The 72,089-nt window shown below is 42.4% G+C and overlaps 1 protein-coding gene across 1 annotated transcript; it reads right to left on the bottom strand.

Annotated features, from left to right (window-relative positions):
* Positions 1–60,898: 60,898 nt before the first annotated feature.
* LOC308240110 (uncharacterized protein) lies at positions 60,899–61,357 on the bottom strand (the record flags this gene model as incomplete). The annotated part of the gene is made up of 2 exons (XM_080653078.1): positions 60,899–61,025; positions 61,353–61,357. 2 exons carry the CDS (start codon positions 61,355–61,357, stop codon positions 60,899–60,901), a joined length of 132 nt encoding a protein of 43 aa, XP_080509204.1.
* Positions 61,358–72,089: the final 10,732 nt, after the last annotated feature.

The following is a 72,089-nucleotide window of genomic DNA, read 5'->3' as shown; positions in this document are numbered from 1 at the left end:
GCTGAGCATTTTTATCAGAGAAGGGTGTTGGACTTTGTCAAATGCCTTTTCAACATCAATTGATAGGATTATATAATTTTTATCTCTCAATTTGTTTATGTGATGTATCACATTTATTGATTTGCGGATATTGTACCAGCCTTGTATTCCTGGAATAAATCCCACTTCATCAAGGAGTATGATCTTTCTAATGTAATGCTGGATTCGTTTTGCTAGAATTTTGTTGAGGATTTTAGCATCTATGTTCATCAGGGATATTGGCCTGTAATTCTCCTTCTTTGTGGTGTCTTTATTTGGTCTTGGGATTAGGGTAATGCTGGCTTCATTGAAAGAGTTTGGAAGTGTGCCTTCCTCTTGAATTTTTTGGAATAGTCTGAGAAAGATTGGTTTTAGTTCTTCTTTGAATGTTCAGTAAAACTCCCCTGTGAAGCCATCTGGTTCAGGGCTTTTGTTTGCTGGAAGCTTTTTGATTACTCTTTCAATTTCATCAGTAGTTATCAGCGTATTCAGGTTGTTTGAATCTTTTGGATTGAGTTTTGGAAGCTTGTATTTTTCTAGGAATGTGTCCATTTCATCAAGGTTGTCCAGTTTGTTCAAGTAGAGTTGTTCATAGTATTTTTTTTTTTTTACAATCCTTTGTATATCAGTGGGGTCAGTTGTTTCTTCACCTCTTTCATTTCTGATTTTGTTTATTTGGGTCCTCTTTCTTTGTTTCTTGATGAGTCTGGCTAGAGGTTCATCAATCTTGTTTATTCTTTCAAAGAACCAGCTCTTGGTTTCATTGATTTATTGTATTTTTTTTGTCTCTGTTGTTTATTTCTGCTCTGATCTTTATTATCTCCTTCCTTCTGGTTACTGTGGGCTTTTGTTGTTGCTCTCTTTCTAATTCGTTAAGTTGCAAGGTTAAATAATTTATTAGCATTTTTCTTGTTTTTTGAGGTAGGCCTGTAGAGCTATGAACTTTCCTCTCAAGACTGCTTTCATTGTGTCCCAAGATTTTTGATTGTTGTGTTTTCATTGTCATTTGTTGTCATGCTGCTTTTTATTTCTTCTTTTATGTCTTTGGTAACCCAATCATTGTTTAATAGCATGCTATTTAGCTTCCAAGTGTTTAATTCTTTTTCATTGTTTTTATTGTAGTTGATTTCTAGTTTTATGCCATTATGATCTGAGAAGATGCTTCTTATGATTTCTATCTTCTTGAATTTGAAGAGACTTTGCCTGTGTCCTAATACATGGTCTATCTTTATAAATGTCCCGAGTGCACTTGAGAAGAATGTTTATTCTGTAGCTTTGGGTGAAATGTTCTGAAGATGTCGATTAAGTCCATCTTATCTAGTGAGTCATTTAGGGTTGCTATTTCTTTGGTGTTTTTTGGTTTAAAGGATTTGTCCTGTGGTGTCAGTGGGGTATTATAGTTCCCTGCTATGATTGTATTGCTATCAATCTCTCCATTGACATCTTCCAGAAGTTGTTTTATGTATTTGGGTGCTCCTGTATTGGATGCATACATGTTTACCAGAGTTATGTCTTCTTTTTGTATTGTTCCCTTTCGTATTATGAAGTGGCCTGCCCTACCTCTTGTTATGGCCTTTAATTTGAGGTCTATTTTGTCAGATATAAGTATTGCAACCCCAGTTTTTTTCTCATTTCCATTTGCCTGAAATTTTTTTTTTCATCCGTTCACTATCAGTCTGTGTGAATCCTTTGTTCTGAGGTGAGTCTCTTGCAGACAGCAAATACATTGGTCATGTTTTCTTATCTATTCAGCTACTCTATATCTTTTTATTGGAGCATTTAATCCATTTAGGTTTAATGTTATTATAGATAGGTACTTTTTTGTCGTCATTTTCATTCTTAATATTTGTGTTCCTTTTTGCCTTTCTGTTTCTTCTTTTTATAGCAGTCCCTTTAGCATTTCTTGCATTGCTGGTTTGGTGGTAATAAACTCTCTTAGCCCTTTTTTTGTCTGTGAAGCTCCTGATTCCACCTTCAGTTTTGAATAATAGCCTTGCTGGGTATAGCATTCTTGGATTCAGTCCCTTGCTTTGCATCACTTTGTATATTTCATTCCATTCTCTCCTGGCAGGTGTGTTTCTGTTGAGAAATTGGTTGATATTGTAATGGGAGGTCCCTTGTAGGTAAATTTTTGTCTCTCTCTGGCAGCCTTTAAGAGTCTTACTTTGTCACTGATGTTTGCCAGTTTAATTATGATGTGTCTTGGTGTTGGTCTCTTTGGGTTCATCTTATTTGGGACTCTATGTGCTTCTTGGACTTGCATGGCTTTTTTCTTGCCAATATCAGGGAATTTTTCTGTCATTATTTCTTCAAACAGGTTTTCTATTTCCTGATGAGTTTCCTCTTTTGGTATGCTTATTATGTGGATGTTGTTTTATTTTGTGTTGTTCCAAAGCCCTCTTAGGCTCGCCTCTTGCTTTTTAAGTTTTCTTTCCAGTTATTGCTGTGTTTGTGTGTTTTTCCTACCTTGTCTTCTAATTCGCTGATGCGGTCCTCAGCCTCTTCTAGTCTACTGTTAAGCCTTCTGTTGCAGAAAACCGGAATAATCAAACAATGCAGGAGAGTTTGGAGTCACACTTCATTCACTGCGGTGGGCTTAGAGAAAATGAATTCAAATTCTAAGCAAAGCTACAAGCAGGACTTCCCTTTTTATTAAGGAGCCAGTCCTCTGTGCAATTAGTGGTTATCTCGCTGCTTGCCTTGAAAACAACACAGTTCTATCCAATTAAAAAATGCACCTGGCATGGCATTGAGAGTATGGGCATATCTAGTCTCTGGCCTACAAGGTCAGACAGCTAAGTTTATGGTCATACCTAGTCTCTGGCCTACAAGGTCAGACAGCTAAGTTTATCTTTCTCATTATTCAAGCAGGCTAAAGCAGGCTAGAAAGCAAAGTTATTGTTTTTAGAATAAGAGACCATCTAAGAAAAACAGCAGAAAATTATAAACAGCAGTTTTTTTTTACAAAATAAGGGTTTTCCTTCTCATTCCTCCCCTTGTCCCACAAGCTTTTCAGCCTTGTGGTACAAGAACCATGGGATGTTATGGTGAACAGGGGTGTCGAAACTCTTTTACTGCTTCCTGCTGGAAAGGGGCACCGTCCAAGGGGTTAACATCCCATTTCTTCCTCTTGGAGAGGTTTGTAGGGAATTCTTCTGGCTTGTAGGACCATTTGAAGTTTAAAGGCATCTAGACGGGATGAGATAAAGCGAGTTAACAGATTTACAAGGCATGGTCCTAGGGTTATGGCTATGAGTAGCATTAACAGTAGTCCTGTCAATGGAAGGAGCCATTTCCAGACTCCCCCCCATGCAGCCCAGGTCTCAGATAACTCCTGTCTTATTTTTGAAGCTCGATCAGCTAGTTTCTTAGCCCCATCCCTTACAATACCAGACTGGTTAGCATAAAAACAGCATTCTTCCTCAAGGAACAGGCACAGCCCCCCTTTCTCCGCTGTGAGAAGGTCTAGTCCTCTTCGATTCTGGAGAGTAACAGCTGCCAGTGAGTCAATCTGATCCTGTACTGCAACAATACTTTGAGCTATTTCCTCTAAACTGTCAGCAAGGTCTTTGGATAGACTGTGATAGTAGGAGAGGGAAGTTGCCAGTCCCCCTATTTCAGTGCTAAACCCTGCTGAAATGCCAAGTGTTATAAGGGAGGGATTAGCTGGACTGCTCTTTTGTATTGGATATGGTATGTTACCGGGACAGGCAAGGACTGATTTTTGGGGGCAATGGATATTTCGGGGGCTAGGTAAACCAGAGTGCAGGTCCCAGTCCATTTGGCAGGTAGACAGAGATAGGTATTGGTGCCACAGAGGAAGAAAATTCCCTGGGTCTCCAAACAGAAGGTATTCTCAATGGTAAAGAGGTGTGTGAGCTTGCTATTCTCCTGTTCCCAGACAGAGAGAGTTCCTGCCAAGGTTTCCCCTGTTAGAGGCTGAAAGGGGCCTCGAGGATTATTTTGTGTGGCCCCAGAGGTGGTGTTTTCAAAGAAAATAAATTTCCTGTCAGTATCTACCCAGAATTTAGAGTGTGTGAGCCCATAGGAAGGGAGGCGATGGCATGAGGCCTGTCGATTCAATGTGCAATCCTGCCATGAGTGAAACCTTGAGCAGGTGCGGGGTCGGCCTGAGCAGAACTGAGAGGTGTCAGTGGTTGGGAAGGCCGCTGAAATGGTGGGCCCTGCTGAAAATCGAACAGGGTTCCGAAAAGGAGCTGTTTGGGTGACAATATAGTTAACCCAATTAGAGGCAGGTTTTAGGTTGAGAGTAAAATTGCAGAGGTGTTGATCAAGATGTCCCAAAGCACCTCCTCCAGGGAGTTCCCTTTTGATGCAGAGGGGTGACTGAAACATTAAGGCAGTGTTAGTGGTTACCAGTCCAAAGGTAGAAACCTTGTTGGATCGGTGTGGTGCTATATCATTTAGATAAGTTTGGAGTAGCTGGACGGCCCTGCCTGTAAGTGTCCCTTTTGTCATCTCCGTGATTTTGAAGTTATAAAGTTCATTGAGGTGCATAAGTTGGAATGGAGGTCCTCCATGTATTTTATAATGGAAGGACAGACTAGAATCAGACCATGCGTGCAGGGAGGTGGGGGCTGCCGTGTAGCTTGTAGATGAGAGGGGAAGACAGAGCCAGCACTCCCTGGCTAGGGCTGGATTGGTCTGATTTAAGAGGGAAAGGGTAAGGTTAAGCGTTCGGTAGAGATAGTGAGGACTTAGGAAGCTCTTAAGGGGCTGAGTGTAGACCTGTGAGTGGTTGAGATTAAGAGAGTTCAGTAACAGTGAAAGAATTAGCCTTAGCTTCATCGTGTTCCTTTGCTGTGTAGGAAGCAGTAATTTTATGGTGCCTCCGTGTTCCAGCAAGGGCAGAAGAGCTCTCCTCCTGGGACTAGCCTCGGGTTCTGGCGGCACTCATAAAAAGACAAAATGAGAATTATTAGAAAGATAAAAACAACAATTATCCAGAAATACCAGAGCATTTCGCATTTAAGAGAAGATAAGAAAGAAAGATTAGTGTAAGGAAGAATTCAGCAGGGCATTTCTGAATCCCTTTGAGCAGGTTGATCAGCCAGGTCCATTGTTTTTCTTGAGGGTGATCTGCAGGGGGTATTTCTGGTCAGAGGTCACCTTCCACTCAGGCTGGGCGTCGCTCGGCTGGTGGCCTGATTTCACCCGAGAGTGGTGAATCCAGTTGTTCAGTCCTGCAACCTTGAGAGCTCTGGGCGTGGTTAGTATGACTGGATAGGGTCCCTTCCAAATTGGCTTAAGGGGCTCTTTTTTCCAGTCTTTTACCCAAACCTGGTCTCCAGGTTTATAAGGATGTACAGCTGTTCCTAGAGAGATGGGTAGTCGGTCAGTAACCCATCTGTGAATCTCAAAGACAGTTTTTCCAAGTCCTTGTAGTTGCTTCTGGATTTCTAAGTTTCCTATTTCCCCCAAATCTCCCTTTGGCCGAATTAAGGGAGGGGGTCTACCATATAGAATTTCAAAGGGAGAGAAACTTACCCTGGCCCTCGGGGCACAGCCTATCCGCAGGAGTACAAGAGGCAAGATATCTGTCCAGGGTAAGGTTGTCTCTTGGCATAGCTTAGCCATAGCCTGCTTTAGAGTCCGGTTCATGCGCTCTACTTTCCCTGAACTCTGAGGCCTGTAAGCTGTATGTAGGCTCCATCTAATTCCTAAAGCCTTAGTTACCTGTTGTACTATTTCTGCTACAAAGGCTGGGCCATTATCAGACCCTATGGTCAGAGGCATTCCATACCGCGGAATTATGTCCTTTAACGATGCCTTAGTGACTTCTCTCGCCTTTTCTGTACGAGTGGGATATGCCTCGACCCAGCCTGAAAAGGTACAAACAAAGAATAGTAGGTATTTATTTCCTCTGCTAGGCCCTATTTCAGTAAAATCTACTTCTAAGTCCTCAAAGGGAGCTTGCCCACAGCGCTGAACTCCTATCGGTCCCACAGGACCCTGTTTGGCATTGTTCTGTGCACAGAGGAGGCAACGCTGAGAAACTGAGGCACACAAGGAGGGAAGATGGGCAATTAGGTAATATCTGCCTAACAAAGCTTCTAGAGCAGTCTTTCCTAAATGAGTAAGTTCATGCTGCTGGAGGACTACCTTATGGGCTAACTGTTCTGGGACATAGACCCTATGATCAGGGAGTATCCACCAACCTTCCTTTGTTCTCTTGCCCCCTTCTCGCTGAGCCCATTCCTCCTCCTGCAGAGTGTACTTTGGAGGTTCAGGTAATTCGGGGCCAACATGATCCGTGCTGGTGCTGCTTGTTCTTTGGCAGCCTGCTTTGCTGCGGCGTCAGCACGCTGGTTTCCTTCTGACACTGAGTCTTTCCCTCTCTGGTGACCTTTGCAATGAATGACAGCTATTTCTTTAGGTTCCCAAACTGCTTCTAGTAACTTTAAAATCTCATTTTGATTTTTGATTCCTTTTCCTCCTGCCGTCAGGAGCCCCCTTTCCTTGTATATAGCCCCATGAATATGCAGGGTAGCAAAGGCATAGCGTGAATCAGTGTAGACATTGGCACGCTTATCCTTACTGAGTTCTAAGGCTCTGGCGAGGGCCCAAAGTTCTGCCCTCTGCTCTGACCATCCTTCAGGCAGGGCCTATGCCTCGATTGTCTCCAAGTCTGATACCACTGCATACCCAGCTCATCTTTTTCCTTTATCTAAGAAGCTGCTGCCGTCTGTGAACAATACCAAGTCTGGGTTTGGCAGGGGCTTATCTGTTAGATCTGGCCGGCTAGAGTAAACCTCCTCTAGGACTTCCAGGCAATCATGTTCAGGTGCCCCCTCAGCAACGGGTAGAAAGGTAGCAGGATTAAGAGTTCTTACTGCTTCTAATTGTACCCGCGGGTTCTCACTTAACAATCCTTGGTACTGAGTCATCTGAGCATGAGTTAGCCAGTGCTGCCCCTTTGCTTCCATTAGAGTAATAACAGAATGAGGTACTTTTACATTTAAGCTTTGTCCCAGGGTAAGCTTATCTGCTTCTTTGACTAATAATGCTGTGGCTGCAAGGGCCCTGAGACACGGGGGCCACCCGGAGGCAACTGGGTCAATCTGCTTGGAGAGATAGGCTACTGGTCTTTGCCAAGGTCCAAATTCCTGGGTTAGAACTCCTAGGGCTACCCCACTCTTCTCGTGAACAAAAAGATTAAAGTCTCGTGTCACATCTGGTAGCCCTAGTGCTGGGTCCTCAGTGAGCTTTGCCTTTATGCTGATGAAGGCTTTCTCCTGCTCAGGGCCCCATACAATGGGTTCCTTCTCTTCCCCTTTTAAAGCTTCATAGAGAGGCTTGGCCAGGTCTGAAAACCCTGGGATCCAAATTCGACAGAACCCTGCTGCTCCTAGGAATTCCCGAATCTGCCGCCGGGTTCTAGGGACTGGGATGGCACATACTGCCTGCTTTCTTTCAGTCCCTAGCCTTCGTTTCCCTTGGGTGATTCGGAAGCGTAGATACTTGACTTCCTTCTGACAAATCTGTGTCTTTTTCTTGGACACTCTATAACCTGTTTCAGCTAACAGTCTCAGGAGGGCTCTTGTCCCTTCCCAGCACTGCGCTCGTGTGGAGCTGGCTAGTAGGAGGTCGTCTACATACTGGAGTAGAACACATCCCAAGTCCTGTCCTGGGAACTTAGATAAATCAGATGCTAGTGCTCCACTAAAGAGAGTAGGGGAGTTTTTAAATCCTTGTGGAAGTCTGGTCCAGGTGAACTGCTCCTTGGCTCCCGTATCAACCATAAAGTCCACAGTCTGGCCCCCAATTTTCATTCTGACCATGGGCTCCTGGGGGCCCAGCTGAAAAGAGCCCAGTCTGTCCTAGTCAGAGTCAGCTGCTGCCAGCCCAATAAAGTCTGCTTCAGGTGGTTCTGGTTGATAGCGACTGGGTGGAAAAGGGGACCCTATCTTCTTGCTCTGCTGTTTGGGACATTCATTTTTCCAGTGCCCTGTTTCCTTACAATAGGCACACTGGTCCCGTCTCAGACTTTCTCTTCCTTTCTCTCCCGATCTGTCTTCTTGCTTCCCTTTTTGGGCTGTCTGGGGGCCCGAACCTCTGAAAGCCGCTGCTATCACATTGGCCCTTCTTTGTATTCTCTTTTCTTCCTCCTTTTTTGCTGCCCTGTCTTGGTTGATGAAAATCTTGTTGGCTATCTCTAGCAGTTCACTAGCATTTTTTCCTGCAAACCCTTCCAGCTTCTGTAATTTTCTCCTGATATCAGGCTGGGCTTGGCCTACAAAGGCAGCATTTACCATGGTTTGAGTGTCCGGGGACTCAGGGTTAAAGGGAGTGTAGATCCGGTATGTCTCACATAGTCTCTCATAGAAAGCTGCTGGACTTTCCTCAGGCTTCTGGAAAACCTCAGAGATTTTAGCCATATTGGTAGGCTTCTTGGCTCCGGCCCTGACCCCCTGGAGGAGAGCCAGCCGATATCTTTCTAGCCTGGTCTTTCCGTCTTCTGAGTTCGGGGACCAATTAGGTTCCTCATCGGGGAGGGCCTCCCTTGCCCATCTGTCTGTGTCTAATGTCCCTGCCGGGGCCTGGGTCTGGAGCCACTTCCGAGCCTCTGCCATTACTCTCATGCACTCCTCAGTGTTAAAGAATGCAAAAAGGAGCTGCTTGCAGTCCACCCAGGTGGGCTTCTGGGTCTGGAAGTTCATTTCTAGGAGGTCTATCATGGCCTGAGGTTTTTCAGAATAAGCTGGGGTGTGTTGCTTCCAATTCAGAATGTCACTTGTGGTAAAGGGCTGATAATAATAGACCGGCCTTCCTTCCTGTAAGGTCCCATCTTCACCAAGCACTTGGGCACCCCGAATTTCCCTGAGAGGCATCTGACGTGCTGGCTGTTGTTTGGGCCCTTGATCGGCTGAACGCAGGCGCCGCCCAACCGGCTCTGGAGAGCCTGGTTCAGGGGAGACGGAGGGAGGCGGTGTTTCCAGACTTTCTGGACCTTCCAGGCTAGCAGGGGGGTTCACTTGGTGCTGCCTGTGGCTCATATGGAGGTGGTAACACTGGTGGGACTTCCTCGGGGCGGGGTCCTGTAGAATAGGGGGTTGATCTTCCTTCTGAGGGACCTGCTCCTGCCCTGCCTGCCTCTCCTTAGCCTGCTCCTGCCCTGCCTGCCTCTTCACTCCTGCTACTAAAACCTTACTCTGTCCCTTCTTACACACGCAGAACCGGACCCAAGGCGGCAAGGTTTGAGCAATTTCTAACCAGCTGTCTATGTAGGGAAACTGATCTGGGTGTCCAGGATCTCCTGTGACTATATTCCACACCGCCCTGACCAATCCTTCATCTAAAGAGCCTTCCGAGGGCCAGCCAACCCCGAAGGCTGGCCATTCCACTTCACAGAATTTCCTCAATGTTTCAGAATTCATTTTAATTCCATAGTCTCCATCAAACCCCTTTTTAAAATTTTTCAACATGCAATTGAGAACAGTGGGTTTACTTTGTCCCGACCCCATGATGATCGGTGGTGCAAGACAGACAAGGGATGGGGTGACCTGTTTTCACAGATCCTCACTCAGATGCCCACCTGGCCGCGTCCCTTGGGAGCTTAGATTTGTCTTAGCTAAGGTGCACCCGTATAAACCCCGGGCCTGGTCACCTCCACGTGGGGGTGAGTCACCGTTATGCCATATGATGAATCTCGGAACCGCAGGTTGGGGCCCACTCGGACTCCGTAACCGAAGTTGTGGAGCCACACAAAGGAGAGGAGAGGGCAGGCCCCCTCCCTCCACACTCACACACTTTCACCAGACATTCACTCAGAGTTTAAACAACAATCCACCCAATTCCTGATTCATTTGCCTGAGGAAGCTGTATAGCTTCCAGGGAGGTGATCAAGCTCCCCCTTCCACTCACTTGGAGTGGGCTGAACTGACGGGGCCCCTACCTTACCGATTCTGTCGACAGGTCCAGAAGTGTCCGTCCACTCTCTCCAGTTGCTGGCCGGGTCCTGAACTGAGGTCTGGGAGCACCCAGAGTCCCCCAGTTTAATTCTGCTAATTCAGCAGAGCGGCGCCTCCCGGAGGCCTGTCCAACACCCCCAGGCCCCAAACCCGGTCCCCTCACCAGAGGCTAAAAAGCCAAGCATGGGTTGGTTTTCCCGGGCCTACGCACCAAATTATGTTGCAGAAAACCGGAATAATCAAACAATGCAGGAGAGTTTGGAGTCACACTTCATTCACTGTGGTGGGCTTAGAGAAAATGAATTCAAATTCTAAGCAAAGCTACAAGCAGGACTTCCCTTTTTATTAAGGAGCCAGTCCTCTGTGCAATTAGTGGTTATCTCGCTGCTGGCCTTGAAAACAACACAGTTCTATCCAATTAAAAAATGCACCTGGCATGGCATTGAGAGTATGGACATATCTAGTCTCTGGCCTACAAGGTCAGACAGCTAAGTTTATCTTCCTCATTATTCAAGCAGGCTAAAGCAGGCTAGAAAGCAAAGTTATTGTTTTTAGAATAAGAGACCATCTAAGAAAAACAGCAGAAAATTGTAAACAGCAGTTTTTTACAAAATAAGGGTTTTCCTTCTCACTTCCATTTTGTTCTTTATTGCAGCTATGTTGTTCTTCATCTCCTCTTGGTTCCTTTTCATGTTGGTGACATTCAGCTCCTTATAATTCTCATTGAGTTGTGTGTATTTGTCATCCAGCCATTAGAGCATCCTTATAACAATTACTCTGAATTCTTTCTCTAACATATTGTTTGCCTCCATTTCATTTAATTCCCTTTCTGGTGAGTCTTCTTTTTCTTTCCTTTGTTATTTTGTCTCCTCATGTTTTGCTGTAACGTTTTAATTGTTTCTGTTTCTTAGATCCAACTGCTTTGCTACCCAGGTTCTTTTGGGGGTGGTGCTGTAGGTGCAGTCTCTCAGGTTCCTGGGCTTAGTGATCTAGTGGAGTTCCCTACTTGAGCTATTTGGGTTCGTTGATGTAGTTGGATCTTGAATGTTAGTTTCTTATTTGTGGATGAATTTTCATCTCAGGTTGGCAATGTGACTCACCCCCAGCTTCATTGTGCAAGCTGTTTTGGATGTGATTGTGGTTCCGTCTCTTGTGGAAAAGTTTGTCTGAGGTCTCACTGGGATGTGCTCACTGTGGGTTCCCAGAGTCCATGGCCTGGGAGGAAGGAGTCTCAGGGCCTGTGGCTCAGGTACTGTAGCTTTGGCCAGTGTGGTGTGACTTGTTGGATTAGCATCACTATGCAACTCACTATGAGGGGCCTGGAGCCTGTGATAGTGGGTGGTGGGTGTCTCATAGTCTGTGGTTGAGGCAGTGAGACTCTGGCCAAAGTGCTTTCCCTCTCTGAATCACAAGGGGTTTCAGGATCCAGCAACTGTGGATGTGGGAATCTCAAGGTCTATGGCTGAAACAATGTGACCTTGTCCAGGGAGACAAGTCCTCAGTAATTCACCAAGCTGTCCAGAGGTAGGTAGCCAGGAGAGGGATCTCATGGATCCTACTGAGTGAGCCACACACTCTTGGTTGGAGAGGCACATGCCCAGTGGCAGCACACAGAGTGGCCCAGGAGCCATTTCTAAGAGGTGTGTGCTTGTGGTGCCCACACACTAGATCAGAGCAATTGTGGTGTGCCACTGGACCCGTGGAGGGAGAAGTTCCAGTTTCTGCTTCAGGGGATGTGCACCCTGGTTGGATATGCATGCCCAATGGCTGCTTACAAAGGCTCCCTGGAGCCTTCTGCTGGGGCAGTGGGCTTAGGGGGCCCTTGTGCTGGGGCAGCACTACCGCGGGGACTGGATTTCAGCAGCTGGGGTTGTGCCTTGCAGCAGTTCAGAGAAGCACCCAGGGGCCACCTGCCAGGGCAGTGGGCTCAGGGGTCTAGCACACTGGATCGGTTCGACTGCAGTGACCAGAGGTCGGCAGCCGAGGAGTGGGAAGTCCGAGTTTCTTCTGTTGGGCCTTGAGCCCTTGCTTGGATATGAGTGCACCTAGTGGCAGCTCTCAGGGGAACCTGGGAGTTGCATGCTGGGGCAGTGTCCTTAGGGGGCCTGCGTGCTGAAACCACGTGACCACGGTGTCTGTGGGTAGGCAGCTGGGAAGGGGGAAGTCCATATTTCTACTGCTGGGGCCATGCGCCCTTGTTTGGATATGAGTGCGCCCAGCTGGGGTTCAAGGAGGCACCCAGGAGCTGCCTACAGGAGCAGTGGGCTCAGTAGCCCTGTGCGTTGGAAAGGCACAACTGCTGTGTCTCAAGGTCAGCAGCCAGGGAGTGTTATGTCCCAATTTTTGCTGCTTTGCATCTTTGGTTGAAATCGTGCATGCCCAGCAGGGGCTCACAGAGGCACCCAGGAGCCATCTGTTGGGGTGGTGGGGCTCAGGAGGCCTGCGCTCTAGAAAGGCATGACTACGGTGTTCAGAGGCTGGCAGCTGTGGAGTGGGACGACTCAGTTTTTGCTGCTGTGGCCTTGCACCCTTGGTTGGGTTCGTGTGTGCCCAGCGGTGGCTCACAGGGGCACCCGGGAGCCGTTTGCCAGAGTGGCACACTCAGCGTGGCCCTCACATTGAAGTTATGTGACCAAGGTGTCTGTGGGCAGGCATCCAGAAGGGGGCGGGGAGTCTGAATTTCTATTGCTGGGTCTGTGCATCCTTGTTTGGATGCGAGTGCACCCAGTGAGGGCTCACAGAGGCACCCAAGAGTCGCCTTTGCAGCCTTGGGCTCAACAGGCCTGTGCGCTGGAAAAACATGACTGGTGTCCTGAGGTTGGCAGCTGTGAAGTGGGAAAATTCAGTTTTTGCTGCTGAGCCCTTGGTTGAATTTGCGCGCTCCCAGTGGTGGCTCACAGAGGTACACCGGGGCCAATTGCCAGGGTGGTGCACTCAGATAGTCCCTTGTGCTGAAGCCACATGACTGAGGTGTCTGTGGGCAGGCAGCCAGGAGTGGGGGAAGTCCGAATTTCTACTGCAGGGGCAGTGAGCCCTTGTTTGGATAGGATCGTGCCCAGTGGCAGCACCCAAAAGCGGCCTGTGTGGTGGTGGGCTCAGGAAGCCTGTGAGCTTGAAAAGCACGAGTGTGGTGCTGGAAAAGTGCGACTATGGCATCCGGAGGTCGGCCATTGGGGAGGGGGGAAGTCACACTTACTGCTGCGGGAGCGTGCACCTTTGGAGGTGGAGGTCCTATGGTCAGCAGGTCTGTGGGTGGGGCAGCAGGATTTTGGCTGGAGTGGCTGCAGGGTCACAGGCAGTGTCCAAGGTCTGTCTCTACCTAAATATCCCCCCTCCCCCCCGCACACACATTGTACTAAGGGATTTTAAGCTTTTTATAACTTGTAGCATGTGTCAAGCTTGGATCCAAGTTTGAACTATACAACCCTAACAAGTTTAAGGGTTGAAAGCCAATGCCTGGCATAACACTTTCAGTACAGAATTTATAATAATGGTGCCCATGTCATTAAATTCAGTCATATACAAAAGTGTATTTCAACCTCTTTAGTCAAGAAAAACTCAACATTTATTTCTACAAATAATTCCCAGAGTTTATATGATAATTTCAAAAACTCCTATAGCTCCATATGCTTATAACCATTTCTTTTGCTACTATCATGTTTTATGTCATACTGAGTTTTGATTCCGGTTACCAGCAGAGCAACAATCATGTGATGCATGAGGGAATTGTTAGAATTCTTAGGTAAGGGATGCACAATGTGTTAGTGAGCCTTATCAATTCAGGATACTCTAGGTCTTCCAAATGCCCCCCATTCCATTTGTTGCGATCCCAGTGTTTCCCAATTAATGCTCTAACTTGCCTATATAAAATGCCAGTTTGGTGGATCTGTGAAGACAGTTATTAACATTGTAACTCAGCAACCCATAGAATCAATCTCTGAGTTTGGTTTCCAACAATCTCAACTCCATGCTATAGAAACTAAGAGACCATTCTATATAGTCAGAGAAACCCCAAGTTAAACTTCAATTTTTTGGTATTATTTATTTACTTTTAATTCTCTCTTTTATTTGAAAAAAGCTAACATGCTCCCCTTCAGTCCTAAAATTCCTCTTACCCTTAACATTGTTGCAGTGTGGCAACTACCCAGTTCCCCAGACCTCTCCTTCAGTGGGCACAGAGTTACAAATGACCAGAGGCAATGACATAATTAGCTATTTCACCGCTGTATACTTTGGGCTACTAGTTTCCCAGGAAAGACTGAATATCCAAGCCTTAGGAAGAACAGGCAATCTAAGCTCCAAGAGCTAATGTAGAAACTATTCAGGACAATGCCATTGAGTTTAATCAGTGCTAACCATTTTTCACCCTTTGTCACAGTGCTCAATTTTCAAATTCCTAGGTGAAGAGACTGATAGCTCTAGTTTGCATCTTCTGCCTCCACCTAGGTCAGGAGAGTTTGGGGAACCTTGACTAATAGTCCTGATAGAAATCTACTCCTTGGACATAGTGGTTCCCCAACATAAAATAAGGGTACTTCCACCAAAAGAAGGAGGAAGGGATGCTAGATAGATAAAACCAGTAGATAGCTACTATCATACCTTGCTTAATTTTAGTTTTTTTTCCAAAGTAGAGAACTAATTTATTCCCACATCTGTGAGAACCCCTTTCACGTCCCGCATGGTTCAGGGTTCCGGTTCAGGGTTCGGGTTCTGGAGAAGGCCGCACACAAATGAAAAGAGACTTGGAAAAGTATTAATTTGGAAATATTGGGGGCCAGGCGGGAGCCCAACTCTAGTGGAAGGACTACCCCTTGCTCTGGCCTTGCAATCCCTTTTATTGAGACTATGGGATACGCCCATAACATTTAGGCAGGAAATTCCAATAACAGAAATTTACATAGGAGAAACAAACAGGTGGAGGCTGCTTCAGCTAACAATGTTTCAACTAAACAGTGAGTGATCAAAACAATTAAGGTTGTTGACCAGCCTTCCCAGTTTCCTGGCCACATCTTTCTACTAGTGGTAGAATGATTGGTTTCCGGCATCTCCCCCATTTCTTTCCTTAAAAAAAATCTTGTATCTGCAGACCAGAAATAAACACATAAGAACAAAAATGTCTGAGTCCCAATTTCAATTTCCAACAGTTCTGAGTTCCAGTTTCAATGTCAAACAGTTCTGAGTCCCAGTTTCAATGTCCAACAGTTCTAAGTCCGGTTCAGTGTCAAACAGTTCCTTATGTGTATAGGTCAGCAATGATATCTGGATGGTGGCAATGCAGGTCCGACCCTCTCTGGTTTGGTCCTAGGCAACCTGCAGCGACGCACAGCTGCTGACTGCTAGCATGGCAAGTTGTCGTTAGCGTCTTCCATCTCTAGACTGTTTCTCCTCTTGTCTTCATGGTTGGAGCAGACCTGTCAATTCCTCTCTGTTGCAGGAATCCACATGGTCTTGGAGTTGTTTTCTGAAAATATACAAACATATTCTCGACCAAAAGTTAATAAAGGAATCTTTTCTATAAATTTTACTTGGGATCCTTTTTATTTTTTGCCCAGACTATTTTCCTTTTGGCCTATTTGATACCATATGTTTTTCATTGGTGTCTTGCTGTTAGCATTACAAATGAAAATTAAATTTTTTTAAAGTAAAAATTTTCTAGATGTAATTTACTTACAGAATATTTTTCCTTACATGCTATTTTTTCACTATCCCCCCTTTTTTTGATTAATGGAGGCTTTTGGAAATTTTATAATGCAGTCTTGATAACTTTAAATTTTAATTTTTTTTTTTTTGCTCAAAAATATGACTGCTTTAGGTTCTTTGCATGTTAAGCAAATTTACCATGAGAGAAACTACCAATAGAAATTTTAGTTAATAGTTTAGGAACAGTTTTTTGTCCAGTACAACTAAATTTTCTTGAATATTCACTTATTTCAATTAGCCAATTTAAATTAATCTGAAAACTTGGCTTCTATTTTACTATCAAATTTAATACTCTTAACAATCATAGTTTACCCTGTAAATATTAATGGAAAGGATTATTTGCATTCTTTGAGTAGGCCCTGAGCATTCCTGGTGCTAGGCTGGATTTAGATATAGGGCAACTGCTGTTGGCCAAATCTCTGTCTGGGTCCCAATCTGAGCTGGGATCTGTTACCTGGGTCCCGATCTGAGCTGGGTGTGGGAAGCGCGAAGCAGCCATGGGGGCAGGAGACCTCCCTCAGAAGGGGCTAGGGTTCAAGCCCCTGCAAGGCTGGGGGCGGTGAGGGTCTGTGCCTCACCTCTGTTGATCCCCAAGTTCTCTCCTGATGGCCCCTCTGAGACTGTGCCTGTCTTAGGTTGTTCCTTCCTTGAGGAATCTTACCCGTCTCTGGCTAACCAGCCATCCTCTGGGGCCAAGCAGGGTGATATGAGGTTCAGTTATGTCTCCTTGGTAGCCTATGCCCCCGTGGCCTCCACGCCCAGTACCTGCCTTGGGATCCCCTTGCCTACTGGCAGGGCCCCAGCACTGATCACATATCTTGGGAAACCCAGGTTTCTTCTTCAGAGAGGACCCAGCTCATGCCATTGGGACAGAGACAGATCCATGGTACCAGACATCACGAGGCTTTTAACCTCAGCATAAACAGAAAGGTCAGGCAACAGCTGTGCGAGGGTCCCTCTTGTCAAAAAGGCCAATATAGAATGCTCAAGTGCCTTCCCAGGGAGGCCTTAATTCCTTTCTGGAAGGGATTAAATCCTTTCATGTCCTTTTTTAAATTGCTGCCTAACATGCAAAGAATTAGTTTGTAAGTTTGTTTGGGATAATTGTTCAATATGCTGTTGTAAAATATCAAAAATTATAATGACATTGTAGAATAATATCATGTAAGAATATTCTTTGCTTTAGGTCATGGCAATTCAATTTCAAACTGGCTGGCAATTTCTTTTTGTATAGACAAGGTCTTAGTTACATTTTTTGCACCTCTCCCAGGAGCAAGTAGTGATAGTCCCCTACTTTAAAGGCCAAAACCTTTATAACATCTAAAAGTAAAATACAGTTATTAGTTTTTATTTGATAAAGCTTTCCATGCGATTTCAAGTATCAATAGGTTAAATTTCAAAAATATTTCCTTTAAGAAGAGAGAATAAATTTCTTGTATTACTCCGGGCCCTTGGAGCTTTCCAAGAATCATCTCTGTTAAAGCCTTGAAATTTTAACATGGAAAAAATGATCAAATATATATATATATCCATTTATGATTTAAAGATTACAATACTTTTTATAATTATTTTAAGATACCAATTAGATTTTAAACTAGTTTTTGCATAGAAAAATTTTGGTTGGGATCACAGAATTAATCCTCTTTTTTAATTAGACCAATAAGCAATTTATTTTGAATTCCTAATTGTTTTCAGCAAAAACACATTTTTTTTCTCAAAAATAAGTTCTTATACTTTAGACATTTAGTTACCACAACTATATAATTTCTCCCAATTTAATTTCCACTTTGTACTTTTAAAGCTGGCAAGTCAAACATTTAGCAGTTCCTAGATTAATAACATCTTGCTTACTTCGGGGGAAGTTTCAGCAACAGATCTGGCCAAATTTCCTTTCATGCTTAAAAGATAGCCAGATCTTAAATTTTTTCTTTCTTTTTCGCTTTCCTAAGTAATAACTAGCACCCAATTTGGCCAAGATTTGCATTTCCCTGCGAGTTCTTTTATAATTTTTAAACGAAACCTTAAGTAATCTCATTGAGGGAGAGCGGATAGCCTTGCCCTCTCCTGCCACCTTTAAATTTCTCCATACCAGAGGCGGTTTCAGCAGTGGAGTTTCATTTCTTACTACAGATTTTAAATTCCAAATACAAAATAAGATTTTAATTTGAATAAGAAACCACATTATTTTATAACCTAATTCTTCCCCATTAGCCTGGCTGAAAAAGATGTTCCCACCCTACTTACAGATCGCAACTCTGCAGTTAGTCTGTGGGCTTTGTGTGCGGTGAACCTCCTGTAACGGAGCGCATCCCCCGGAGATAGACCACCGAGACCAATTGGATCAAACAGGGAAAAAGTTTATTGCAGATTCGAATCTGGGCCCCGCCGTAGCTGACGCAGCAGCAGGCAAGTGCCGTGGCGAGAGCGCCGTTGAAAGGGGCAGTCCCTTCCTTTATACCCCTTCCCTCTATAACCATTGGCCTGGCATTCCCTGATTGGCCCTTTTGAATGACCCGCGAATGTGGGACCCCTTTGTCCTGGACTTTTCCTAATATGGTTCGCTCGCGCAGTAAGGAAGTTCTACACCGGACCTTTCCCTATATGGGTTGTTTGTTACAGAGACAGCCCTGTAATGCCTCTGGCAGGTAGGGGAGTGGTGGTCAGGCAGAAACTATTTCTTTTATTTATGGAACGGGGAGTTCTATAGTGCCTGCGGGGGGTGACCTTTCCAAGTGGTTGTTTTAAATTTTTCTACTCTGACTCTAGACCCCGAGGTCTAGTCCCTTCCTGCCCTCCACACCTCCCTCACCTTTTTCTCGGTGAATTTTTTTCTTTTCTTCACTCTTAGGAGAAAAACATCATCTCCTCCAGAAGTCCCGCATTCAGGCGCCAGATGTGAGAACCCCTTTCACGTCCCGCATGGTTCAGGGTTCCGGTTCAGGGTTCGGGTTCTGGAGAAGGCCGCACACAAATGGAAAGAGACTTGGAAAAGTATTAATTTGGAAATATTGGGGGCCAGGCGGGAGCCCAACTCTAGTGGAAGGACTACCCCTTGCTCTGGCCTTGCAATCCCTTTTATTGAGACTATGGGATACGCCCATAACCTTTAGGCAGGAAATTCTAATAACAGAAATTTACATAGGAGAAACAAACAGGTGGAGGCTGCTTCAGCTAACAATGTTTCAACTAAACAGTGAGTGATCAAAACAATTAAGGTTGTTGACCAGCCTTCCCAGTTTCCTGGCCACATCTTTCTATTAGTGGTAGAATGATTGGTTTCCGGCACACATCTTTTACCAAATGCCCCATCTTCTTTCTATTGAATTGAAATGTTATATACTAAATTCTTATACATACATGGGTCTGGTTCTGGACTTTTTGTTCTGTTCCACAGATAGACTGTTTTGTTCATTGGTCCAATTGTCTATTCACACGTTGAGATCACATTCTTTTAATTAGTAATGGCTTTGGATGTCTATTATAGCAAAAGCCTTCTCATTGATATATTTACCCTTTATGCAAAATTTCAGGCAGGCAAACGAAATACTGAAAAATATTACAAGCATCCAGTTACCCATTTCTAGATTACAAATACAGTCAAAGACCCTTTCTTTATAACATTACCCTACTATCTTCCTCAGGGACAATCACTATCCTGAATTTGGTGCTTATCATTCATATGTACGTCTTTATACTTTCATTACATATCCACATCTCCTTAAGCAAAACGTAGCTATAGACAGAAAGAAATGTAACAATACCTTTTTCAAATATCCTCATCAACTCTCATTTTGGACATTTAATTTGTATAACATTTTACATTTTGAAATAGAACACACATACAGAAAGGTGCATACAACACAAGTTTACAGTTTAATGAACAATTATGTAGAGAATGTAACCACAATCTAGGTCAGGAAAGAGAACATTGTCAGCTGTCTCTATCCACTCCCACAAACCTTCCATGAGTCCCTTCCTCATCACAACACCTTTTTACCTGAGATGGTAACCACTCTTCTGACACCCTAAAATAATCCTTCAGTAATATAGTGATGTCTGTTATTATACTTATTGTAAATAGAGTTATATGATATATATTCTTCTGTATATTCATTCAACACTTTGAAGGTTTATCCATATTTCCATATTGCACGTGGTTCTATCTTTTTTTTGGTTCATTATTTTCGGTGCATGTTTAAATTTTAATATGTTGTATAATTCAAAATAATATTAGGACCTGCTTTTATTACTCAACTAGAGGCCCGGTGCATGAAATTTGTGCATGGGGGTGGTGTCCCTCAGCCCAGCCTGCACCCTCTCCAATCTGGGATCCCTCCAGGGATGTCTGACTTCCCGGTAGGATCAGGCCTAAATGGGCAGTCAGATATCCTTCTCACAATCCAGGACTGCTGGCACCCAACCACTTGCCTGCCTGCCTGCCTGATTGCCCCTAACTGCTTCTGCCTGCCAGCCTGATCACCCCCAACCACTCCACTGCCAGCCTGATCGACGCCTAACTGCTCCCCTGCAGGCCCGATCGCCCCCAACTGCCCTCCCTTGCAGGCCTGGTCCCTCCCAACTGCCCTCCCCTGCTGGCCTGAACGCCCACAACTGCCCTCCCCTGCTGGCCATCTTGTGTCCACATGGGGTCAGCCATCTTTTACCACATGGGAGAGGCCATCTTTTGTGTTGAAGTGATGGTCAATTTGCATATTTCTCTTTTATTAAATAGGATATTATGCTTGTAAGTAGCTCTAACTCATTCATTTTTACTGCTATATTGTAACCCATCGAATCAATATACAGCAATTTATATTTGCAGTTTTATTCCTCTGTTGATAAACATCTACATCGTTTATAATTGTTTCACCATTTCAAACAATGCTGCTCTCAGCATCCTTGCACATGTCTTCTCATATATGTGTGTAAGAGTTTTTTTAAGGCATTAAAAACTTTACCAGATGATGCCAAGATTCTTTCCAAATTGGCTTACCATAATGTATCCCAACCAGCAGTGTCAGAGAATACCCATTTTCCAAACATCTTCATTATACTCAATATTCAAGGACTTTTTAATGCTTGCCAACCCAAAGGTGGTGTAAGGTTAATCCACAGTGGTTTTAACTGCCCTTTCCCTGGTTACTAATTATTTGGGGTATCTTTTCTTATATTTATTGGATATTCACTATGTTTCCTCTTTTAATTGCCTATCCCTGCCATTGTCCATTTATCTACTACATTAATTTTTTTATTGATTAGCATGAATATTTAGCATTTATTTTGTTGACTATATGTGTTAAAAATATCTTCTCCCAGTCTATGGATTGTCATTGTACTTTGCTCATCTGTCAGCACAGAATGTTCTGACTTTAAAGTTGTTGAATGTATCACTATTCTCCTATATGCCTTGTGAATTTTGTGTCTTGTTTCAGTAATTCTTCCTTCTCTTGAAGATCAGAAAGGTTGTTTCCTATATTTTCTTCTAAAATATTTAAAGTTTATCTTTTCAGATTTAGATCTGTACCTGTTGTGTGTGTGTGTGTATGTGTGTGTGTGTGTGTGTGTGTGTGTGTGTGTTTCCATATGGAAATAGTCCTAGCATCATTTATTGGAGACTCCCCATTGATCTGCAATGCCACTTCTGTCATACTTTAATAGTCCACATATGCCTTGTTTTGTTTCTGGGCTTCCTATTCTGATCTAAAAGCCTTTCTGTCTACTCCTACACCAACACCCCACTGCCTTAGTTACTATGTGTTTAAACTGAATCATGATATCTAATGGATCAATTCCTCCAACTTTGATCTTCTTCATGGGAATTATTTCTTGCTGCATAAAAAAGTACCCCAAAACTTAGTTGCTTAAAACAACAGCTTTTATTATATCTAATGACTTAGTGAGTGAGTCATTTGGGCAGGGCTTGAATGTCCAATTTCTTTGCTCCATAGGTGCCAATTGGGGTCAGTCAGTGGTATTCTGTTGGGAGCTAGGCTGCACTGGAGGGTCCAAGATAGCTTCACTCATATGTCTGGTACCTTGAAGGAGACATTTGAAAGGCTGGAATCAACTGAGTCCCTCTCTTTATCCGTGTAGTCTCAGGGCAAGCTCACTGATCTGTCCAGCAGGTATTCAGATGTTACATGGTGGCTCAGGGTGAGAGTTAACAGACACAGCAAATAAAAATAGGCTATCTCCAGAAAAAAACACACCTGTTATTTACATAAACAACAAATACTTTTTTATTATAAGTATGTCCATACAAGATTTGCAACATACTTATGATAACATTTACATGCTGATTTTCTGAAATACAAATTTAACCATATACCCTTATGTTACCTAACTATCTTCTTCAGGGCTTGTATAGACCAAAACAGAAGCTGTAACCCATCATAAAGTTTAAAGCCTACTTAACACATACTCCTTAAAATGATCCTATTCATATTATAATGACCACTTTGTCTTATCAAAACAAGTAAACACATAGCATTATAATCAGATAATAATTCTGCTTCAAGCATAGACAACATTAATACTAACTTCAGGCAAGCAATAAATAAGCAAAACTTCTGGGGTAATTGGATGTTTGGGAGTTGATTTTCTCCTTCTTCCTCCTTTTAAATAAGAAAACACACATTGCTTACAATTCAACACACTTATTTTCTAATAGTCATTACTTAAAATATCAGCCACATGTGCCAAGATTATAGTCTTTCTTCTTATCTTCATGACAAATGTTAATGGCCACGAAATAAACTACCACATCATGAGCCTGATACTAAACAAAATTTCTGTCTGTGTTTTCAGCTGCCCACCCTTGGTAAGTAAATGAGCAGTGCAGAACTTCTATTTGCTCACACCCCCACCAAATTGAAGGTTAAGAGTAAATAAAACATAGATGTCAAATATGTGATAGCTTTGCTTTCACTTTACAACAAAACAACAACAAACACAGAAACCTACCACCAAATTGCTTATAATTTGTAATAAAAGTGTAGGCAGCTTTCAAACAATGATCAGTTACAACATGAACTCTTGCTTTTAGAATTCATTGTGTAATTGTCATTCTTCTCCTCTCCTTTCACTTCATATTGTTTTGCAGTATGTCATTTTGTTGCCTGTGGTTTTTTTAATTCATGTTATTTCACTTTTTATTGTTTCATGTCCAATTTCTTCTAAAGTAAATTTCTAAAGGTCATAGTCATACCTCTTCTCTTATTGGAAGCACTAAAATCAAATATCCCAAGTTCTCCTGCCTCTGTCTACCTCTCCTAATATCACTGTTCATCACCAGTGGCTACTGAAGCAGTTATGTAAACCACTTTTGCCAGATTCATAGAAGCAAAGACACAAGAATAATTTGCCAGAAGTTAAGTTCATTCAATATTGTATTAGTCTCCAGAGGCTTTAGGATCTCTCATATACATGTCTTGTCAAACCTGAGATCCTCCAGCAGTCTCAGAAATATTAAGTTTGGAAAATAACAGGTGACTTGGATCCACAGTGGCTTTCAGACAAAGGATTATAGGCTATAAAGGTGTGAAATCAAATGACCCATGGAATGCTATGCTGTACCTTAGCAGTAATAGACAAATGAATAGAATTAAGCTTGGAATTCCTTACCCTCCCAAATCTGCATGTTCGCAATTTCACAAAGTGGAAGAGCTGAGTTTCTCCCCATTCCAACTCCATCAAAGATCTTTCCTTCTTTGTATTGAGGAGGCTCATCTACTAAAGCTATCTTTTTCCTTAAATTAGGGGCTTGTTCTTACATCTTTGCAGGAACAATGGTTTGAGATTATCTAGAAACCATGAAATTAGGAGCTCCCTTACAAGGTGAGCATTAGTGATCCCTGCTGGGTGGGTAACGAAATGAGGTTTGGGATGTGGGTTGTCTTTCTGTAAACTGAAGATGTTGGAGACCTTGAACCCTAGGTCTGCTCTGATTCTGATTATCTGTCTCTGTGTCATTCCTTAGCTTGACAGACAAAGAGGAGGACACAGAGTGCTTTAGGACCCTGAAGAGATTAGCTGGTGCCTCATTCCACTGATCATGTTTATCTCAGCATGCCCACACACAATCTCTCAGGAATTGGACACTGTTGAGAGGAATAGAAAGGGGGAAGTGTACCTTCAATGTGAGGCTGTGGTAGGCAGTTATACAGACATGAGCAGAGCAAGGACGATGGGCCAGGTACAGAAAGAAGGTCACCAGGGCTGAAAGCCCCAAGTGCCTAGCAAAGGACAAATTGTAGCGTGGGACCTCACCCCTAGGGTGACCTTTCCTCCCCTAGCATATCCATGGTTATGCAGTTTGGATCTCCTGACCTTTCCTCCTTAGAGATAATATCTAGGTTTCGATTGTATTTCAGTTCCAAACCCAGAAAAGCAGCAAAAGCAGCCACAGCTGACTTCAGGATCAGCTGCATTTGGATAATGACCCCTGGCAACGACCAATCAATCAGTGGAGATCTAGATCCTGAAAATGACACACCTGGAAAGCTACTGAATATTCTATTAAGATCTTCCCCTGGGACCTCCCCTAAAATCTTCATCATTAAAACCCTTAGGATGGAGGACCCAGAGCCTCTCTCTTCTGGGAGACACCTCTACCTTTCTCTTACCTCTTGCCTGTCCCCAGGTGCGTTACCATTACCTTCCTCACTCCCAAGCTCCAAGGTCCCTTCCTTTACCTCTATAACTTATTTCCTAAGACCATTTCTTCTACAAATTACTTATTCTACCTTTGTGATTTTATAAACATATCTTCTCTTATAGTTTGAATCTTGGCTCTGATTTTTTTCCTAGCCCAAACTCAAGTACTGATGTTTCTGAACCCAGGTTTGGTCTGATCCCACTGGTCTAACACCTTGTGCCCTTCTACTGCCTATAACAAGGTTTGGTTAAGTTCAGAAAGAGAGGTACAGGATAGTAACGATTCCAAGAACGGCAAGGGACGTCCAAAGCTCCCAGAAGAGATTTAAATTCTCTCCAATCCAATCCAGCAGTTACTCAGCGCCCTCTTTATCGTCAGGCACCCTTTTAGACACAGGGATAAAACAATGAATTACACCAGGGTTCCCGTTGTTAAGGTCCACCCAGATGGGTGCGCCTCTCTCCAGAGCCTGGAGGTTGTCAACCGGTTGATGCCCCAATCTCAACTTGTTTCTCCACTTCCTAATGGGCAAAAGCTTGGAATAAACTAGTCTCTTCTGCCCCGATTGAAGTCCGTGCAGCTTTCTGGCTAGCAGTGGTGGGGAGGGGCAGGGCGGAAGCAGCCAGGCTTAGTTAAGGTAAAGATTAACCTTTGTTAGGGAAAAATACTGCCTTAGGACATGACTATCCACCATAAAGTGCTTTTAGTTAAAAAAAAGTTTTAGTTTCAGACTATCCTTTGTGGTTACTTTAGCATGTTGCCCCCTTTCGTCCACACTGGCATCTTCCTCTGACAGTAGTAGCAGCTGCACCAACCATCTGAATGGCCCAGAAGATGGAAGCCTGAAGGGGAGAATAGTGCCCTGAGTCTAGGCCAGCTGTGGGCAAACTACGGCCCGCGGGCCGAATCTGGCCCGTTCGGCTGTTCTATCCGGCCCGCGGAGCCGAAAGAGTGGAGGGTTCTCTAGCTCTCCCCTCCGCTCCTTCCCCAGGAGCAGTGTTAACATGGCAACGTCGGGGAAACACGGCCGCAGCTCCTTCTTCTGAGTGGGCGGATTTATATCCACCCATTCAGTAGAAGGAACAACCTCTCAATCTTCCAGAGGCTCCTTGTAATGCCCGCGGACGCGTCCTCTGACATCACCCTGGGAATGCGTAGACACGTTATCGTGGTGATGTAGGGAGACACGCCCCTGGAGAACACAGTATCAGAGCATTAGCTAAAAAGGAGACCAACAACACTGTTCCCACTGAAGTTGATGTTTTAAAGACCAAAAACCTTTCAACCCAGTCTACATTGCCATATACATCTATGTCCTGGGCATAATTTGGAAGTTGCACTAAAGAAAATGTTTAATTTACTGTTTACACATTTTGTTATTTTCTATTTGTTTTAGTTTTAAATTATTTTATTACATTTAAGTTTAATTTGAAAGGCTTTTGTACCTTTCCTTTGTTAGGCAATTTTATTTTGCCTTTGCCATCTTCAATATAAGGTATGTTATTGTGCTATGATTCCTCCATTTTTTGAAGTTTCAAATTATAATAATTAGTGTTTACATTCTTCTTGTTAAAATGTTTGAAATGAATAAAACTATTGAAATAATAAAAAAAGACCGTACCCTTTTATGTAATGATGTTTACTTTGAATTTATATTAGTTCACACAAACACTCCATCCATGCTTTTGTTCCGGCCCTCCGGTCCAGTTTAAGAACCCATTGTGGCCCTCGAGTCAAAAAGTTTGCCCACCCCTGGTCTAGGCCATCTGTATTGGACCTCAGGTACCCTGGGGAAGGATAGAGCCAGGGAAGGTTATGTTGTAGAAGACCAAAGAAATACCAAGCACACTTCCTAGAGAAAGGGAGGGGCCCCGTTTATTAACACTAGTGGACTCCAGGAATAATTTCCGAATCAGAGTGAAGAAACACGCAGAAGGCTTCACTTTTATAACCTTCTGGGCTCTTTGTCTTGCAGATATCTCTACCCCCCCACTCGTGTTGGGGGTCCCCAGGCCATATCCGATGATCTGTCCTGGGGCCAGCAATAATGACCCTTCCCCACCCCCCATGGCAGTGCATTGTTCACAGTTTTTATGGCCTGACATGCCTTGCAAGACCAGTTTCCTCCTAGTTATAAGCCCCCAGTTCTTTCCTCCTTTTGAATCCTAGACTGCCCCTGTCCCTCCTCATTACCTTCACTGGGCTAGGACAGGGTAGTACTCCTATTTTCCTATCTTGAAAGCAAATACCTTATTCTAACCCTGCTATCGATGCACTTTCAATTCCTTGACTTGGAAGTGGTAATTTTTCTCTCATAGTACCCATCACCTCTATTTTCCATCAACAAGTAACTATTAAGACTCAGCCATGACTAGGACTTGAGCTGGGATTCAAAAAAGAAATGACAATTCAGCGACATGTTCTGGTGGGGCAGATAGGTAACCAATATAGTTATGGAACCACTGCCCCACCTCAGTTTCTACTCCTGTATAAAATAGGATTTAGGTTAGTTAGAGATGCAGGGCTCTGTTCATAGGAGGGACACACACACACACACACACACACACTCTTATGGTACAGTCAGAAGCTAATTTTGGGTTGGGGGAGGGAATTGATCTGCTAAAGCAATATATCTAGACTTAGGTAAGGAAATAGATTTACAGATTGTTGTGGAAGAATAAAGAGGTGACAGTAATTTTCAATGTGTGGTTTTCAAAGATGGTCCCTAACCATGTCCAGACCTGCAATGCAACCTTGGCTGTCCCATCTTCCTTCCTAGTGGCTTTAAGTGAAGACTAGCTCAGCATCAGACTACTGAAGAAAATAGTGTGCTAGTACCTGCTCCTCCTTAGCAGCACTACCTCAGAGAACTGTAGCCCTAGAATAGTTGACTACAGACCTAATGCTTTAGTGCTAGGCTGCTTTAAGGGTAGCCATATTTTATGTTTTTGTTTTAATATTTGTGTTTGAAAAACTTTTTAGTCCCAGGTTAGTTAGGTGAAAGACATTTTTTATTACCACCTATGCTGAAGTAAAATTAAAGCAGATACATAATAACCACCAATTACTCTTACAAACATATATACAAGAGAAAGTTTTAGGCCATAGAGTTTTGTGTTTTGTTTTTTTTTCCAATTCAGGGGCTATTTCCCCCCTCTGCCCCCCGCTCATGTTAATCCTCAGCCGAGGATATTTTTCCATTGATTTTCAGATAGAGGGGGAGAGACAGAGAGAGAAACATCAATGTGAGAGAGATACATGGATTGGTTGCCTCCAGCACATGCCCCAACCAGGGTCGGGATGGAGCCTGCAACCAAGGTATGTGTCCTTGACCAGAATTGAACCGCAGACCCTTAAGTCCTAGGGTGACGCTCTGTCCACTGAGCCAAACCAGCTAGGGCTAGGCCATGGAGTCTTGATTTCCATTTTCTTTTTTATTTTTTCTTGCTTGTCTATGGAAGTAAAACTCATAAACAGTATGGGAGCTATTTTTTCTTGGGGAGGAGTCATAGGGTATAGAAGAAGGGAATGAGAGAAGGGAGTAAAGACCAGAGTATATCCTTAGAGGCAATGGTAAGTGATCAATTTGAGTTGGTTTCACCAAGTTTATGGAAACTTTAGATGCTGGATTTTAGGAATGAGAAAAGAACAAGCTAATTGACTTGAACATGTGATACCTACACTGATAGGACTCACTTTCAAGATGATACCTGAGGCAGGGTACTGAAGCAAGAAAGCTGGAGGCCTTCTATGTTTCTGTACCTGAATCCCACCCCTCTGTATCCTCTGTATGTATGCAACACACACACACACTTTAGTTAGATGAGTTTTTGTTGAATTCACTTGAAATCAAGGAATAAATCTGAGGCCTTCAATTACCCCATCCCCACCCTCATTCCCTTTTTCTTGGAATTTCTCTTTAGAGTTTAAACTTGGCTAAACAGAGGAAATAGGACAGGACATTGCATAGACACAATAAAATCACTAACTGGCTCATTTAAAGCTTCATTATATTTCTTCTGTTATTCAAAACCAAATCTGTACTTTTAGTGAATAACTTGTATAGCTAATTGTGAAAGCCCCTCCTGATGTAAATAATTGTTCATTCATGTGATTTGACAGTGGCATGGAAAAGAGAAGGAACTCTGGGTTTATTTTTCTTCTGTGGGCTACTCCATTACAATAATAAGATTCCAGTGTTTGAGGGCAAAGATGGGGGGCTGGGCAGATAGTTGAATGGGGACAGGGTTTTTTTGGCCTTTTTTTCTGAGAAAAAATATGTCTTAATCTTTTTTAAAATATATTTTTATTATTTTCAGAGAGTAAGAGAGAGGGAGAGATATATAGAAACATCAGTGATGAGAGAGAATTATTGATTGGCTGCCTCCTGCACACGCTACACTGGGGACTGAGCCTGAAACCCGGGCAAGTGCCCTGACTGGGAATAGAACTGTAACCTCCTGGTTCATAGGTCAATGCTCAACCACTGAGCCACGCCGGCCAGGCTGCTTTAATCTTAATGAGCTTATTATTTTACTTGAAGATATTATAGATGGAGAAGAGATTATTCTGTTGTAGAAACCACCATCTGATAAGTTGGCCCTGGCACAGAACAATTGGTGACAGACATTCTTTTGTGGATTGTAGTCTCCTGAGAGAGCCAAAATCGGTTGCCATGATTTCCATGGTCTGTTGAACAGAAAAGATGAGACTATCTCTTGGCCACAAACTAGATTGCATAGTCAATAAAATCTGCTTCCATGAACCCAAGACTGCTCTTATTATCGGAAAGGGGACCTGGCCCTGAGCAGGTCTGCATAGGGCCAGCCAATAGTGTGTGGGTTCTTGACTTTGTGAAGGAAGAATTTCACAGCACTAGTCCAGGTAAATTTTAGAAGACATTTACTAAAGCTGGGGACATTACAACAAGGTAGGGATTAGCATAGAAGCAGCAACAGGAGAGCCTAGGCTGGGCCTCCTTAGCTCTCTGGGAAGCCAGAGAAAAGGGGGCCTTGGGGACAGATTCAGAGTAGTAGCCTGGGATGAGCTGCTGCTGCCCATTACTCCCCTGGTTGCAAGTTTCTTGGGGACTTAGAGTTTAGGAGATATACTACTAGGGGCATGAAGAGAGGGAAGAATAGGGGGAAGGGAATGATGGGCTGTTACCCAGAGGGAGAGGGTGAGCTGAGTTTTTTGTTTTGAGGTTTTTATCTCTCTTGCAGGCTGGAATCTTAGGGGATGTCTCAGGGGAGGGTTTTAGCAGAATATTCATCAGCTTTCCAGGTGTGTCCTTTCAGGGTCATGGTCTCCACTGATTGGCCAGTGTCAAGGCAGAGAGTCATTAGTCATTGCTGTTGGTCCTGCTGTAGCCCACCTGGTTTTGCTGCTTTTCTGGGACTGGAGCTTAAATACAACTGAGGTCTAGAGATGTGAATTTCTATATCTGCTGTAAATTGCTCTGCCAGTTTGTTCAGCTATCTGTCTCAGTTTCCCTATTCTACTTGGCCTGGCTTACTGGCCTGTCTCACTCTGACTAATGAATGGGGGAAGTTTTTAAAGGTAATTTGAAAAGCATTTGCTGAAGCACACTACTTCCCTTGGTTGCCAAAGCAAGCTCAACAGCAGCTTAATCCATGACTTAATTGGCATTGGATTGGTATTTCATTCTCTGCTGCAGGCATAATATCACTTTGAAAGTGCTAAACATGTCTCCCATCTTCCTAGTTGGACCCTCAGGCTTTTAAATGGAAAAATAAAGGAAACTGCTTAAAGCCTCTGCCAGCTATGACAGTCTAGGATTCTATGACTTGATGAAACTCCAAGATATATCTCCAACTACACAGGTCCCTCTAATGAAGCCAGAAAACAGATCTGGAAGGGGAAGAAGTGATGTTCTTTAAAGAATAATTTGGCCTTTTGGGGGAAGAACATACAGAGGGCCTCAAAATATCTCTGCCCTCTGGTATCTGCACAAACCAGAGAAGAGAAATGTAAGCCTTCCATTTTGCCTGCCTTGTTCTACCATGATAAGTGGGTCACTTTAAAAGGAGAAGTTACAAGGTGTAGGGGCTGTTGAAATGCAGTGCAATGGAACCCCAGCTCCTCTCTCAAAAGATGAACTTACCTTGTCATTTTCATTTTTTGGTCATTTTATCCAAATGACATAATGGTGTGGTCATTGAACTCTTTGAATGTGAGTAAAATATACCCCCACCCCCCATACTCACCAAGGAACTATCAGAAGCTGCATTTTTCAAATGGCACCCACCAAAATGAATAAATTGCTCAAAATGAGGATTATTCTGAGCTATATCTTAGAGTCACTAATGGTGAAGTATGGTAGCAACCATACTTGGGTAAAAATTGCTGTTTAATATTTTAACCTTGCTGTTTTGGGTTCTGTACTCATTTAAAAGTTATTTTGATTTTCTGAACTTATGTATGATTGAATACTCCATTGATGGTGGTTTGAATATCCCATTGATTATGATCTTACTAGTTACTGAAGCACATTCTTCTGGGAATCAGAAGAGCACAAATTATCCTAAATTGTCTCAGTAGCTACAGATAGTGCATTCCTGATGACTCAGTGATCCCAGAATCTGGACAGCACAATTATTCTAAATTGCCCAGGTGGTCCCAGATAATGTGTTTCTGTTGATTCAGTGATTCGTAAATACTTTAGATAACTAACTTGCTCAATTTTTGCTTCTGTAAAGAATGCTTTTCGCAAAACAGGTTCCTCATTCCAGACCCAAAGATGTAATCGATACTTTTGTGATATTCTGCATATAAGCCAGAAGTGGCAAGCTGTTGGAAGCTGCGAGGTCTGGAGCACTTTTGCCCCCTCGTATGCCGCCGGCTTTTAATAAATGACTCCATAATTTGACTTCTTGAGGCGTCCTTTGTAAGATGGGGGTTAAACTACAACATTTGGAGGCCCCAGCGAGATCCGCCACTAGGGGGTACTGGTCCGGATGCCAAGGGAGGCCAGTCTCCCCTGGGCCGGTCGTGGAGACTGAGGGGTCTCTAGGGGGTGCGCACCCTCAGAAGTCCCAGGGTCCCGGAGAACTTCCCTTTGGATCCAGCGAGCGGACAGGGAACGTTGGCACATCCCTAAAAATTTGTCTCGGAGTCCTGGAAACCCTCCTGGAGGTGAGTCCTGGTTTACTGGTGGACCGGTCACCTGGGGATGGAGGGAAGGGCTGGACACATCCAGGACTTCCCCATCCTAGAAGTGCCCTGAGACGTCAGAGGTCACTCCTGGTTCCTGGATTGTTTTTTGTCTTTTTGTCTCGTACTTGGGCCCTATGTATATTATTTGTTGAGTTTTGATTTGTCAAGGTTTTGTCAGTTTGTTGAAATCCTCTTGGGGGACATTAAGTGGTTCTTCCCTTCCTGTTTAACTTTTGACTGTGTTCTCCTGAAATAACCCCCTATGTGTAACCTGCCCCTCCCCGACTAAGCACTCTTTTTCCCAGGTCAACGCAGGAGTGCAGGATAACTTTCCCCTCACAGTCCCTGGTGGACTCCGGGAGTGGTTTTAACCTCTTTTTTTCCTTTACACACACCGTCCTGCCCACTGGCCTGTGGCGGTGGCATCAGAGCCAGAAAAAGCAGTGGCTGCGGCGTTTGCATGCCCTCCCCTCCCTCAGGGTGTTTGCTTCCTGAGCCCTCAGTCTCCCTGTGCCGCCCCTCCCTCCTGGTCCCACCCTCATTATGGGAGGCAGAAAGAGCTCCCGAGAAACTCCCTAGGTTGTAGGATGGGGCATTTATCTGTTTGTTGCATCTATTAGTCTTGTTTCCTTTGTCCAACATGAGTGCCATTTCTGTTTTGCTGAAACATGGGTCGAGAATCCTGTCCTGGGATGTGGGAAAGGGAGGCCCCAACATCTGTTCTTGTTAGGCCCCCATCAGGGGACTTGGGCAGTGTTCCTGTTATCTGTTCGGATCCCAAGACTGTAAGAGTACTTGTTCACTGAAAGGGTGTAAATACAGATGTTTGTTTGATATTTTGTTTGTCTGCCTGGGTATAATTATTTGTTCATGTAAGTGTAGAAGTCTGTGAGAAGAAAAAAAAAAACATTTAATTTATTTAAGGCTGAGTGCTCTGACACATAGCAAACTGCCCTGAGTGGCCACTGGGATTCCTTTTTCCCAGGGGTGCTTGCTCTCTGTCAGAGGGGGAATCGGCCCACTTAACTAATAAAATTTCTGTCTATTAATTTGAAGGTATGAAGTTGTAACAATTGTGGTCCGAAGAGGTTTAAAACAGGGACCAAATTCTAAAGTTAACTATTTATAAGAAGGAAGCCAGAACTGGCAAAGTCACCAAGTCTGCCCAGAAAGCACAGAAAAACTAAATGAATCTTATTTCAGACACCTGCCGCCACCCAGTCTTAATCAGTGGTGGAGGAACTGTCTCAGAACTGTTTGTCTCAATTGGCCATTTGAGTTTAATATGGTTAATGATTACAATACGTTGTAAAACCTTCAGAGGGAAAGGAGAATGTTTTGTGGACCACTTGGTCCTTTTTTTTTTTTTTTGAGTGTGGCAGCTCTTAAGTTATTAGTTTTAAAATCAGTACTTTTTAATGGAAACACACTCAAGCAGAGGGGCTTTTCAGAGAGGTCAGGAAGTCTGATTGCAGTGTAAGGGTCACCGGTTCCCCCACGCCACCTTCGTTGGCAGGAGGCAAGCGCTTTTCCCAGTGGGAACAGAGAGGACTGCCAGATGAAAATGCCTTCTCCCTTGGTGGGAGCACCTCCATTCGCCACCTGGGATCCGCGCGCCCATCAGCTCCAGGGGTTGTTTTGAGTAGCTGGAGGCGGTGGCAGCGAGGAGGGAAATTCCATTGTGACTCCCTGCGCCCCAATGAGACCCAAGAACCCCCGGCGACTCCTTGGACACTTTTCACCGTGTTCTGTTAGGGGGCTTAAAGGCGGCAGCAAGAAATTCCCCCATTCCCCTTTTCAGGCTTATCAGAAACTGAGATCTTTATCTCTAGGAAAAATTCAAGCGGCTAGAGGCCTGGGATGCCTATTGTAGGAAGCAGGGACATTGGAAGAGAGAATGGCCTGGCAGGTTAGCTAGGGAAGCAAAAGGGGAGACTCAGACCCCAAGGATCTTTAACTTAGAGGAAGAGGACTGTCGGGGCCTGGGCTCCTTTCCATTAAGCCCCCAGGAGCTCAGGGTAACCTTACAAGTGGGGGGCAAACCTGTTAGTCTCCTGGTGGACACTGGGGCAGCCTATTCAGTCTTGACAGAGTCGATGGGACCCGTAACCTCTAAGAAGACATCAGTCCAGGGAACCACTGGACAAACTGCCTGTTTTCCTTGGACATCAAAAAGGACTGTGGACCTCGGAAGGAACACGGTAACGCATTCATTTTTACTTGGGTAAAAATTGCTGTTTAATATTTTAACCTTGTTGTTTTGGGTTCTGTACTCATTTAAAAGTTATTTTGATTTTCTGAACTTATGTATGATTGAATACTCCATTGATGGTGGTTTGAATATCCCATTGATTGTGATCTCACTGGTTACTGAAACACATTCTTCCGGGAATCAGAAGAGCACAAATTATCCTAAATTGTCTCAGTAGCTACAGATAGTGCATTCCTGTTGACTCAGTGATCCCAGAATCTGGACAGCACAATTATTCTAAATTGCCCAGGTGGTCCCAGATAATGTGTTTCTGTTGATTCAGTGATTCGTAAATACTTTAGATAACTAACTTGCTCAATTTTTGCTTCTGTAAAGAATGCTTTTCGCAAAACAGGTTCCTCATTCCAGACCCAAAGATGTAATCGATACTTTTGTGATATTCTGCATATAAGCCAGAAGTGGCGAGCTGTTGGGGGCTGCGAGGCCTGGAGCACTTTTGCCCCCTCGTATGCCGCCGGCTTTTAATAAATGACTCCATAATTCGACTTCTTGAGGCGTCCTTTGTAAGATGGGGGTTACACTACAACATTGGGAGCATTTTTCTGTAGCACTTCTGCACTGTGTTGTACATTTTGGGCAGTAGAACATAATGTTTACTGCCTGTATCTTGAACTTTGACTATATTTTGTTTATATTTCCAAAACTTTATACGACTATTTTTCAGGTGTGTACCCTTAAATCCGCTATCCTATCTGTTTGGACTATAGGTCAATATAATCCTTAACAGCCATTTGTAAGCCTCCTGCCACAAGAGAACAAAGACCAAGAAAACTTGCTGGACACCAGGAATCAGACCATATAAGTAGTTAAAACTGTCCTAAAAACACCTGATCACATATTCACTTTCTATCCATATTCCAAGCCCACCAACTCAGCCCCAAGACCCACTGACAACAAGAGCTTCCAGCCATGACTACATATAAGGATGAAACTCCAGCTCCTGGGTGCTGCCATAATCAACCCAATATTTCCTTGGCTCAGTGCTATGCAGCCCTTCCTTTGGATATCCCATCCCCCATCTCCTTTCCTTAAATAAATTCAAATTTTCTTTATCCACCATCTGAGATGGCTATTTAACTTGCTTGTATACCAACATGTTAACCTTTCACCATCTTTTTATCAAGGTGCACCATATTTCTTGCCCTAAAGATTCTCTAAAATCCAGCATTTAAATTATTTTGGAAGTTAACATATTGTGGGAGCATATGTGCTTCTGATTAGGGAAAAGTTTAATTTACTTCTTTTAATAATAATAATAGTAGTATGCCAATTTATAGTAAACAGGAGTGTGTAGAATTGGAAAGTGCTTAATAACACAGTTAATTAATAATCAGTAGTTCTCCATTGCAGGGAGGGCTATGCTATAAACTCCCATTAAGAAATTGATTGCTGCCCTGGTGGTGTGGCTTAGTTGGTTAAGAGTCCTCCCATACACCAGAAGGTCGCTGGTTAGATTCCCGGACAGGGCACATACCCAGGTTGCAGGCCTGATCCCTGGTCAGGATGCATATGGGACGCAACCAATAGAGGTTTCTCTCATAGATGTTTCTCTTTCTCCCCCTTCCTCTCACTCTAAAAATCAATAAAACTTTAAACAAGAAATATGATTATGGCGTGAGTTGTTATTCCCTAAACAAAAGTTACTATACAGACTGTCCAAATTTAGGTGGAGTTACAGAGATGTATTGGGGGTAAGGATAGGTGGTAATTATGAAAATGACAGTATATAAGCAATTTTTTGAAAAATATAAAGTATTTTCTAAGCATACATTATTTTAAATTTTGTTCTTTTAGATTAACTCCATCATTACATTTCTTGCACTGAAACTACCACTAAAGGGAACTACTCTAGAATGGAGGTTGAAAATAGTATTGTGCTATTGTGTGCCACAGGTTATGTGGGTTGGTGTGTTTCCAAAATGACTATTTTACCTTGTCTTTCAGATAATATGGTCTTTTAACTAGAGTTAAAATGATTACCAAATACATGCTATTTGGGCCTGGTTTATTTTTATAGGTGCCCAATTTTCTATAATTTTAGAAAATGCTTAGTTTCTCATTAAAGAGCCTTTAAGGAAAGTCCTTGTTGTCAAAGGCTGTGAGTACTAACATCCGAAAGAAAGGAGGCAGGGTTCTGCTGATATCTCTTAAAATATCATGAATATACCCTGCCCTACTTAATCAATGAACTGCCTGTGCCGTGTGTATGCTGCAGTCACTCTTGGGGTTTTAAAACTTTTTAAAAATTTAATTTCAGTAGCCCAATATTAATGGAAAGTTGACTCCACTCTCTTCAAAACCAGATCCTGAGGCCACCTAGTGGAGGTTGCTGCCATTTTCCTGAACAGAGAATCCAAGTCCACTCTTCTGCACCATCTTCAAACCAGGAAGCTGTGAGGGGAACAGTTTCATTGTTGTTGTTTTCTTCCAGTGAGATCACCCTTCAACTTAGGATTCATGCCTACCTTCTGGACTTCTGAGGACTATGAGAATGTTGATAAGCTGAATGCAACCAGACAGGCTGAAGTCACCCATCTGGAGGCTCCACTTTCTTCCACAGTGGCCTTGATAATAGTGTTGATTATTTTCTCATTGGTAATGACTTCCTTTGTGACGTACTGTTTCCACAAGTGGAGGCTGAAGGGTCACAAGCTGCAGACAGCCCAGGAAGAGTATCAAAGAGATCAGGAGAAATATATATTTCAGAGCTTTCCTGAGCTTATTACCTAAAAATGCGATCAACTGACATGAAGTGCACCATCTGCAACAAAGCAACATAACATGTGACAAGAAATGAAAAAAACATGACATTAGAAGAAATAAAGAAATTAGACATGAAATAATAAAAAGTGAAATAACATGTATTAAAAAACCACTGGCAGCAAAATGACATGCTGCAAAACAACATGAAGTGAAAGGAGAGAAGAATGACAATTGTACAATGAATTCTCAAAGCAAGAGTTCATGCAGCTGATCTGTTCAAGCTGTTCATTGTTTGAGTGCTGACTAAAGTTTTATTACAGGTTATAAGCAATTTGGTGATAGGTTTCTTTGTTGTAAAGTGAAAGCAAAGCTATCACATATTTGACATCTATGTTTTATTTACTCTTAACCTTCAATTTGGTGGGGGGTGTAAGCAAATAGAAGTTCTGTACTGCTCATTTACTTACCAAGGGTGGGCATCTGAATACATAGACAGAAATTTTGTTTAGTATCAGGCTCATGATGTGGTAGTTTATTTCGTGGCCATTAATATTTGTCATGAAGATAAGAAGAAAGACTATAATCTTGGCACATGTGGCTGACATTTTAAGTAATGACTATTGGAAAATAAGTGTGTTGAATTGTAAGCAATGTGTGTTTTTTACTTAAAAGGAGGAGAGAGAAAATCAACTCCCAAACATCCAATTACCCCAATCCCTGAAATTTTGTTTAAGTTATGGCTTGCCTGAACTTAATATTAATCAATGTTGTCTATGTTTGAAGCAGAATTATTGTCTGGTGATAGTGCTGTATGTATACTTGTTTTGATAAGGTAAAGTAATTGTTATAATATGAATGAGATAATTTTAAAGAGTATGTATTAGTGCTGACAATTAAAATATGAAAATTTCTTGCATGTTATAAATGGAATATACTAAATGATATATAGATTCATTATAGAATGTATTGTGGAGCATACCAGTTATTGGATATGAAAGCAAGTAAGCAAGCAGTTATACTTTGTGAGTCAATAAATTTATGCATTAAAAATAAAATGCTAGCATTTGGACACTAACAAAGCAATTGTCTTTAGATAAAATTGTTTCCATTAAGTACTTAAGGTAGAGAAGGCCCAGAGGTTAAGATTAGTGGAGAACAATTTCTGCACATCAGTGGATGTCTGATAAAGGAAGGAGATGGAATAAAATGGAATCAAAGAGATTTCTATAGGAGAAACAGTTTTTAAGTCTCAGAGAGAAAAAACATAGAGACAAAATACATTATCTCTGTTCTCAATGAACTTACATTCAGATTAAAAATAGACACTTAGGAAATAAGCTAGAAACATTTACAAAGCACATATACGGGAATTCAAGTACATATAGTTAACCAAATTGCCTCTAGGCCTCACCAGCCTGTGGATACATACACAGTCTATTAATATCAAGAACCTATAGTTTTCATTCCCACCCTGGCTTGCTAAAGGGACTTCCAGTATGTCTTACAACTTTGCTGGGAATCTCCAAAGTGTGGGGGTGAGGTGGAGGGAGTGGAGCAATGGTGTTTGCAATCAACATTTCTGCTATAGTCACTACATGATTGCCATGTTTTCTCTCTCATGCTCTGTTTCCTTTTGGCAACATCTGCTACCTGCAAAGCTGTTCTAAGGAGCCTCACTGTTAACTCCTGAAGATGATATCCATTATGTGGAATCCAAGTCTGTGCCACTGATGCTATAAGTTCTTAAAAACCACCATTCCTTGGGGAGCCAGAGTAGTGTAAGGTTCCATGTAGAAAGACCTTAACCCAATTTCATGCCAGTCTTTGTCACCTGGACTCCAAAAGAGCATTCCTAGTTCCCAAGTTAACAAAATGACTGTGCCCTCTGTCCAAAACACCCAATAATCAAACCCATCCAAGGTACAGGGTTGAGAGAAAACACTACACACTCTTTCCCTTGATTCTGGCTCCCCATTTCTCCTGAGACCCATCTTATCTTCCTTTTCTTGGTTATAAGACAAATACCTTTGTCTCTCCTCCCAATATCAATAATTGCAAATTGGACAATGGAAGAAAGTGGGAGGGGTCCTATCCATACTATCTAGGCCCGCCTTTGACAACAAAAAAACCCACAAAACCCACAAGCTGTTATGGTAGTTCAAGATGCAGAAGGGTATGTGGGTTAAGAGATGATCTAAGAAGTGGTATGAATTTATAGGGATTTTATTTCTATAGAAGGATTTTGGGTTGTGTTGAGGAGAGGAGGAATGGAAAAAAGGATTAGAACTTGTACTGGGATAATGACATTTGTAAACCTTTAAATATTTGAATCACTCCTTTTTCCTGAGTTTCTAAGGGGCATGAGGGGTTTGCTATGGATGTGGCTTATCCACAGTGGTGGGTGAAGCTGAAAGATGGGCAAACTGAGTTGAGGGTCAAGGGGGATCCTAGGTCTTTAAGCCAGAGAAGGCATCAAAATGAGCCACCCAAAAGAGGTATGTGTGTGTGGGGGGGAGACTTAGACAAAACAGTTTGGGAATTAATGCAATCTGGGGAAAATGAATTGAGTGAGTATGTGGGAAGTTAGTCCCAGGCCAATCTTCAGGCCATGTAATGTTATCCTCAGTAACTTTTTGCACATTTGCCATATGTGCAAACTGCTATAACAAATATAACATTTACTCATTAGAATTTCACAGGCAAAAGGGTTCTTGCCTACACCCCTCAAGATAGACATCAGATCTATTAAGGGGTTTACTGAAAACAAAGTAGTTGGAAAGGAGAAAGGGAGGGAGTTTGATGCATCAAGGGAGCACACACTGCTGCCAGGTCTGGCTTATATAGGGCTGGATTCTTCACACAGGTGTAGAGTAGATTTCTTTGCTTTCTAGGTTCTCTTGGTGAGCGGATATTGACTGGCAGCGGTGCAGAGCAGAGCTCTCTGTTTCCTGGGTGAATGTCAACCAGTGCATGCACAGAGCGGAGCTCTTTGTGGAGTACCTGAAGAGAAACTTTAAACTTATTTAGGAGAGCCTTAAAAAATAATTTAAGAGAATACCCATCCATTTAAAAGAGGCTTATCTGTCTAAGAATAAGAGTTTTTTTTCCTCTTTCATGTAACAATCCAATGTATAAGTTCCAAGCTGGCTGGTGGTGGTGGGATGAGGACTTGCTCTGTGAAACATTTAGGGACCCAAGCTAACGATGGAACTGCTGTCTTTAACACATGGCCTTTACAGATGTTTGGGTTATCACAGTGGTCATTCCAGTACACAAAAATAAAAAAAGAATAAAGGAGGGTGGGTTTTATGAGCATGCACATATCACATCTGCCAAAATTCCATTGAAAAAAACTTGGTCATAGACAACCTCACCACAAGGAAGCTGGTAGTATAGCTGGACAGCCATATACTGAGCACACTATAGTATATAAGCAGAAAAGATTTTAGAGGACAGCCATACAATGTCCTGCCACAATGTCCTGTTATACTGTGGCTTGGAGGCAAAGGCTTCAGTTCTTTTTAAAGGGCATGCTATTGCTGGAAATAAAATGGAAAACAGGAATGTGTTCACTTTTCAGTGGGGGCAAGTAAGAGTTTTCTCTTGAGAGGACAATAAAAATGATGGGAAAGGAAGTAATAGAACCAGGTACAGTTTTAAAATCTGATTCAATAGAAAACTGTAGCTTCTTGAGCAGGAATGTGATGATGAAATGATTAAGAGTTTCAATAAATCAATATAGGATTTATTCACATATTTATACCCACACATAATTTCAAGCAGGTTTTGGATGAGTTACATAAGACAGGACACATTTTTTTATAAGTCAAAATATAGACCAGTCTACAAGTATTAACTGAAAGAGTAAGACTGGGAGCAGTTAAACTGGCTGCAAGGCTACTGTAGATGGTTAAAGACCTAGTTATATATGAGCAATGGCCATGGAGGCAGAAAATAGGATGAAATTTGTAAGTGCCACTGTGGCAAAAGAATCAGTAACACTTGGAGAAGGAATGAAATAGGCAATAAAGATCAGCAAGTAACAGGAGCACAAGTAATCAAGAAGCACTACCTGGGTATGAGGGGCAGGTAGGCTACCCTGGAAACTTAAGATGTGACCCTGACCTTCAGGAAGATTAAAGGTTTTTTTTAGCTGGATCTAGAAAATCAATATATATATGAAACTGAGCTGAAGCCAAAAGAGTCTTCTGAATGGAGATATGGGTACTGGTGCTGGGCTTTGAAAGGTATAATTTGGATAAATGGAGAGAAGTAAGTCAGTTCCAGGTGTGTGAGGGGGAACCAATTCATTTCAATTCAATAAATATGCACTGAGAGCTTATTATATACTGAGCATGGTGTTAGAAGCTAGAGACATGGGGCGTACTTTCGTGGAGATTCCAGTCTTGTAGAGAAGAAAGACAATGGACAAGAAGTTATAAGTGCAATCTATACTAATAATAGCCTAGTTGGTCATCACACCCTCACGTCATCACAAGATGGCCGCCATGAGATGGTCGCACGCACAGCAGAGGTGGGGCCTGGCAGCCACTCCGCATGGTGAGGCCTGGGGATCCCGTGGCTCTGTGCAGCACGGAGGAGGCAGGGCCCAGCGTCTCTGCCACCTCACGTGGAGCAGGCGATTCCTGGCAGAGGAGGTGGGTCACAGCAGGGGAGGACAGTTGTGGGCGATCAGGCCAGCAGGGGAGCAGTTACGCATCAATCAGGCCAGCAGGGGAGCGGTTAGGGGGCGATCAGGCTGGCAGGCAGAAGTGGTTAGGGGCAATTAGGCAGCCAGGCAGGCAAATGGTTAGGAGCCAGCAGTCCCAGATTGGAGAGGGTGCAGGCTGGGCTGAGGAACACACCCCCATGCATGAATTTTGTGCACTGGGCCTCTAGTTTATATTATAAAAGGCAATCATGGATTACTATGGAAGTACATATGAGGGAATGAATCCAGTCTAGCAAAGGCTCAAATGACATAAGAACAATGGAGGAAGGAGACAAAATGGCAGCGGAATAGACGGATGTGTACTGAGCCTTGTCCCGGAGCAAATAGAGGGAGCAGCTGAAAGGAGTGGAATCCAGCCTGAATTAGCGAAGGAGGTGCAGCTGGTGAGACAGTTTGCAGCTGGGAAGGGCAGAGATCCCCCCAATAAAGGTAAAATCAAAGATCTAGGCAGTGGAATCTGCCGGACCTCTGTGCCCAGAAGGTCAGGAAGAAACTACATGGCGCCAAGCCGCGTCCCTGAGGACAGGAAAAGCGCCTGACAGAAAAAAAAAAGGCGGGGGGGGGGGTCCACAGGACTGCGGGAGATAGGGGATTTTAGACCTTGGAGTCTGGATTTGGGATCTGAGCTCAAAGGCAGCCCTGAAGAGCTGCCGGACCACGCAGTGCCAGCAGGAGAGGAACTTGCAGAGACGTGGTCCCTCCTCGTGCTGGGGCCTGCGCCTTCCTCCACTGAACCTACTTTGTAGGACCTTTAGGATACAGAAACTTACCTCTGGCTGAGGTGCAGAAGAAGGGGTGGGCTTGTGGAATCTGGGGAGTGTAGGCAGCGGACGGTCCAGGAGAGGTGGAAGGGAGTCTGGTGCTGAGTCATATCTAAGCCCTGGTCGCCATTTTCTCCTGAGAGATAGCCCCTCCCTCCAGTCTCCAGGCAACCAATATAGCCACACCCAGATCTCACCCTGAATAACACCATGGAATCTGAATACTCCCTGAGGCCATAGGATCTTCCCTAGAGAGAAATCTTTAGAAGTTAGGCACCTCAATTACAAGGCTACACTGCAAGGGCCCTTCAGAGTGCTTCAGTGTGCCTTGCTGGCGAACTTACCACGGGTGCTCCTGTGAGCCGCCACTGGGAGTAAGCGCCTACCCACCACAGGTGCAGCAGCGAAAACTGAGTCTGCCCACCCCATAACTACAGAACTCTGGGCATCACCGTCACACCTGTCCAGAGGGCAGGCCCGCTGAGCCACATCACCCTGACAGACAGTTCCTTGGTGCCACTGTGAGTCCCCACTGGGCACGCCTGGTTTCAATTAAGGGTGCAAGACAGCAAAAATTGGGATACTCCCCTCCACAGCTGCTGACTTCTAGACACCGCAGTTGTGCCTCTCAAGCTTGCAGGCCTACATCAAGAGAACCCAAATAGCTCAAGTAGGGAGGTACACTAGATTACCAAGCCCAGGAGAACTGAGAGATTACACCAGTAGCACCATCACCAAAAGAACCTGGGTAGCAAAGCAATTGGATCTACAATTAAAACATTACAGGAAAACATAGGGAGACACAAAAGCAACTCCACTTGGAAAGAAAAAGAGGAATCACCAGAATGGGAGTTAAATGAAATTGAAGCTAGCAGCTTAACAGAGAAAGAATTCAGAGTACTGGTTATAAGGATGTTTAAACGGATGGATGACAAATACACACAACTCAATGACAAATACACACAACTCAATGAGAACTATAAGGAGCTGAATGAGAATGTCACCAACATGAAAAGAAACTAAGAGGAGATGAAGAACGACATAGCTGCAATAAAGAACACATTAGAAGGCTTAAACAGTAGACTAGAAGAGGCTGAGGACCGCATCAGCGAATTAGAAGACAAGGTAGGAAAAAACACACAAACACAGCAGGAACTGGAAAGAAAACTTAAAAAGCAAGAGGAGAGCCTAAGGGAGCTTTGGGACAACACAAAACAAAACAATATTAGAATAATAGGGATACCAGAAGGAGAGGAAGAGAAGCAAGGAATAGAAAACCTGTTTGAAGAAATAATGACAGAAAACTTCCCTGATATTGGCAAGAAAAAAAACTATGCAAGTCCAAGAAGTACATAGAGTCCCAAACAAGTTGAACCCCAAAAGACTGACACCAAAACACATCATAATTAAATTGGCAAACACTAATGACAAAGTAAGAATCTTAAAGGCTGCCAGAGAGAGACAGAAAGTTACCTACAAGGGATCTCCTATTAGAATATCAACTGATTTCTCAACAGAAACACACCAGGCCAGAAGGGAATGGAATTAAATATACAAAGTGATGCAAAGCAAGGGTCTGAATACAAGAATACTATACCCGGTAAGGCTATCATTTAAAATTGAAGGTGGAATCAGGAGCTTCACAGACAAAAAAGGGCTAAGAGAGTTTATCACTACCAAGCCAGCAATGCAAGAAATGCTAAAGGGACTGCTGTAAAAAGAAGAAAAAGAAAGGCAAAAAGAAACACAAACACTAAGGAAAAATATGACAACAAACATGTACTTGTCAATACTAACATTAAACGTAAATGGATTAAATGCACCAAATCAAAAGACATAGGGTAGCTAAATGGATAAGAAAACATGACCCATATATTTGCTGTCTACAAGAGACCCACCTCAGAGCAAAGGATTCACACAGACTGAGAGTGAAGGGATGGAAAAACATTTTTTTAATTATTTTTTTTATTAAGGGATTATATGTGTACATATCTTACCATTGCCCCCCCCACCCCACTCCCATACATGCCTCACCCCCCAATGTTTTGCATCCATTGGTTACTCTTATATACATGCATATAAGTCCTTCAGTTGATCTCTTATTTCCCCCACCTCTCCCTAACCTTACTGCTGTAATTTGACAGTCTGTTTGATGCTTTACTGCCTCTGTATCTATCTTTTTGTTCATCAGTTTATAATGTTTTTCATTATCCCCAAATGAGTGAGATCATGTGGTGTTTTTCTTTCATTGACTGGCTTATTTCACTTAGCATAATGTTCTCTAATTCCATCCAGGTGCCTACAAATGGTAGTAATTCCTTCTTTTTTATGGCAGCATAGTATTCCATTGTGTAGATGTACCATAGTTTTCTGATCCAGTCATCTGCTGATGGGCATTTATGCTGTTTCCAAATCCTAGCTATGGTAAATTGTGCTGCTATGAACATAGGGGTGCATATATCCTTTCTGATTGGTGTTTCTAGTTTCTTAGGATATATTCCCAGGAGTGGGATTACTGGGTCAAATGGGAGTTCCATTTTTAGTTTTTTGAGGAAACTCCATACTGTTCTCCACAGTGGCTGCAGCAGTCTGCATTCCCACCAGCAGTGCACGAGGGTTCCTTTTTCTCCGCATCCTCGCCAACACTTGTCATTTGTTGATTTGTTGATGATAGCCATTCTGACAGGTGTGAGATGGTATCGCATTGTCGTTTTGATTTGCATCTCTCGGATAATTAGTGACTTTGAGCATGTTTTCATGTGTCTCTTGGCCCTCCTTCTGTCTTCTTTCAAAAATATTCTATTTAGGTCTGTTGCCCATTTTTTTATTGGATCATTTATCTTCCTTTTATTAAGTTGTATAAGCTGCCTATAGATGTTGGAGATTAAACCTTTATCAGTGATAACATTTGCAAATATGTTCTCCCATACAGTGGGGTTTCTTGTTGTTTTGTTGATGGTTTCTTTTGCTGTGAAAAAGCTTTTTATTTTGATGTAGTCCCATTTGTTTATTTTCTCTTTGGCTTCCATTGCCCTAGGGGCAGTATCAGTGAAAAAGTTCTTTTGGCATATGTCTGAGATATTGCTGCCTGTGGATTCCTCCAGTATTTTTATGGTTTCCCGTCTTATATTTAAGTCCTGTACCCATTTTGAGTTTATTTTTGTGTATGGTGTAAGTTGGTGATCTAGTTTCATTTTTTTGCATGTATCTGTCCAATTTCCCAACACCATTTATTAAAGAGACTGTCTTGACTCCATTGTATGCTCTTGCCTCCTTTGTCAAATATTTAATGTGCATATTGTTTTGGGTCGATATCTGGATTCTCTATTCTGTTCCATTGATCTATATGTCTGTTCTTGTGCCAGTACCAGGCTGTTTTGAGGACAGTGGCTTTGTAATACAGCCTGAAATCTGGTATTGAGATCCCTCCTACTTTATTCTTCTTTCTCAGGATTGCTGTGGCTATTCGGGGTCTTTTTTTATTCCAGATGAATTTTTGGAGAGTTCTTTCTAGGTCTGTGAAATATGCAGTTGGTATTTTAATGGGGAGTGCATTGAATCTATAGATTGCTTTGGGTAGTATGGACATTTTAATGATGTTGATTCTACCAATCCATGAACATGGTATGTTATTCCATCTGTTTACATCTTTCTCTATCTCTTTTTTCAGTGTCCTGTAGTTTTCCGCATATAGGTCTTTTACCTCCTTGGTTAGGTTTATTCTTAAGTATCTTAATTTTTTTGGTGTGATGGAAAATGGGATTGCTTTTTTAGTCTCTCTTTTTGTAAGTTCACTGTTGGTGTATAGAAATGCCATAGATTTCTTGGCGTTAATTTTGTATCCTGCTACATTGCTGAATTCATTTATAAAGTCTGTTAGTTTTTTGATGGAGTCTTTCGGGTTTTTTATGTTCAATATCATGTCATCTGCAAATAAGGACAGCTTTACTTCTTCTTTTCCAATTTGGATGCCTTTTATTTCATCTTCTTGTCTAATTGCAGTGGCTAATACTTCCAGTACTATGTCAAACAGGAGTGGTGAGAGTGGGCATCCCTGTCTTGTTCCTGTTCTTAGGGGAAATGGTTTTAGTTTTTGCCCATTGAGTATGATGTTAGCTGTGGGTTTATCATATATAGCTTTTATTATGTTGAGGTATGATCCTTCTATTCCCACCTTGTTGAGAGTTTTTATCAAGAAAGGGTGTTGGATTTTGTCAAATGCTTTTTCTGCATCAATTGATATGACTATGTGATTTTTATCTCTCAATTTGTTTATGTGATGTATCACATTTATTGATTTGCGGATATTGAACCATCCTTGCATTCCTGGGATAAACCCTACTTGGTCATGGTGTATGATCTTTCCGATGTACTGCTGGATCCGATTTGCTAGAATTTTGTTGAGGATTTTGGCATCTACATTCATGAGGGATATTGGCCTGTAATTCTCCTTCATTGTGTTGTCTTTATCTGGTTTTGGTATTAGGGTGATGCTGGCTTCATAGAAGGAGCTTGGAAGTGTTCCTTCCTCTTGAATTTTTTGGAATAGTCTGAGGAGGATAGGTTTTAGTTCTTCCTTGAATGTTTAGTAGAACTCTCCTGTGAAGCCGTCTGGCCCCGGGCTTTTGTTTGCCGGAAGCTCTTTGATGACTGCTTCAATTTCTTCCATAGTTACTGGCATGTTGAGCTGTTTAGATTCTTCCTGATTGAGTTTTGGAAGGTTATATTTTTGTAGGAATATGTCCATTTCCTCCAGGTTGTCCAGTTTGTTGGAATAGAGTTGTTCGTAGTATTTATTAACAATCCTTTGTATTTCGGCGGGGTCTGTTGTTATTTCACCTCTTTCATTTCTGATCTTGTTTATTTGGGTCCTCTCTCTTTGCTTCTTGGTGAGCCTGGCTAGAGGTTCATCAATCTTTTTTATCCTTTCAAAGAACCAGCTCTTGGTTTTGTTGATCTTTTGTATTGTTTCTTTGGTCTCTATGTCGTTTATCTGTGCTCTGATCTTTATTATTTCCTTCCTTCTGCTTACACTGGGCTTTTCTTGTTGCTCTTTTTCTAACTCTTTGAGTTGTTGGGTTAGGTAATTTATTACCCCTGTTTCTTGTTTTTTGCAGTAGGCTTGTAGAGCTATGAACTTCCCTCTCAAGACTGCTTTCGCTGTGTCCCATAGATTTTGGATTGTAGTGTTTTCATTGTCATTTGTTGTCATGATGTTTTTTATTTCTTCTTTGATCTCTCTGGTAACCCAGTCATGGTTTAATAGCATGCTGTTTAGTCTCCATGTGTTTGATTTCTTTGGGTTGTTTTTATTGTAGTTGATTTCCAGTTTTATGCCACTGTGGTCTGAGAAGATGCTTGATATGATTTCTATCTTCTTGAATTTGAAGAGACTTTGCCTATGTCCCAACATATGGTCTATCTTTGAAAATGACCCATGTGCACTTGAGAAGAATGTATATTCTGGGGTTTGGGGTGAAATGTTTTGAAGATGTCAATTAATTCCATCTGGTCTAGTGAGTAATTTAGGATTGATGTTTCTTTGCTGATGTTTTGTTTAGAGGATTTGTCCAATGGTGATAGTGGGGTATTAAAGTCTCCTACTATGATTGTATTGCTGTCAATCTCTCCCTTGATATCCTCCAGGAGTTTTTTTATGTATTTGGGTGCTCCTGTATTGGGTGCATATAAGTTTACCAGAGTTATTTCTTCTTGTTGGATTGCTCCCTTTAATATTATGAAATGGCCTTCCTTATCTCTTGTTATGTCCTTCAGTTTGAGATCTAATTTGTCAGAAATCATTATTGCTACCCCAGCTTTTTTTTCAGTTCCATTTGCCTGGAAAACCTTTTTCCATCCCTTCACCCTCAGTCTGTGTGCGTCTTTTTTTCTGAGGTGGGTTTCTTGTAGACAGCAGATATATGGGTCGTGTTTTCTTATCCAATCCGTTACGGTATGTCTTTTGATTGGGGCATTTAATCCATTTACATTTAAAGTTATTATTGATAGGTACTTATTTGTCGCCATTCCTATTCTTTACCCCTGTGTTACTTCTTCGCTTCCTGTTTCTTTCTTTCTTTCTTTCTTTTTTTTTTTTCTTTCTTTTTTTTTTTTAAATATATTTTTATTAATTTTTTACAGAGAGGAAGAGAGAAGAGAGGGATAGAGAGCTAGAAACATCGATGAGAGAGAAACATCGATCAGCTGCCTCCTGCACACCCCCCACTGGGGATGTGCCCGCAACCAAGGTACGTGCCCTTGACCGGAATCGAACCTGTGACCTTTCAGTCCACAGGCCGACGCTCTATCCACTGAGCCAAACCGGTTTCGGCTCTTTTTTTTTTTTTTTTTTTACAGCAGACCCTTTAGCATTTCTTGCATTGCTGGTTTGGTGGTAATAAATTCCCTTAGTCCTTTTTTGTCTGTGAAGCTCCTGATTTCACCTTCAATTTTGATTGACAGCCTTGCTGGGTACAGTATTCTTGGATTCAGACCCTTCCTTTGCATGACTTTGTATATTTCATTCCATTCCCTTCTGGCCTGATGAGTTTCTGTTGAGAAATCAGTTGCTAGTCTGATGGGGGTTCCTTTGTATGTAACTTTCTGTCTCTCTTTTGCTGCTTTTAAGATTCTTACTTTGTCGTTGGTGTTTGCCAATTTAATTATAATGTGCCTTGGCGTCTGTCTTTTGGGGTTCATTTTGCTTGGGACTCTGTGAGCTTCTTGGATTTGTGTGGGTTTTTTCTTCCCTATATCAGGGAAATTTTCTGTCATTATTTCTTCAAAGAGGTTTTCTATTCCTTGCTCAGCTTCCTTTCCTTCTGGAACCCCTATTATGCGGATGTTGTTTTGTTTCGTGTTGTCCCAAAGTTCCCTTAGACTCTCCTCCTCTCTTTAAATTTTTTTTCTAGAAGTTGCTCTACTTGGGTATTTTTTTCCATCTTGTCTTCTAGCTCACTGATGCGGTCCTCTGCTTCTTATAGTCTACTCTTGATGCTTTCTATTGAGTTCTTTACAGCAGCGATGTCATTTTTCATTTCTTCTTGGTTCTTCTTCATTTCCTCTTGGTTCTTGCTCATATTGTCAAATTTGTCTTCCATTCTTTTCAGCCACCTTATGACCATTTCTCTGAATTCTTTCTCTGGAAGGTTGCTTGCCTCCATTTCGTTTACTTCCTTTTCTGGTGATGCCTGCTTTTCTTTCATATGCGGGCTGTGTCTTTGTCTCCCCATGGTCTCTCTTCTCTGGGTGTCTGGTTATGTAGTTCTCTCTCTCCTGGGTTGATTTAAAGGCACAAACTACAGTACTACCAGGTACAACTCACAAGGCACTGAACAGGAATGTATTCACGATATTAATAACCTCCAATATAGGTGACCACCAGAGAAAGGCAAATTAGGTGATAGGAGAGAAAGAAGAAGAGGAAAAAAGAAAGAAAGAAAGAATAAAAGAAAAAAGGAGTGTGAAAATGAAATTGGGAAAAGAGAAAGTAAAGAAAAAAAAAGTAAGAGAGACAAGAAAGTGACTAAGAGAAAAAGGGGAACAGACTATATATATTGGGGATAAAACTCCAATAGAACAATCACTTATCCCAGCAAATGCCAGCAACAAGTGCCTGGGGATTAGTACAAACTACAACACCAACTAATATGGAGTGAGGCAAGGGAAAGCTGAAGCACAAAACAAACAAAAAAATAAACAAAAGAAGAATACGCAGAACAATCTCACAAAAAAGCATAAAAATTCGATATAATCTACATTCAAGCAAACAACAACAAAAGGACAGAGAAAAGGACAAGTTTATGGATAGCTCAGACAGCGAAGGGAGAGGTGTATGTGGACTTGGAGCAGGGGATTGGAGATTAGATATGTAAGTAGGGTGAAATTTTAACAAGGGGTAAACAGAAAGAATAGGGAAAATCTAAAGCAGTAAAAGGGTAAGATAAACAGGACACTGAAAAGGGGGAGGTTAGGAAGAGAGTGATGGCCTAAAGGTAGAGTTGAGATAGAGTAAAACGATGCTAAAGGAAAGATAAAAATAGAATGTAGAACCCTAATCCCAAAATAAAATGAAGAGAAAATAAAATGACACTTTAAGAAAAAAAAGATAAAATAGCAGTAGTAATAATACGGATTGAAAATAAAAATGTAATAATTAAAAAGGTAAAATCAAGTGATGAAAAAAGAAAAAAAAGGTTCTTGATTAAAAGATGCAAAAAATAAAAATAAAAAAAATAAAAAAATAAAAAAATAAAAGGTAAAAATAAGATGTGAAGTAGTGAAGGTCATTCACTTCCTCTGATTTTCTGTTTGGCACGCCTGTTTCTCAGTCCAGACAGTATTGCAGTTCCCTGCGATCCACTGCTCTTCAGTGTTGTAAGCCAGTCCTGATTTTAAGCAGGCGGTGTGTCTTAATTTCTCGTATTCCTTTATTTTTGATTACACAAGAGTCAATTTGTGATTCAGCCCCTGGGTGGCAGTGTTTCTGGATTGACTTCCGGGTCTATCTATGGCCTCTCTAGGCAGTGTTAGAGCCTTCTTTCCCTGTGGCACTCACTACCGGTTTGTGGGAGTGGGCTGCCTCAGAGCTGACTCTCCGATGGTCACTCCCTGCTTCGATCCCCAGGTTCCAGAAAAACAACTTTCCCCTGCAATCTCCCAGGGTGTCCCCAACTGGGTGATCCTATGTATTGGGCTTAGTAATCAGAAGCAAGAATTTCAAGATGAAAAAGCCCAGTTGTGCGAACTCCGGGACTGCGCGTAAGCCCAGGCACCCAGGGAACGCAGGGGCTGCGCGTAAGTCTGGACTGCCTGAAATTCTTAGGGTGTCCCTGCACGTCAGATCAAAATGGGTTGCTTTTTAGAGTGCCCTTCTCTTAGCAGCTCTGAGGACCCCTTTCCACAATCACAGATCACGCCAGCCCCTACAGCCACGGATTTTACTAGGCACAGACTTCCCTGGTCCTCCAGCTCCCGCAAAACGCGCGTTCCTCTCTCCCGCCGGGACCAGAGACCTCACCTTATCCCAGGCGAAATCTGACCTTTCCTTGGTGGAGTGTAGAGCTCCTCTGAACCCGTGTGTTTGCGCCAATTGGGGAGCGTTGTTCTGGGGCTCGCAGTCGTTCCTTGGGTGCCGCAGTTGTGGATTCTCAGGCTTCCGATAAGCTCCACTTTCCGGATCAAGATGGCGCAGACTCCGTGTCCAAGCCCGCAGCTCCGGGAGGGGACCCAGCCGCAGTTGGTGCTGCCAGGTCAGGGGAACCCCATTTAGCAGTCCCCCACCTCCTTCTGGAATTCAGCTGTCTCCCAACCAGCCAACAAACACTCCTTGTGCGACCCTCAGCTGTTCTTTCTTTCTGCTCTGGGACAAGGCTCGGAACACATCTGTCTATTCCGCCGCCATTATTCCCTCCCCCGGAAAAACATTTTTCAAGCAAATGGAAATGAGAAAAAAGCTGGGGTTGTGATACTTATATCTGATAAAATAGACCTCAAAGTAAAGGCCATAACAAGAGATAAGGAAGGCCACTACATAATACTAAAGGGAGCAATTCAACAAGAAGATATAACTCTGGTAAACATATATGCACCCAATGCAGGAGCGCCCAAATACATAAAAAAAAAAAAAAAAAAACTCCTGGAAGACATGAAGGGAGAGATCGACAACAATACAATCACTGTAGGAGACTTTAATATACCACTGAAATCACTGGATAAATCCTGTAGACAAAAAATAAGCAAAGAGACAGCAATTCTAAATGACGCACTAGATCAAATGGACCTAATTGACATCTTCAGAGCATTTCACCTCAAAGCCACGGAATATACGTTCTTCTCAAGTGCACATGGGACATTTTCAAAAATAGACCACATACTGGGTCACAAGCAAGTCTCCCCAAATTCAAAAAGATTGAAATCATATCAAGCATTTTCTCAGACCACAATGGCATACTATTAGAAATAAACTATAATAAAAACATTCCAAAAAATTCAAACACTTGGAAGCTGAATAGCATGCTATTAAACAATGATTGGGTGAGCAACGAGATCAAAGAAGAAATTAAAAACATCCTGGGGAATAATGACAATAAAAACACAATAATGCAAATGCTATGGGACACAATGAAAGCAGTCCTGAGAGGGAAGTTTATAACTCTACAGGCCTACCTCAAAAAACAAGAAAAAATGCTAATAAATGATCTAATTCAACAATTCAAAGAATTAGAAAGAGAGCAACAAGAAAAGCCCACAGTGAGCAGAAGGAAGGACATAATAAAGATCAGAGCAGAAATGAATGACATAGAGACCAAAAAAACAATACAAAAGATCAACAAAACCAAGAGCTGGTTCTTCGAAAGGATAAACAAGATTGATGATGCTCTAGCCAGGCTCACCAAGAAGCAAAGAGAGAGGACCCAAATAAACAAAATCAGAAATGAAAGACGTGAAATAACAACAGACCCCACAGAAATACAAAGGATTGTTAAAAAATACTATGAACAACTGTATTCTAACAAACTAGACAACCTGGAAGAAATGGACACATTCCTAGAAAAATACAACCTTCCAAAACTCACTCAGGAAGAACAAAGGGACGAGGGACGCACAACTCCCGCAGCACTGAGCGCCAGCATCCCGCGGGCACCGAGGGCGCCCTGGCCTGCCCTGAGACCTCAGCCTAGGCTGCAGCCCGACGCGGGGGTCGAGGGAGCCTGTGGGTCATCACCTGGGGTTCCCGAAGGTCAGAAAATGGCTATTGATTAATCTATTAGAATGGTTGCCGAGTGAAATAAAAACGACGTAAAATAACAGGGAACCTATAAATAAAGAAGCCATAACTAGCTGCTCCAAGTTGTTAAACAACTTAGCATGTGAAAAAAAAAAATCGGAAATGAAGTGCTGGGGAAGGAGCCAGGATTGGCAGCGGCCAGGACTTAGAGAAACCTTCCAAGATTTAACTTCCTCGGAAAGCAGCAGCAGGACAGGTGGAGGATGCGGACAGCGCACTCCGAGTTTCCCTGGCAAGGAAAGTCAGTGATGGCCGTCTCATAGCTTGCCAGGTGTGGCGGGCTCCTGGAAACGAACACAGTCTGTCCGCTCAGGCCTGAGAGGGGAATGCCGGCCTCACCAGGGGAAAGAGCAAAAGGGGAGGAGGTTCGAGGACAAGTAGTTGTGAAATATTTACAGGAGACACTAGGAAACGGATTAAATTCCTGATGGACAGCGCTGCACAGCTTTGTGGCCCGCAGGCTTTCGAACCGTTTATACAATGCCATCTGAACAGCGTCCCGCGAAACCGACCAGAGTGGGAGCTGGCTGCCCACTGCCCACAGATGCAGAGGTCGTGGTTGCAACTGTCCGAGTAACCCAAACATCACAACAGGAAGCTCAGAAGGACAAAAAAGGAAACCAAAATTTACAAATTCAGAAATTCCTTTTCCTCAGTCTTTTGGGGTTCATTTTGCTTGGGACTCTGTGAGCTTCTTGGATTTGTGTGGGTTTTTTCTTCTCTATATCAGGGAAATTTTCTGTCATTATTTCTTCAAACAGGTTTTCTATTCCTTGCTCTGCTTCCTTTCCTTCTGGAACCCCTATTATGCGGATGTTGTTTTGTTTCGTGTTGTCCCAAAGTTCCCTTAGGCTCTCCTCCTGCCTTTTAATTTTTTTTTCTAGAAGTTGTTCTACTTGGGTATTTTTTCCCATCTTGTCTTCTAGCTCACTGATGCGGTCCTCTGCTTCTTCTAGTCTACTCTTGATGCTTTCTATTGAGTTCTTTACAGCAGCGATGTCATTTTTCATTTCTTCTTGGTTCTTCTTCATTTCCTCTTGGTTCTTGCTCATATTGTCAAATTTGTCTTCCATTCTTTTCAGCCACCTTATGACCATTTCTCTGAATTCTTTTTCTGGAAGGTTGCTTGCTTCCATTTCGTTTACTTCCTTTTCTGGTGATGCCTGCTTTTCTTTCATATGCAGGCTGTGTCTTTGTCTCCCCATGGTCTCTCTTCTCTGGGTGTCTGGTTATGTAGTTCTCTCTCTCCTGCGTCGATTTAAAGGCACAAAATACAGCACTACCAGGTACAACACACAAGGCACTGAACAGAAATGTATTCACGATATTAATAACCTCCAATAAAGGTGACCACCAGAGAAAGGCAAATTAGGGGATAGTAGAGAAAGAAGAAGAGGAAAAAGAAAGAAAGAAGAAGAAAAAAAAAGGGGTGTCAAAATGAAATTGGGAAAAGGGAAAAAAAGAAGAAAAAAAAGTAAGAGAGACAAGAAAGAGACTAAGAGAGAAAGGGAAACAGACTATATATATTGGGGATAAAACTCCAATAGAACAATCACTTATCCCAGCAAATGCCAGCAACAAGTACCTGGGGATTAATACAAACTACAACACCAACTATTATTGAGTGAGGCAAGGGAAAACAGAAGCACTAAACAAACAAAAAAATAAACAAAAGAAGAATAAGCAAAACAATCTCACAAAAAAGCATAAAAATTCGATATAATCTACATTCAAACGAACAACAACAAAAGGACAGAGAGAAAAACAATTTTTGGATAGTTAAGACAGCGAAGAGAGAGGTGTGTATGGACTTGGAGCAGGGGATTGGAGATTAGATATATAAGTAGGGTGAAATTTTAAAAGGGGGTAAACAGAAAGTATAGGGAAAATCTAAAGCAGGAAAGGGGTAAGATAAACAGGACACTGAAAAGGGAAAAGTGAGGAAGAGAGTGATGGCATAAAGGTAGATTTGAGATAGAGTAAAATGATGCTAAAGGAAAGATAAAAATAGAATGTAGAACATTAATCCCAAAACAAAATGAAGAGAAAATAAAATGACACTTAAAAAAAAAAAGATAAAATAGCAGTAGTAATAATACGGATTGAAAATAAAAATGTAATAATTAAAAAGGTAAAATCAAGTGAGGAAAAAAATTAGTTTCTTGAGTAAAAGATGCAAAAAATGAAAATAAAAAAATAAAAATAAAATGTGGAGTAGTGAAGGTCATTCACTTCCTCTGTTGTTCTGTTTGGCACGCCTGTTTCTCAGTCCGGACAGTATTGCAGTTCCCTGCGTTCCACTGCTCTTCAGTGATGTAAGCCAGTCCTGATTTTAAGCAGGCGGTGTGTCTTAATTCGTATTCCTTTATTTTTTATTACACAAGAGTCAATTTGTGATTCAGCCCCTGGGTGGCAGTGTTTCTGGATTGACTTCCGGGTTTATCTATGGCCTCTCTAGGGAGTGTTAGAGCCTTCTTTCCCCGGTTTGTGGGAGTGGGCTGCCTCAGAGCTGGCTCTCCGATGGTCACTCCCCGCTCCAATCCCCAGGTTCCAGAAAAACAACTTTCCCCTGCAGTCTCCCAGGGTGTCCCCAACTGGGTGAACCTATGAATTGGGCTTAGTAATCAGAAGCAAGAATTTCAAGAGGAAAAAGCCCAAGTGTGCGCACTCTGTGGCTGCGCGTAAGTCTAGCACACCCCTGAAATTCTTAGGGTGTCCCTGCACTTCAGATCAAAATGGGTTGCTTTTTAGAGAGCCCTTCTGTTAGCAGCTCTGAGGACCCCCTTCCACATTCACAGATCACGCCAGCCCCAGCAGCCACCGATTTTTCTAGGCACAGACTTCCCTGGTCCTCCAGCTCCCGCAAAACTCGCGTTCCTCTCTTGCGCTGGGACCAGAGACCTCACCTTATCCTAGGCAAAATCTGACCTTTCCGTGGTGGAGTGTAGAGCTCCTCTGAACCCGTGTGTTTGCGCCAATTGGGGAGCGTTGTTCTGGGGCTCGCAGCTGTTCCATGGGTGCCGCAGTTGTGGATTCTCAGGCTTCCGATAAGCTCCACTTTCCGGTTCCAGATGGCGGCGACTCCGCATCCAAGCCCGCAGCTCCGGAAGGGGACCCAGCCGCAGTGGGAGCTGCCAGGTCAGGGGAACCCCGTCTGGCAGTCTCCCACCTTCTTCTGGAGTTCAGCTGTCCCCCAACTTGCCAACAAACACTCCTAGTGCGACCCTCAGCTGTTCTTTCTTTCTGCTCCGGGACAAGGCTCGGAACACGTCTGTCTATTCCGCCGCCATTTTTCTCCCTCCTAGAAAAGATTTATTTATTAACTTTTGGTCGAGAATATGTTTGTATATTTTCAGAAAACAACTCCAAGACCATGTGGATTCCTGCAACAGAGAGGAATTGACAGGTTTGCTCCAACCACGAAGACAAGAGGAGAAACAGTCCAGAGATGGAAGATGCTGATGACACCTTGCCACGCTAGCAGTCAGTAGCTGTGCGACGCAGCAGGTTGCCTAGGACCAAACCAGAGAGGGTCGGACCTGCATTGCCACCATGTGCCCACCATCCAGATATCATTGCTGACATGTACACTTAAGGAACTGTTTGACATTGAAACGGGGACTCAGAACTGTTGGACATTGTAATTGGGACTCAAACATTTTTTGTTATTATATGTTTATTTCTAGTCTGCAGTGGCAAGATTTTTTAAAGGAAAGAAATGGGAAAAAAAATAGATACAGAGGCAAAGAAGCATTGAACAGACTGTCAAACTACAGCGGGAAGGCAGAGGAGGTTGGGGGGGGGCGCTGTAAGAGATCAACCGAAGGACTTGTACGCATGCATATAAGCATAACCAAAGGATACAAGACACTGGGGGTGGGGGTGGCAGGTAAAGGCATGTACTGGGGGGAAGGGGAGGCCAGGGGGAGGTCAATGGGGAAAAAAAAGGAGACATATGTACTACTATTTGTAATACTTCAAACAATTAAAAATAAATTAAAACAAAACAAAACAAAAAGGCTCAAATTAATATGAGTTTGGGTGCAAGAAGGAAGGCATTCCAGAGAAAGGAACCTGGAGGTGTGACATTCCCAAGGCAAGAAAAAACTAAATATGTTGGAAGAATTGATAGAAGTTTGGTATGACTAGAAAATAGAGGGGAGGGTGAAATTTTATAGAAGATAAAGCTTGAGAGGTATGTATACCCCCTACTTAACATAGAAAATGGAAGCCATCTGTATTTTTTGTGGGATTTTTAGATTCTTATCTCTATTTTTGACACTATTATAGATGTCCCCCATTTCCTGCCACCCTTTGCCCACCTCCTTCCACACTCCGCCCCTGGCCTCTTTCACCAGACTGTTGTCTCTTACCATGGGCTATATATATTTGGGGGCGGGGTTAATCTTGTCATTTTCTTTTATTCTGTCCTTCCCACTACCCTCACCTTTGACATCCCTCACTTAGTTCCAGTGCTCCAAGCCTCTGGTTATATTTTGTCTGTCAGCTTATTTTGTTCATTAGGTTCCACATATAAGTGAGTTCATGTGGCATTTGTCTTTTTCTGACTGGCGTATTTCACTTAGCATAATACTTTCCAAGTCCCTCCATGCTGTTGCAAAGGGTAAGAGATCCTTTTTTTTGACAGCTGCATAGTGTTACAGTTTGTGAATGTACCACAGATTTTTTTATTCACTCATCTACTGATGAGCACGTGGGCTGTTTCAAGATGTTGACTATGGTAAATAACTCTGCTATGAACATAGGGGTGCATATATTCTTTCTGACTGATATTTCGGGATGCTTAGAATATATTCTCAGAAGTGGGATCACTGGGTAAAAATACAGTTCCATTTTCTTTATTTTTAAAAATGCATCTCATTTATTTAGATGTTTAAGCTCTTGCACTAAATTTTTACAAGCTGGTGAACATTGATAAATTATTTCTCCCACATAACTATAATCACACTTTCCCAAACAACATAAATGTGTGGTTGAACTAACATCAATATATGTCACCATTTTATCACTTACATAATAAAATAAATTATCAAGTATCCAAATATTAAGTTACACAGCTCAAAAGGCATATAATATATTAGATGTCTGCTTAATTTATTAGTAGAAACCCACTTTTTTTTCTTGCAAGAGAGGGTGGGAAGGGAAAAAAATCACACTTCAAACAAAAATAAGTTGCTAAACAACTTCAGAATGTATGAAAAAATACAAGAATTTCAGAATTTTTATGGTTAAGATTGTTTTAGTTACAACAAAGCATGTCTACCTTTAAAAATATTTACAAAAGAGCATATTCTACATGTCCTACACAAAGGCAACATTTTACTAAAAATACTTAATAGTCCCCTCTCATTCTTTTCTCAGGCCCTCCATATGAGTTGCACACCAAGTGCAAACATTATAATTAACTGTAAGGTTTTTTTTTTGTCTGGAGACATTAAAGACATATGCTTCTATACAATGCAGATTTTCAAAATGGAGGCTTTTCATAACAGTACAAAATGAGATTTATAGAAAGACATTAAATAATAACTAAGACTTGGTATAAAAATTAAAAAAGTTGCGCAAGCCTGATGTATATTTGTATGAATTTAGGAGATGTAAACATAAAGTGAGCAGGCAAATAACCATATAGGCCCTACTTTCTATGTTTGAAATGACTGAAGGGATAAACCACACAAGGTCCAGTGTTCATAGTTCCTGGGATTTTAGTTCTGTATGAAACTAAAAATATACAAGTATTGTGCTGGGTATTTTGGCACCTAATCTTTCTAAATCTCTTATATATTGACTAGAGGCCCGGTGCACAAAATTCACGCACAGAGGGGGGTTTCCTCAGCGCAGCCTGCACCCACTCCAATTGGGGAACCCTTGGGGGATGTCCAACCACTGATTTAGGGATTGGGCCTAAACCAATGGTCAGACACCCTTCTCACAATCTGGGATTGCTGGCTCCTAACCAGCTGCCTGCCTGCCTGATCGCCCCTAACTGCCTGTGCCTGCCTGCCTGATCACCCCTAACTGCCCTCCCCTGCCGGCCTGATCTCATCCCCAACTGCCTCTGCCTGCCTGATCACCCCTAACTGCCTCTGCCTGCCTGATCACCCCTAACGGCCCCCCCCTGCCGGTCTGAGCTTGCCCCCAACTGCCCTCCCCTGCCAGCCTGATCTCACCCCTAACTGCTCTCCCCTGCTGGCCTGATTGCCCCTAATTGCCTCTGCTTGCCTGATCACCCCTAACTGCCCTCCCCTGCCGGCCTGATCTCACCCCCAACTGCCCTCCTCTGCTGGCCAATTTGGTTCTGATTGGTCAGTTTCTATGCCAGTCAGCGTCAAAAGCTCTGCCTCCTAGGCAGCCATTGGTTCCTTACATTCACCCAGATTTGGTTCTGATTGGTCAGTTTCTATGCCAGTCAGCGTCTCTGAGCCTATCAATGGGGCCTGATCAGAAAGGTGGGGCTGATCAGTAGCCCCAGTGGAGGCCTGGAGAGAAATGGAGGTGTGGCTGTTGGCCAGGCTGGGAGAGAAAGAGAGGCAAGTTCTGATCAACGGCTGCCACAGAGGCTATGGATCACACCCTGCCTCTCTCTCTGCAGGCCTCTCTCCGGGCCTGATCTGCAGCACCCTAGGCAGTCAGTGCTGGGTCAGGGAGCCTGCAGCAGCCCCAGTCAGTGCTGGGTCGCTACGGCAACCCAGCACTGACTTCCAGTTTGGTTGAGCCTTTGGTCTTAATGGTTGTTACGACCCTGGCTCTTTATTATATAGATAAGATTCTGTCATGGGGATAGATTTAAAGATATAACTCAAAGCTGCATGATTTCAAGAAAAATCAATTGGTATAAACATTTTAAATGCTGAACAGTAAGAATCTTTCGTTAAGTGTCAAAATAGGTTGATCATAACCCAAACATAGAGGCTGCAATTCTGCCAAGCTTTTGGCCCCATAAAACTGCTTTTCAACACTCCCTTGGAAGCTTCATTAGACTTATTCATCAAGCCAACATGTTAGCTAATATCTATGACAAATTAGGTCCCTTATCAAGTTCCACTTCCAAGGCAATGGCATCAAGCACCTATTTTATTGAACGCAGCAATTGTTTCTATGACATCGGAATCTTTGAAGTACAGCCCCATTTTAGGATGATACTTCTCCAAATACAGAAGTTGCTTGCTGTTAAAAGCTCCACACCACTTTTGTCTTATAAACTGTACTGTATCTTCATATTTCATTCCATCTTAATGCTAGGGCCACAAGCACTGGAGCTCAAGGCCTGGAACACAATAAACAGCAATACAACAACCAAGTTCTTCATAAAACTTAATTTTTTACAAGATTTTAACCAGTCATCAACAATCTAGTTGGATGGTGGTGTACCATCATCAAAAGGCCAATCAAGAACATGAATGCCTTCTTTCTCCACAAGAGAAGTGTCATAAGTTGCTTCACATACTCTTATTCTTACTATTGTATATAACTTCCACAGGACCTGGGCAGTTCATTTGAGCCATGATCATTTAGTTAAAAAACACTCAATAGGGTTATGAAACAACTTAAAAATTGAATACAGAAATGATGCAAAGAAACCGAATCTACTTCAATGTACTCCACTTGAAATTCTCAGTGTTTTGAGTGAAGTTGGGAATAATGGGAAATGAAATGACCCTCTACCAAGAAGCAGCAATTCTTCAATCCAGTAATACTGAGGCAATAGAAAGGCAGTGCACTGAGATTTACCCCATCCAGGTCAGAAGTCTTGTAAAATGCTCTGCAGATTTCAGTTCAACACTTCTGTGTCCAGGTTAACCACCCATATGGGGGTTTCTTGGTGGAGTAGGAATGAATTTCTTTTTTTTTTTTAATAAATCTTTATTGTTCAGATTATTTCAGGTGTTCCTCTTTTTTTCCCCCTAGCTCCCCTCCACCTGATTCCCCACCCCACCCCATGCCCTTACCCCCCGCCACTGTCTTCATCCATAGGTGTAAGCTTTTTGTCCAGTCTCTTCCCGCACCCCTCACACCCCCACCCCCCTGAGAATTGTCAGTCCACTCCCTTTCTATGTCCCTGATTCTATTATATTCACCAGTCCATTCTGTTCTTCAGATTTTTTATTCACTTGATTTTAGTAATGAATTTCTACAATTCATTTGTCTGCATAGAGGTCGTACTGTGCCTGGCAATAATCTCCACTGCCCTTCAGAAACTCCATTAATGTATGACCAAGAACACCACAGAACTGAGGAATATGTTTACTCATTGAAGATTTTGGCCTAATCAATCAGCCAGTCCCCAGGCGGAGGCGACACAGACAGCAGTGGTGGAAGCAGCTGCAGGGCAGAGGGGGCAGTGGTCATGGTGGGGTGGTGGGGATTTTGCAGATGGCAGCGGGAGCACCACACTCTACCATGCAGTGAACTGCTCTGAGGAGCTCCATTTTTAATTTTTTTGAGGAAACTCCATACTGTTTTCCACAGTGATGGCACCATTCTGCATTCTCATCAACAGTGCACTAAGTTTCCCTTTCTCCACATCCTCAGCAGCATTTGTTATTTGTTGACTTATTCATGATAGCCATGCTGGAAGGAGTGAGGTGATACCTCATTGTGGTTTTAATTTGCATCTCTCTGATGATTAGTTGCATTGAGCATTTTTTCATATGCTATATTGGCCATATGTCCTCTTTTCAGAAGGGTTTATTCAGGTCCTTTGCCCATTTTTTAATTGGGTGGTTTGTCTTCCTGGTGTTGAGTAATTTATATATTTTAGAAATTAACCCTTTATTATTGGCAAATATGTTTTCCCACACAGTGCTTTCCCTTTGCATTTTGTTGATGTCTTATATTTGCTGTGTGAAAGTTTTTAGTTTAATGTAGTCCCGTTTGTTTATTTTTTCCTGTGTTTCCCTTGCCCTAGGAGATGAATCCACAAAAATATTGCTAAGAGGGATGTCTGAGATTTTACTACTTATGTTTTCTTCTAGGATTTTTATGGAATCATGACTTACATTAAGTTTTGAGTTTATTCTTGTTTATGGTGTAAGTTGGTGGTCTAGTTTCATTTTTTTTGCATGCACCTGCCCAATTTCCCCAGCACCATTTATTGAAGACACTGTTTTTATTCCATTATGTGCTCTTGCCTCCTTTGTCAAATATTAATTGAGTGTAATGGCTTGGGTAGATTTCTCAGTTCTTTGTTCTGTTCCATTGGTCTATATGCCTGTTCTTGTGCTAGTACCAGGCTGTTTTGATTAGAATGACTTTGTAGTATATTTTGATATCCAGTATTGTGACCTCTCCAACTTTGTTCTTCTTTTTCATGATTGTTGTGGCTATTCAGGATCTTTTTAGGTTCCATATGAATTTTTGGAATTTTGTTCTGCATCTGTGAAATATGCCATCAGTATTTTAATAGGAATTGTGTTGAATCTATAGATTGCTTTGGGTAGTATGGACATTTTAATGATGTTTCTACAAATGTGTCCATTATGCCCAGGTTGTCCAACTTTTTGTTCATAGTATTTTCATTTCTTTTCTATTTTCTTTTATTTTTTTTATTGTTTAAAGTTTTACATATATCTCCTTTTCCCCCAGTTGAACCCCCTGCCCCAGCCATTCCCACCCCAGGCAAACCCCCACCACCCCAGTGTCTGTGTCCATTGGTTATGCTAATATGCATGCATACAATTCCTTTGGTTGCTCTCTAACACCCCCTCCCCTACCATTTGTCTCTGGATCTATTCTTGTTCATCAAATTATGTTGATCACATATGAGTGAGATCATGTGATATTCATGTTTCTCTGACTGGTTTATTTTGCTTAGCATAATGCTCTCCAGGTCCATCTATGCTGTTGCAAATAGTAAAATTCCTTCTTATTAGTATTCCATTGTGTAGATGTAACACAGCTTTTTAATCTACTCATCTGCTGATGGGCACTTAGGCTGTTTCCAAATCTTAGCTGTTGTAAATTGTGTTGCTATGAACATAGGGGTGCATATATCCTTTCTGATTGGTGTTTCCAGTTTCTTAGGATATAGTTCTAGAAGTGGAATCACTGGGTCAAATAGGAGTTCCATTTTTAACTTTTTGAGGAAACTCCGTACTGTTTTTCACAGTGGCTGCACCAGTCTGCATTGCCATCAGCAGTGCATGAGGGTTCCTTTTTGTCCACATCCTCGTCAGCACTTGTTGTTTGTTAATGATAGCTATTCTGACAGGTGTGAGATGGTACCTCATTGTTGTTTTGATTTGCATCTCTCAGATGATTAATAACTTTGAGCATATTTTTATATGTGTCTAGGCCTTCTGCATGTCCTCTTTGGAAAAGTGTCTATTTATATCCTTTGCCCATTTTTTGATTCAATTATCTTCCTTTTGTTCATCTGTATGATTTTTATGTAAATTTTGGAGATTAAACCCTTATCGGAGATATCATTGGCAAATATGTTCTCCCATGCAGCGGGCTTTCTTGTTTTCTTGATGGTTTCTTTTGCTGTGCAGAAGCTTTTTATTTTGATGTAGTACCATTTGTTTATTTTCTCAATAGTCTCCATTGCCCTAGGAGCTGTGTCTGTAAAGATATTGCTATGACATATTTCTGCTATTTTGCTGCCTATGGAGTCATAGGATTTTTATGGTTTCTCATCTTACATTTAAGTCCTTTAGCTATATTGAGGTTTTTTTGTGTATGGTGTAAGCTGGTGATGTAGTTTCATTTTTTTTTTTTTGCATGTGTCTGACCAAATTTCCCAGCACCATTTATTGAAGACAGCACCATTTATTGAAGAGATTGTCTTGACTCCATTGTATGCTCTTGCCTCCTTTCTTAAATATTAATTGAGCATAATGGCTTGGGTCGATTTCAGGGTTCTCTGTTCTATCCCATTAGTCTATATGTCTGTTCTTATGCCAGTATGAGGCAGTTTTGAAAGCCATGGCTTGGAAATATAGCTTGATATCTGGTATTGTGATCCCTCCCACTTTGTTCTTTTTTCTCAGGATTGCTGTGGCTATTCTTGGTCTTTTTTTTTTTTTTTATTCCATATGAATTTTTGGAGAGTTTGTTCTAGATCTTTGAAATATGCCATATATATATATATATATATATATATATATATATATATATATATATATATATATTTTTTTTTTTTTTTTTACAGAGAGGAAGGGAGAGGGACCGGGAGTTACAAACATCAATGAGAGAGAAACATCGATCAGCTGCCTCCTGCATACCTACCACTGGGAATATGCCACAACCAATGTACATGCCTTTGACAGGAATCGAGCTTGGGACATTTCAATCCCAGGGATGATGCTCTATCCACTGAGCCAAACCAGCAGTTAGGACATGCCATTGGTATTGTAATGGGGATTGCATGGAATCTATAGATTGATTTGGGTAGTATGGACATTTTAATGATGTTGATTCTACCAATCCACAAACATGGTATGTTCTTCCATTTATTTTTGTCTTCCTCTATCTCTTTTTTCAATGTCCTTCAGTTTTCCAAATACAGGTCTTTTACCTCCTTTGTCCAGTTTATTCCTAGCTATCTTTATTTTTTTTGGTACAATGGTAAATGGGATTGTTTTCTTCGTTACTCTTTCTGTGAGTTCATTTTGGTGTATAAAAATGCCATCGATTTCTGGATGTTAATTTTGTATCCTGCTACATTGCTAAATTCATTTATTAGCTCTAGTAGTTTTTTGATGGAGTCTTTGGGGTTTTCTATATATAGTATCATATAATCTGTGAATAAAGACAGTTTTACTTCTTCTTTTCCAATTTGGATGCATTTTATTTCTTCTTCTTGTCTGATCACTATGGCTAGCACTTCCAGTACTATGTCGAACATGAGTGGTGAAAGTGGGCATCCCTGTCTTGTTCCTGTTCTTAGGGGAAATGAGTTTAATTTTTGCCCATTGAGTATGATGTTGCCTGTAGGTTTGTCATATAGGCTTTTATTATGTTGAGGTATGATCCCTCTATTCCCATTTTGCTGAGAGTTTTTATCAAGTAAGGGTGTTAGATTTTGTCAAATGCATTTTCTGCACCAATTGATGTGATTATGTGATTTATGTCTCTTTGTTTATGTGATGTGTCACATTTATTGATTTGTGAATATTGTACCATCCTTGCATCCCTGGAATAAATCCCATTTGGTCATGTTGTATGATCTTTCTAAAGCAGCACTGAATCTGATTTGCAAGAATTTGTTGAGGATTTTAGCATCTATGTCCTTCAAGGATATTAGCTTGTACTTCTCTTTTTTTGTGGTGAGTTTATCTGGTTTTGGGGTTAGGGTAATGCTGGCTTCATAGAAAGAGCTTGGAAGTATGCCTTCCTCTTGAATTTTTTGGAATAGTCTGAGGAGGATAGGTTTTAGTTCTTCTTTGAATGCTTGGTAGAACTCCCCTATAAAGCAGTCCAGACCAGGGCTTTTATTTGCTGGAAGATTTTTTATTACAGCTTCAATTTCTTCAGTAGTTATTGGCCTATTCAGGTTTTTTTATTCTTCCTGATTGAGTTTTGGAAGCATGTATTTTTCTAAGAATATGTGCATTTCATCTAGGTTGTCCATTTTGTTGGAACTGAGTTGATCATAATAGTTTGTCATAATCATTTATATTTTTGTAGGATCGGTTGTTATTTCACCTCTTTCATTTCTGATTTTATTTGGGTCCTCTCTCTTTGCTTCGTGGTGAGCCTGGCTAGAGCTTAATCAATCTTGTTTATCCTTTCAAAGAATCAGCTCTTGGTTTCATTGATCTTTTTTTGTTTGTTTGTTTGTTTTGGTCTCTATGTCATTCATTTCTACTTTGATCTTTATTATCTCCTTCCTTCTGCTCACTCTCGGTTTTCTTGTCGCTCTCTTTCTAATTCTTTGAGTTGTAGCATGACTTATTACCATTTTTTCTTTTTTTTTGTGGTAGGCCTGTAGCACTATAAACTTCACTCTCAGGACTGCTTTCATTGTGTCCCATAGATTTGGGATTGTTGTGTTTTTATTGTCATTAGTTTCCAGGATGTTTTTAATTTCTTCTTTGATCTCTTTGGTAACCCAATAATTGTTTAATAGCATGCTATTCAGCTTCCAAGTATTTGAATTTTTTGGATTGTTTTTATTGTAGTTAATTTCCTGTTTTATGCCACTGTGATGTGAGAAAATGCTTGATATGATTTCAATCTTCTTGAATTTGGGGATACTTTTCTTGCAACCCAATATGTTGTCTATTTTTGAAAATGTCCCATGTGCACTTGAGAAGAACGTACATTCCATGGCTTTGGGGTGAAATGTTCTGAAGATGTCAGTTAGGTCCATCTGATCTAGTGAGTCATTTAGGATTGCTGTTTCTTTGCTGATTTTTTTTTCTAGAGTATTTATCCAGTGATGTCAGTGGTGTATTAAAGTTCCCTACTATAGTTGTATTGTTGTCGATCTCTCCCTTGATATCTTCGAGGAGTTTTTTTATGTATTTGGGTGCTCCAGCATTGGGTGCATATATGTTTATTAGGGTTATATCCTCTTGTTGTATCAATCCCTTTAGTATTATGAAGTGGCCTTCCTTATCTCTTGTTATGGCCTTCACTTTGAGGTTTATTTTGTCAGATATAAGTATTGCTACCCCAGATTTTTTTTTTCATTTCCATTTGCCTGAAAGATATATTTCCATCCCTTCACTTTCAGTCTGTGTGAGTTCCTTGTTCTGAGATGGGTCTCTTGTAGTCAACATATATATGGGTCATGTTTTCTATCCAGCCACTCGATGTCTTTTTATTGGATCTTTTAGTCTGTTTATGTTTAAAGTTATTATTGAAAGGTACTTGTTTGTCACCATATTTATTTTCTGTGCCTATTTTCTTTCTTAGCTTTTTATTTCTTCTTTTTACAGCAGACCCTTTAGCATTTCTTGCATTGCTGTCTTGGTGGTGATAAACTCCCTTAGACTTTTTTTTTGTCTGTGAAGCTCCTTATTTCCCCTTCAATTTTGAATGATAGCCTTGCTGGATAGGGTATTCTTGGATTCAGTCCTGTGCTTTCCATCACTTTGGAAATTTTCTTCCATTCTTTTCTGGACTGATGTGTTTCTATTGAGAAATCATTTGATAATCTTATGGGAGATCCCTTGCATGTAACTTTCTGTCTCGCTTGCAGCCTTAAGATTCTCTCTTTGTCTTGAATATTTGCCATCATAATTATGACATGTCTTGGTGTGGGTCTCTTTGGGTTCATCTTGTTTGGGATTCTCTGTGCTTCTGTGATTTTTTTTTTCTTCCCCACATCAGGGATGTTTTCTGATATTATTTCTTCAAATAGGTTTTCTAACCCTTGTTCCTCTTTCTGTTATTCTGGCACCCCTATTATTTGTATGTTGCTTTTTTTTGTCATGTTATGCCAAATCTCCCTTAGGCTCTTCTCCTGTCTTTTAATTTTTTTTCTCCAATTGTAGTTCCATTTGGGTGTGTTTTGTTTCCCTGTCTTCTAATTCACTAATTCGGTCCTCCGCTTCTCCTAGTCTACTGTTGAAACTTTCCATGGTGTTTTTTTTTTTTTTAGATATTTCACTCTTTATTTCTTCTCGATTCTTACATAAGTTGTTGATTTTTTCGTCCATCTGGTTTATAAACTGTATGACCCTTATTCTGAATTCTTTTTCTTACATATTGCATGCCTCTGTTTCACTTAGGTGCTTTTCTGGAAATTTCTCCTTTTCTTTCCTTTTGGGGTTTCTTTGTCTACCCATTTTTGGTCTCACCGACTGATCTAGATGTTGAGTCGTGCAGGGGCTACTCCTTGGGTGGCAGTGGCTCCTCAGGCTGCAGTTGCTCCTTGGGTGGTTGCAGAAGCAGCTGCTCCTCAGTTGGCAGCAGCTCCTCTGGTGGGTGCTCTTCGCAGCACTGGTGTCTCCTCTGGCTGGTGTTGGAGGCTGCTCGCACAGCTGCTGTTCCTTGGATGGGGGTGGGCGGATCACGAGGTTACTGCTCCTCAGATGGTGGCGGGCTGCATGTTGCTTCTGTTCCTTGGATGGGGCGGGGTGTTCATGTAGCTGCTGCTCCTCGGATTGGGGTTGGTTGCACACTGCTGTTGTTCCTCAGATGGGTCGAGCTGCTTGAGAGGCTGCTGCTTCTTGGACAGGGGCAGGTTGTTTGCAGGGCTGCTGCTCCTTGTACTGGTGCAGGCTGCTCGTGCAGCTGCTACTCCTCAGACTGAGGCAAACTGCTCCACTGGCTGCTGCTCCTTGGGCAAGAGTGAGCTGCATGTGTGGCTGCTGCTCCTCAGACTGGGGCAGGCCACTCACCCAGCATCTGCTCATTGGGCAGGTGCAGGCTGTGTGTGGCTGCTGATCCTTGGACCAGTGCAGACTGCACAGGGCTGCCTCTCCTCAAACGAGGGCAGTCTGCTCTTGTGGCTGATGTTCCTCAGATCGGGGTGGGCTGCTCAGGTGGCCACTGCTACTTGAATGGGGGTGGGCTGCTCGTGTAGCTGCTGTTCCTCTTACAGAGTCAGGCTGCTCACACAGCTGCTGCTCCTCAGATGGGGGAAGGCTGCTCATGTGGCTGCTGCTCCTCAGACAGGACAGGTTGCTCGGACAGCTGCTTCTCCTCAGATAGGTGCAGGGTGCAGGCTGCATGCAGCTGCTGCTCCTCATATGGGGGCGGGCTGCATGGGGCTGCAGCTCCTCAATCATGGACAGGCTGCTCCTTGGATTGGTTGCTGCTCCTCAGATGGGAGAGTGGGCCGTTCATACAACTGTTGCTCCTTGGACAGGGGCAAGCCATGTGAGGCTGCTGCTCTTAGGCCTGGGGCAGGCTGCTCGTGGGGCTACTGTTCCTTGGACAGCAGCGGGCTGCTCATGTGTCTGCTGCTCACGTGGTTACAGTGCTCTGGGTTAAAATGTTGGGCCTGTTAGAGGAGAGCATGCTTCAGAACTCACAGGAGCCTGCGCCAGGCTGGCTGGAGACTCGTTGACCATGGGACCACAGCCAATGTAGCAGATCCCTGACAGGGGTTTCTGTAGAGTCCCAGGTGTTATTTGAGGGCACCCTGGGTGGAGGTGAGGCTGGGCTCCCAGGCACAGCACCTCTCCCCTTTAAAAAGGCTAGGCCCTGAGGACGAGCCAGCCTCCTGGTACTGTTTACAATGATAGCAGAGGCAGCCTAGTTAGTCAAGCCCAGTTATCCTGCCCTGAAGGTCCTGCGGGATCTAACTGTGCCTCACTCACATACACACACACCCTCCACATAACCACACACTCCTCCTTTGCTCCCTCACTCACTCATGCTCTCTTCCTCACTGCCGCTTTCTTCCTGCCTCTGTAGTTGGGTCTGGGATGTTATTGACCCGTTCTTGGATGGAGTTTCCTCTCCAGCTGTCTGGTTATGTGGCTCACTCTCTAGCTCCTGGGCAGACAGAGTAAAATTCACCTCAACAAGACACAACACAAAGGTAACAAAGCATGAATGTACTCACAACACCAATAACCACACTATAAGTAACCACCTGAGAACAGAGAATTAGGAGAGAGAAAAGAGAGCACAAATGATATCGAAGAGGGAGAAAAGATAAGAGACAAAAGTAAAAGAGAAAAAAAAATATATGAAAACACCACAGAACCAATAGATAAACAAACAAACAAACAAAAAATACAAACACCCAGCAAAAAGGGTGGGGGCAGAATCTGTAGAGGCTGAGCTTATATACAGAAAAGAAGGTTAAGAATTGGATGAATATGGGGAGGATCTCAGTTCAGTATAGAGGAAGTAGAAAGGGGATGGGTGGATAAGAAGAAAGAGAATGAGAAGAAAATAATAAAAATAAATTTGCAAAAAATTGATTTCAAAAATGGTATAAAAATAGCCAATAAAAGAAAATAGAGTGATTGAAAAATAATGTGAAAAGAAATAGAAAATAAAGCAAGAAACAAAAACAGGAAAACAAAGAAAAAAGAGGGAAAAAAGGAGATAACAAAATAATAATAATAAAATAATAAATATAAAAATGAAAAAGTGAAATGCGGTTCCTTTGGCTGGCTTAAGATCCCAGTCTTCTGTACTGCACTGTTTCTCTGGTTCCTGTTGCTGGGACTGAAGGTCTCTCTTTAGGTCAGTCCCTTTGGACTCTCAGGGACTATTTAGTTTTTTTTTAATCCTTTGTACCATTCATTGTGGAATCTGGGTGTGGCTGTATTGGTTGCCTGGATACTGGAGGGAGAGGCTATCTCTTCAGGACAAAATGGCTGCCCAGGTTCTGGGCTCAGGTATGACCCAGTGCCAGACTCACTGCCACTTCTCCTGGAACCCCACCTCTCTCCAGATTCCACAAGACTGCACCTTCTCCTGCACCTCAGCCACGGGTAAGTATCTGTATGTGAAAGGTCCTATGAACCAGGTTCAGTGAAGAAAGGCACAGGCCACAGAAAAGGGAAAGACTGCGCTTCTGTGCACTTCTCTCCTGCTGGCACTGCGCAGTCTGGTCAGCCCCCCAGGCTGCCCTCTCTGGATTCTACCTTTCATGACTGTGGACCCAGATCTAGAATCCCCTGCCTCCAGCAGTCCTGTAGACCCTCTTTGCACAGTCAGATGCTGTGCCTGTCCCCAGGGACGTGGCTTGCTGTTGTTTGGATTCCCTCTGACCCTCTAGACTCAGAGATCTGGCAGACTCTACTGCCCAGATCATTGATTTTACCTTTCTCCAGGGATCCCCTGCCCTTTCCGGCTGAAAATTATCTCACCAGCTGAGTCTCCTTTGCCAATTCGGGTTGGATATTATTCGTTTTAGCTGCTCATTCTATTTGCTCCGGGACAAGGCTCAGGACATGTCCGTCTATTCTGCCGCCATTTTGTCTCTCCCATTTTTATTCTTTATGCCTGTGTTCCTTCTTCCCTTCCTAGTTCCTCTTTTTACAGCAGACCCTATAGCATTTCTTGCATTGCTGGTTTAGTGGTAATAAACTCCCTTAATCCTTTTTTGTCTGTGAAGCTCCTGATTTCACCCTCAATTTTGGTTGATAGCCTTGCTGGGTACAGTCTTCTTGTATTCAGACCCTTCCTTTGCATGACTTTGTATATTTCATTCCATTCCCTTCTGGCCTGATGTGTTTCTGTTGAGAAATCAGTTGATAGTCTGATGGGAGATCCTTTACAGGTAAATTTCTGTCTCTCTCTGGCAGCCTTGAAGGTTCTTACTTTGCCATTGGTGTTTACCAATTTAATTATAATGTGTCTTGGTGTCAGTCTTTTGGGGTTCATCTTGTTTGGGACTCTGTGAGCTTCTTGGATTTGTGTGAGTTTTTTTCTTCCCTATATCAGGGAAGTTTTCTGTCATTATTTCTTCAAACAGGTTTTCCAGTCCTTGCTCAGTTTCCTCTCCTGGATGTTGTTTCGTTTCATGTTGTCTCAAACTTCCCTTAGGCTCTCATCCTGTTTTTTAAGTTTTCTGTCTAGATGCTGCTCTGCTTGGGTATTTTTTCGTACCTTGTCTTCTAGATCACTGATGTGGTCCTCTGCTTCTTCTAGTCTACTGTTGATGCTTTCTATTTAGTTCTTTATTGCAGTGATGTAATTTTTCATTTCTTCTTGGTTCTTCTTCATTTCCTCTTGGTTCTTACACATATTGTTGAATTTGTCTTCCAACCTTTTCAGCATTCTTATGACCATTCCTCTGAATTCTTTCTCTGTCATATTGCTTGCCTCCATTTCGTTTCCTTCCTTTTTTCATGATTCCACCTTTTCTTTCATATGCAGGCTGTTTCTTTGTCTCCCCATGATTTCTCCTCTCAGGGTGTCTGGTTATGTAGCTCTCTCTCTCCTGTGTTGACTGAAAGGCACAAAATACAACACAATAAGACACAATGCATAGGGCACCAAACACAAATGTATTCTCAATACCAATAACCACAAATAAAGGTGATCACCAGAGAAAAGAGAAGTAGGGGATAGAAAAACATGCAAAAATGATATTGAGAAAAGAAAAAAATGTAAGGGAGAAAATAAAGAGAAGAAAAAGAAGGGGGAAAATATATGTATATGGGGAGAAAACTCTAATAAAACAATAACTAATCCAATAAATGCAAACAACAAACACCCAAACAACAAATAGCCAGATGAATCTTTATCTAGGCAATATTTGACCTTTCTGTCTCACCAGCTGTGTTTAATTTGCCAATTCTGGGTGGATGTTATTCTATTCAGCTGTTCCTTCTATCTGCTCTGTAGAAGGTGCAGGGCCCATCCATGTATTCAGTGCTGCTTTGTCTCCCCGTGGACAGACTTTTTAGGTGCCTGCAGTCGGGGAGGCTGGAGTCCTGGTGTTCATGGGTTCACAACTGAGGCAGC

Source organism: Plecotus auritus, assembly GCF_963455305.1.
Source record: "Plecotus auritus genome assembly, chromosome: X".
Taxonomy (NCBI): Eukaryota; Metazoa; Chordata; class Mammalia; order Chiroptera; family Vespertilionidae; genus Plecotus; species Plecotus auritus.
This window is presented reverse-complemented; position numbering and strand designations above follow the sequence as displayed.